Source organism: Nicotiana tabacum, chromosome 14 (assembly GCF_000715075.1).
Source record: "Nicotiana tabacum cultivar K326 chromosome 14, ASM71507v2, whole genome shotgun sequence".
Taxonomy (NCBI): domain Eukaryota; kingdom Viridiplantae; phylum Streptophyta; class Magnoliopsida; order Solanales; family Solanaceae; genus Nicotiana; species Nicotiana tabacum.
The window spans coordinates 107,398,959-107,471,047 of NC_134093.1; the positions used below are offsets into that span (position 1 = coordinate 107,398,959).

A 72,089-nucleotide genomic window follows, 5' to 3' on the forward strand; every position below is an offset into this window, starting at 1 on the left:
TTAACGGTTTGGCTTATCGGTTATCGGGTTTTAAATGTATTAATTCGCTAGCCACCCGATAAGATATCAGGCGGATTGGTATCGGTTTAGCTATTATCGGGCGGTTATCAGTTTAGATTGTGCCATTTTAATTAGTGAATCGTGTAATCAACCGAAGTAAAAATCTAAGACACACAGAGAGATAGCATTTCAGATCTGCACGAGTTCCAGCAGCAACATCACGTTTGAGACCTTTCTTCAATATAAAACTCGTTCCAGTGAAGTTCACTGAGTGAACAAGCCTGTTGGGTCAAAGACTCAAAGTTAAATGTGTCATTTATACAAGTTGGGAGTAATAATTAAAAATATGTTTGGACTGACTACTTTTATTATGGGACCGAACCGATAAAATTAAATAAAAGGGCTACTAGAACAAATATTTATAACTACAACACCTCTGCCCAGATAACTAATTAACCCTCTTCTATTTTCTGAAAACCACATCCTCTCTTTGTCACTTCTTCTTACTTCTCCAAACATGGTAATTACATCTGTCAAAATGAGTCCAGAAATCAGATATCATGTCAAACACAGTAAAAAAGAAAAGGAATCAGATACTATTCTACCTAAATACTAGTAGTATATTATATGAACTTTAGAATATCTTTGATATTCTCAGCAAACTCATAGATAGGAGAGTTTAGAATACTTTAGAATCAGATAACATGAGTGTCTGATGATACTTTTGGACCTCATAGATCCATTCCACTGAATTTGATAGAACTCGTTGGTTTAACCTGCACTTATCTTTGATTAGGTAGGGAAAGTTTGTCTTAAGTAGTAGTTAGGATTAGTTTTTAGTGCTCTGTCATTCCTTCATACCCCTGAAAAGAGCAAGAGATGGGAGTCTTTGATTTCAAGATTTGGAGACACCTAATTCTTTTTAACTGGTGAATCATCATTGAAAGAGAGGCCATCACTGAAATCTTAAAGGTAAAAGTGTCTCGATAGGTGCCATGTTTACTACATACTATGAAAGAAGTGCCACATGGAAAAAGTTCTTTGTTGGGCTCCAATATGGATAAGAAATGCAGGCTAGACAGAGCTTTTACATATGCTTCACAGAGCTATAAACCTACACTTATCATGATATTAGTCATTACTTATGCTTCACAAAGCTATAAACCATAGGGAAGGAATATGACTGATGCACATCCCAAATTCGAATTATTACCAGATATATTAACACTACACGTCAATTACAGAAGGGTATTTTCCATCGCTAGCTAAATTTGAAGAAAAAAAATTAAAATAATGAGTTGTGCAATAAATATAAGCATATCCACAATATTTATATACAACAAATATAGTAACAATATTATTACCTTGTTCAAACTACTCGATTTTATCAAGATCTTCTCCAGCTTGACTTATTGCAGTTGAATTAGAAGCCTCACTTTCAGCCATCACCTTATCACTTTGTATATTTTCAGTCATGCTACAGATTAAGGAACTATCTGCAGAAAGACACAAGATCACATTAAGACAGAAACAATAGTTAGTTTGAGGAAATGATTGACAAGGATCTAAAAGAGATAAAACCCTCAACTAAAAGACTCAAACCAAGCTTTATTCAGATTAGAAAAAAATAAATGAGCCTTACCAAACATTATACTAGCTGGTCTAAATAATCATTTTTTTCCCAACAACAATTATAAAAGAAATATCCCAACTCCGAGCCACACCCCTCTAGAATATATTCTGGACAAACTCAATGGCAAACAATGGTAAATACAAAAGAATAAGGTCATACAACATTGCCTTTCCTCTGTTAATTTGGAAAGTTCAGAGGATTATCTATAGAAACATTTCATGCCAAGCAACAAATGCCAAACATACATGCCTGATTTTAAAGGTGTAAACAACAATGAGGACCGAATATTCTGAAGACATCAACAAGAAAAGAAGCTTACCATCTGCTGCTCTGGCTATGGCGAGAGGCAAGAGGGAGACGACGAGTCGGCGAGAGGGAGAGGCGAGACGGCTAGAGGGAGAGGGAGAGGCGAGACTCGAGAGGGCTGGCTGGCTGCTGGGTTTCTAAGGGAAATTAGGGACTTAGGGTTTCTGGAAGTGGAAGTGAAAGTGTGGTCTAGTACCGGAAGTGGAAGTGTGGAAGGGATTTTTATTATTTAATATATAGTAACATATTTTTTATATATAAATTTATATATATATATATATATATATATATATATATATATTCTTAACGGGTTAACGGATTATCCGTTAAGAAAATTGAATAACCCGCCCCAAACCGATAAGCCATTAATAAAAAAATTTCAATCTGTTCCCCATCCGTTAAACCGTTAACCCGATACGAATAAGCCATTAAACCACTATTGCGGTTCGGTTTTTGATTTCGGTTCGGTTTTGAACACCCCTACAATGAAGCCACTAATGTTAGCATCTCTCTTGATATATGACTTGACATTGCATTTAATATAAACCCTTATTTTTCATGCCCCACACACACACATATATGGACATAGTTGCTTAAACTTTTGCTCGATTAGAACTTTATGCTTCTATTCTTATTATTCTTACATGATAATCAGGTTGTATTTTTGGGGTAAGGCTGGCAAATGGGCCGGTCCAGGCCCGGGACCGGCCCGAGACTGCGGGCCAAACAGGCTAAACGGGCTAGGACCGTTTGGTCCGGTTTTAGCGGGCCTGGTCCGGTCCTATGATTTGGGCCCGCCAGGCCCGAGACCGGCCCGGTCCCTTAGCCGGCCAAACGGTCCCAACGGCTATTTTTTTTATAAAAAAAAAAATATCCGTTGGGCTGTCAAAAATAGCCATTGGTTATTTATAAAATAGTCATTTAACCCCCCCAACTTTTTTTTAATCCCAAACTTTTTATAATTATACTTTTTCCCTATTTTCAACTATAAATACCCCATCATTATTTTATTTTTTCTTACAAAATCATCAATCTATCACAATCTCTCTCTAATTTACTTCTATAATTGCTACTATTGCTTACTTTATTGTTACAATTTGTAAAACAATTGTGAAATTGGTGAATTGAAGTCTTCAACGATAATCAATTTCCAACAAGTTGTTCGTCAATTCGGTAAACTCGTTCCAACTCTTAAGTTTTAATATTATAATTTTATTTATTTTATTTACTTTGCTTGATTAATTAAGATGGCTTATTCCTTAAAAAATATGTTTAGTAAAAATAAGGAAAAATCGAAGAGTGGTGAATCTAGTGGCCAATCTGTTCCTCCTCCACTTCCCCCGGCTCCCCGACCCAAACTTGTTACCCGTCCTACATCTCCTATTCTTGATAGCGATAATAGTTTATTATAATTTACCGAGAGTCAATTTTGCCATAATATTGCACCCGGTGAACAATTAAACCATGAATATATGAATGCTCTTTATGGTAATCCAACTATTGATGAAAATGATGATGAAGAAATAGATTTTGATGAAACGCAACCGGATGACGATACACCCACTAGTCCTGCTCCTAAAGTTAACCCAACTAATAATAATCCAGATGATCCCCTGTCTGACCTTCCTATTAGTGCCCCTACTTTTTCTAGACAGCCTTCTAAACGGGTATAAACATCTCTTGTTTGGTAATTTTTTACTCAACTAAGAGAAAAAAATAGGGCTAAGTGTAAAACTTGTGGCAAAGAGTTAGTTTTTCAATATGTTGGAAGTCGGGGGGGGGGGGGGGGGGGGGCGGAAAGTTTGACTAGACACATATTGCTACACCCTCAAGATAAAGCTAGATATTTTCGTATGAAAGCTTTGGCTGAGGGGACAAGTGCACCTAATCAGGCTGACCTTAGTACCGGGTCAAATCAATTTCAACCGGGAATTAACACTGTTACCGATGGTATTTTATATTATGATCCAAAAAAAGATCGGGAAGAATTGGCAAAAATGGTTACTGTTATGTGCTTACCCTATAGTTTTTCTTCTAACCCCCACTTTGTGCATTATATTAGAAAAGTTTATAATCCTACTTATAAAAGTTTTTCTCGCACAACCGTAAAGAGTGATATTTATAAATATAAACATGAATATGAACAATATTTGCGCTATTTATTTACTCATATAAATTGTCGTATTGCTATTACAACTAATATTGGTAGAAGTGGTAATGACTGTGATTACTTTACTGTTACCAGTCATTGGATTGATGAGCATTGGATAATGCAAAAGCGCATTATTGCTTATAGAATAATTAATTCACGTCACACATGGCAGTTTATTTCTAGCACGATTGCGGATATTTGTAGATATTTTTGCATTAGTGATAAAATAATATCAGTTTCAATGGATAATGCTACTAGTAACACAAATGCTGTAGCCTTGCTTACCACTACACTAAGTCCTGTATTTAGTAACATTTTTCATGTTAGATGTATTTGTCATATTTACCATTTAATTGTGGGTGATGGTATGCGAATTTTAAATGTTGAAATTGAAAAGGTTAAAATGACTCTTAATTAGCTTTTTTATTCAAACCGTAGAAGTAGACTTAGAGAATATTTTAAAAGATGCGATGAATTTGGCCTAAGAGAAAGAAAGGTTCCTAAACCTTGTCCAACTAGATGGAATTACATGTATGAAAGTTTAATTGTTGCATATGAATATAGAAACCCTATAAACTCAACGTTTAATACTCATGTAAGTGGTGATGATGATATATATTCGATATATTCAATATATATACATATCTTAAGATGTATATATAGTAAATCGAATATAGCTTATATATCTTAAGATGTATATATAGTAAATCGAATTATATTATATATATAAGCTGTAACGACCCGGATATAGCTTATATATCTTAAGATGTGTATATAGTAAATCGAATTATATTATATATATAAGCTTATATATATATCGAATATAGCTTATATATCTTAAGATGTATATATATCTTAAGATCTACTATACTATACTATATATATATATATATCTAGTATACTATGTATATATAGTATATTTTAAGATGTATATATAGTATATTTTAAGATGTATACTATGGAATATGGCTTATATACTATGTATATATAATATAGTATATATATATTTTAAGATGTATATATAGTATATAAATCGAATATAGCTTATATATCTTTATTACCATTTTTTTCTCTAACTTCTATTAAAAAAAATAAAAATAGAAAGTATCTGTTGGGCCCGCTTAGGCCTATTTGGGCCTGTTTAGGCCCACTTAGGCCCGGGATTGGCCCACTTAACCCGGGACCGTTAGTTCGTGGTCCCGGTCCCGAACTGGTTCCAGCAATAAGCCCGCGAAGTCCGGGACTGTTTAGGACCGGCCCGCATAGGACCGGCCCACTTAGAACCGGGCCCGCGAAGCCCACTTAGGACCGGGCCCGACCCACTTGCCACCCTTATTTTGGGGTATCGAACAATTCAAAAAAAAAAAAGAACAATAAATATACGGCTACGATCATTTGGTAAAAGAAAAATCTGTGCGAATATTTAGCAAGATGTTTTGATGATATTGGGCTCTTATCTCTTTTTTTGGTTACATTCTTTTTAGGGGTGAATAAATAATTTATAGGTTTCAGTTTAACTTTTACAAAGAATTGATGTGATTTTTCTTTTGCAAATAGTATTGTATTTCGGAGAAACATTGAGTGTAACAAAAAAAATTCTTATTTAGTGTATGTCCACTCATATCATGGCATTAAAAATATGGATATCTATACTATATTAAAAGCACGAAGGCCCTTAAGAAAATGTCGTTTGCCTTTTTTGCCCTTTAAAGATAGATTTCACACTAGACAAAATAGTAATTTAATTATTTCCTAATAGTTATTTCTTTTTATTTTCCTAATATTTAGGACTTTAAAATCAACTAAAATTATAGTTATAAAATATTTCCTTATTTGAACTATTTGGGAAGTCCTAATATTTAAGAATTTAAATCAAGTAAGCTTTTATTTTATTTATGTAAATTCTTTCCTTGTTTGTATCGAATAAAATAAGTACTAACGTATAATTATAGGTATGACTCTTCCATATAGATTAAATAATCCTAATTCCACTCAAAGAACGTTTGTACAAAATTAACTTTGTAATTATGAGTATGTTTCTTTCTCTAGATACAAACGAACCAAAAACATTCTTATAAATTATGAAGCTTAAAATAAAATAACAAGCCAAATACTGTATTTATCGAAAACAACAAAGGTTTTGGCTTTGAAAACATTAGTTAGTGTTAGTTGGAAGAATTATTTTGAAAACTAACATTTTGGTTAGTTGTCATGTTTTGAATTTAAAAATAAATATTCTCAAAGGATAAAAAGTAATTGTTCATGTTCAAGAAAATTAACATAACAATAAATATAAGTATTTAAAATACCTAATAACCTAAAATTTTATAGAGAGAGTTATATAGAGTTAACTGTCACATATTTTTGAAAAATTAATTTTTTCCTTCAATAAGTAAATCCACTTTTAAAATATTTGTCTAACTTATAGAACTAAACCTTATTTTAATTTTAACAAGTATTTTATATTTTACTGCTTCTAGAATAGTAGTAGCATAGTCTTTTTGGAACCCGTGAATTGCATATAATTTTATTACAATCATAGATGCTAGGTTCTTTACTAATTTGTTTAAAACAATTACTATATTTTTTTCTTATTAATTAAAGTATATAGCACAATTTGTATTTGTGAGAAAAAAAGGCATATTTTGTCAGTTAGTTAAATTATTTGTCTTTTTTATAATGAACTTAAGAATATATAACTTTTCAAATAAATTTTACATAATAACTTAAACGCTCAAGGATTAATGTGTTCTTGCTAAAACTAAAAATGAAGAATGATAACTTGTGAAATTAATGTAATCATATTATAAAAATTTTAAGTTGAATATATTGACTAATATGATTGAGAGCTTATATGGGGTATAGTTTCTTTGCTTATTGTGTTAACTAGATATGTTCAACAATTACTATTGTTAAGAACTTATATTTTTCTACAACATTTATTTTATCACTCAAATACAATTTTTAATAGAATATTTATGTAATATTTTAATAGTTTATACTCATCAAGATAGTATTCACGGGCAATGGTTCATATTTTTACCCTTTAATACTAGCTTTCACGTTGGACAAAATAATAGTTTAAGTTATTTTTCTAAATTATAGGAAATGCCATTTAATTATTTTTCTAATATTTAGGAATAATCGCTTAATTATTTTTCTAACTCTTAGGACTTTGATCTAAAAAATCATGTTATTTAATTGGAGTCCTTCATATATAAACTCTATTTAGATTTAAGGTATTAAATTCCAATCATTTCACGAGTATTTTTTTATATTGGGTTTACGAGTATTTTTTTGTTATAAAAATTTAGGTTTAGTAGTCCTTATTTTCCTTTTCTTGATGTATGTGTCTTTATTTCCTCTCTTTCCCCCCAGTTTTAGGAGTACTTTTTAAAGATTTACGAGTATTGTTTTAAATAATAAAATGCTCATTGAATTATTTTTCTCATATTTAGAATTTTAATATATATCCACTAAACTTTTGTTATTAAATATACTTGGGAATAAGAATAAATATCTAGCAATCACAAACATAATAATCTCAATCAATTCTATTTTTTTTAAATTGAAGTACCGAGCTTAAATAAGAAAATATTTTAATTTTAAGAAAATAAAAGAAAGAGAAGTGTTGGTGATATTCAAACACTAATGGTTGTACGAACATAAAAGTCCAAAAGTGATGTCATAGCAATTTTTTATTACACTGAATGTAGAATTTTTATTGGATAAAAATTATAATTACAGTTTTATATTTTAAACTTTGAATGAGCTAATATTAATATTTCAATCAACAAAAAAAAATATTCTCTTTAACGTTAAGAATAGTCCTAATCAACCAAAAAGTTTTTGATTTAACTAATATGCGTTCTTTTCAAAATTTATAATAAAATCGATTATAATTTAGCAGTAATAGTCAAACTGTTAACAATACAAACGTTAAAAACAATAAAGATAAAACATTAGAAGACAAAATACATTCGAAGTGAGTTGCAATTAATTAATTTTCTTTCCTTTTATATTCATTTAAAGAAATGGCAACTCCCTATATTTTTCTAGGTACAAAGTTACTTTTTTAAAAATATTAACTTAATGTCACATTTTAAAACTTAGTATTTGATAACTTGATTTATATGTTCCTCGTATATTCATATTTTGTTGATTGATGTTAAGTATACGTGCAACGCACGTACACTAAAACTAGTTATGTTAAATGCAGTACCAAGTCATAAATTCAGTAGCTTTTCCGGCTGCTTTTGTTTTCTAAGAGACCGATGCTAATATTAGCGATTTTATTAAAGATAAATAACTTACTCCATAATTTTACTAATCTTTTAGGGAATTGACTCCTTAAAGATAAATGACCGGCTAGTCCCGCTTGTGGACCCCACACATACAAATTAGGAAAATTTTATTAGTAAAAGAAATAGTCACGCCAACAACATTGCGAACAAGGATCAACTCTCTCTGCTGTAATCCGTAGCCATCTTTATATAAAAAGCTTCAGCAACATAAATATTTTGAACATCGATTTTAAAACTAATAATTTAAATTAACATATTTTTTTTATTTAAGAAATAAAATTGTAAAATAATATAATTTTGGAGTATGTTACAAGTGGATGTACATGTGAGTTCAATGACTTATAAATTGAAGAATGAATAATGGAATTGTTTGATGTTACTATTTAATTATCTATATATTTATATAAAAAAGATCAATATAAAAGTGAGGTGACACATCTCTTTGTCCAAGAAACCCACTTATCTTTATTTTTTCCTTTTTTTGGCTTTTCTCTCATTTTTTCATTTTATTCAATTTAATGTTTATGTTAAGAAATCCAAAAGTCACAACTTCCCGTTCAATACAATGTAACTGTTCCAATCTATTCAATGCAAATCAACCGTTGCAATTAATTAGGAATGAAAAAAATTAATTTTCTAATTTTAAAAAGAGTACATTCATAACTCACTCTTCACTAAGGTTGTGACTTTTCAACTACGTAACCACCAAATATTTAATTTGCCGGCACTAAATTGCATCTTTCCTTATCGAATAATATGAAAAGTATATAGCAACAGTAAAAATGTATAATTTTGTAGCATGCTGTCCTGTTTGAGTCAATCTCATTTTGATCTTCAATGATCGACATGCCCCAACTATTTTACTTTCGTTCAGTGATCTAATCAAGTCCAACAAGAAGAACAACATATGTTACGTGTTTTATATTAAGGTGTTTCCGAGGTTCTGGAATTAAGGAGGAGAAGATTTTGATCATAAAGTCATGGCCTATTTCTGGAATTATTCTTTCTTTTACCTTTTTCTTATATCTTTGATCTGATATACTCAACATAAAAAATTATTTCATTTAATCTTATTTTGGCAAAAACTGCTTGTGCTTGAATTACTGCATTGAGTTTGAATAGTGAGGTGTATAGTTGGTTGCCTTATGCAAAGATTAATTTCAAGAAAGGCTCATGCTCCAACAAAAATGTTCCGGAATTTTTACAATATATCAAGACCATCAAGTGTTAATCAAGGCATGATTATTTAAATTGCGATAATATTTTGCTATTATTTTTTAGCCCATTAATTTTGAGGTCACATAAATTACCAAATAATTTTAGGTGTTGGAGGGTGAAAGAAGCATTCCAAAGAACTAACACAAGCTTGGAATTGTGTCGGGATTTCTCAGAGGAAAAGACCAAAACAATATATTATCTTTGCCTTTAAAATCAAAGTCATACATATTCTTTTACATGGAGCATTAATAGTACATTTACTTTAACAAAGTGGTGCACTTTTAGTCATAACACTGAAAAAAACCAAAAACATACATTATCTTTGGCTTTAGACTCAAAGTCATACATATTCTTCTACATGGAGTACTAATAGTCATTTACTTTAACAAAGTGGTGCACTTTTAGTCATAACACTAAACACATTTTAATTTTTAACAGAAATGACAAAATATTTGTTCCCTTTATTTTCTTGTTTACTTAAAGAAATAAAGATGACATATTTATCTGGATATCAAATAGTAAATATACATAGAATTTATTTACTATTTATCTATTTACTAAGAAATAATAAATATGCGTAATATATATTTATTAGATTTTTTTATTTTATGGGAGTAAGCGTATAGTAAATATACATAAAATAAAAATAAATATTATGTTTACTATACGCTGACTCCCATAAAATAAAAAAATCTAATAAATATATATTACGTATATTTATTTTAGTAATAAAATTTATTTTACTCTGAGCAATGATTTTACGTATATCTATTTTATGTCAACGTATAGTAAATATTATGTATATAATAAAAAATATAGATAACATTTGAGGTTATCTAGATAAAAATCATTGTAAATAAAAATTAACGGTGTTTAACATTTCTTAGTAAAATATATATTTTACGTATAGTAAATAGATAAATAGTAAATAAATTCTATGTATATTTACTATTTGTTATCCAGATAAATCTGTCATCTTTATTTCTTTCGGTAAAAAAGAAAATAAAGGGAACAAATATTTTGTCAGATTTTAGATTTTTGTTAAAAATTAAAATGTGTTTACTGTTATGACTAAAAGTGCACCACTTTGTTAAAGTAAATGAACTATTAGTGCTCCATGTGGAAGAATATGTATGACTTTGAATCTAAAGCCAAATATAATGTATGTTTTTTGATTTTTTCTAGTGTTATGACTAAAAGTGCACTACTTTGTTAAAGTAAATGTACTATTAGTATTTCATGTGAAAGAAAATATTTGACTTTGATTCTAAAGCCAAAGATGATGTATTGTTTTGGTCTTTTCCTCGGATTTCTCATGCTCCAAGGTGAGCTAATTTATCCAAATATACAACAACAACAATAACAACAACCCAGTATAATTTCACTAACTAGTGAAGTCTGGAGAGGGTAGTGTGTACGCAGACCTTACCCCTACCCTGGGGTAGAGAGGCTGTTTTCGATAGACCCTCGGTTCCCTCCCTCCGAGAACTCCCAACTTGCTCTTGGGGTGACTCGAACTCACAACCTCTTGGTTGGAAGTGGAGGGTGCTTACCACTAGAGCAACTCACTCTTGTCGAAAATATAATTAACTCAGAATTAAAACTTTTCAACATATAACTACTTGGCACAATCGTATTATTGGTTTGTGCTTGCAACACGAAAATGGAAAGAAACGACATTTACAAGGTAGATGTAAAATTGTAATAAAATATCACATGTAACAAAAAAGCAGCAAGATATCAAAATCATTCTGAAAGACGAAGCAACAAGACATCAATAATACTACTTTAAGGCACGAAGAATTGAGGGGAAGAACAATTGAAAAGGAAAGAACAGAAGAATAATGAAAAGGATTAATAAAGGAAAAATAATACTACTTGATAGAAAAGAAATAAGAACCGGTAATGGACAGAGAGACCAACTTGCGTTGCCATTTCTTTATTTTCTCTCTCTCTTTCTATCTGTAGTTTCTTCACTTTCTAATTTTCTCTTCTGTTCTTTTTTTATCATTTCATGTTTCATTTATTTGACTAGAAGAAAATTCTATTAATTAGAAAACTTTACTATCTAATAAACATGTATCTAATATATAATTTGACTAAGAGAATCATGCATACACACAGCACATGTAATTAATGTGTGAAAAGTTTCCTTACGAACTCTTTTCCCTTATTTAAAGAAAATTTGATAAAATGAGGTTAGTCTAAGCTTATATTCTAAGAGAAAATTGTGTTTGTGATTTCAACTATATATAAATTATTTTTATATACATATGATAAATATTAATGTTTCTATTATGACTGAAAATGTAGTAATATTATTTCTAAACTATTGATGTCTTTATAATCGCGCGAAGAGCGATCAAATTTACTAGTACTTATATATTTAAGAGTAGATAATTTGATACGTTATTGCATACTATATATTATTATATTAGCCCTATCGTTTTGTCTGAATTGGACGAGTTAAAGTGTCATAAACTTAAGAATTAAATAAAAATTATGTGTACATTGCTTATTTGGGTTGAAAATTTTATGGAATTTACAATATTTTAAGCTTTAACATTATTAACATGTCAAGAAACCTAACAACAGACTTAAAGAATAGATAATTTAAGACACTATAACATATCTTTTTCATTTAATTATTATGTATTGTTATTTGTTTTAAATCATATTGTTCAAGTTATTTGTATCATAAAATGTATGATATCATATATTTATGTCATTAAAATCTTAAACACTGACCCCATAATTCATTTTCTTTAATTTTATAACTTTTTATTTTTGAGTACATTGTTTAGAGAAGCAAATGCCAATTGTAATTTAATTGAAAAAATAATAAGATTTAATGCGCTCAAACAAATAAAATACACAATTTGCTATAATTAGCTTACTTTGATATTAATGTACATGGCACAAACTAATATTAGTAAAATTAAACAAAGGAATAAATATTTATTCAAGTCAACAAGAGCAGGCTCAGCAAAAATGTTAGGAATGACCTGCATATAAAATAATATATATTGATAAGAAATTATGAGGTGTTGTGACTTGTGATTAGGTTTGTGGTTAAGTGAAAAATATCTTTTTTTATTTTTTCGATTATTATTTTAAGATTGATAAAAAGAGAGGTCCCACTAGCGGAGCTTCGTCAGAAAAAACATACTATAGCAGTCACCGTACAAAGCGTACAAAAAACGTGCAATCCGAGAGAAGCTTCGTCTAAACCGGTCTCTTGTTTCACACTAAACCCGGCCCTATCCATCATATATAATGCTTCACCAACAGAGACGGAGACTAATCCACGGCAAAATATGGGTCACAATGAGGCCGGTTCTTCTCCGGTTCTATCGGACCGGGTTCGGATTAACGGAGTTGTGACTCCGGTAACTTTAACGGCGGAAGGGAAACTCCGATGGCGGGAAAATTGCTTGTTGATTAAGAAGGAGGTTCTCGGGTTTTTAATTAAAGGTTCTAAGATTAGAATAAGAGCTGTTAAGGAGAACGGAGGTGGAATTTCCTGCGGCGGAAACACGGGAGTTACGGTGAGGAGGAGGAGTTTTACGTTTGAGCCGTTAACTCAGGATTCTCTTCGGCTTTGGAGTCAAAAACTTCAGGAGTTCATTGATTCACTTGGTAAGTCTTTTTTGAAGGTTAATAGAATATTTATGATGATCATCTTGTGTTTTAGTGTTGAGTAGCTCTGCAAGTTAATATGGCACGAGAAAAAGAATATTACTAAAAAACAGGAATTAGCCACGCACAAATTATGTACCTAAACAGAAAAATCCGTGCTAATATTCTATTAGCTACGAGCGATTCTAGTTTTGTTTGTAGTTCTTTACAGCTTGTTTGGATGGTTGTTACCATTGTGTCGTATTGTATTGTTATCCCAAAATATCGTTTGTTTTGATTGTTTATTTAAAATTGATTGTATTGTTAAATCCATTGTCCTGGAATAATGAAAAATCTCATTTTTCTAAACAACCAAATCGGTGTGGTGGGATTGTTTCATATTTTCTTTCCAATTGTGTCGTTACTTATTACTCCACAATTCTATTTTGCCCTTTATCCTATTTTATACCTACTCCGCCCAAATATATATCCGTCGTTCTCACTCCAAGTTGTGGTTCGTTCTTAACCTTGGAAGCGACTAAAATACCGTCAGTGACTTGCAAATATCTATCACATGTTAGTTCTCAAGTTATTTTTCTCTATTTAGGGCTCACATTATATTTCTACTTTCATATACAAATTTGTTTTTGTTGTTCCTTTCTCCGAACTGTTTATGCTATAATTAAAATTTATGTTGATCACGTTTTATTTATTAAAATTTTTGTGCTCAGCCATATGTCAAACTGGCTTATAGCAAGCCTTTGCAATTGGCACGTAAATATTCTTGTCCGTTGGATACCATTTTAAGGAAAGAAAAACTATCTTTATATTATGGCTCCATCTTGTGCATATATTGGCAGATTTATCGTTTTAGTACTCTTAATAAGTAACCCGTGTTAAGTACATGATGTTAAACATGAAGTATCAGGCTGCCTTTCGCTCTTCATCTTGTTCATAGTTTACAAAATAGAAAAACTTTTGTCGAAGCCTATCTTTCTCATCAGTTAGCTATTTAGCAAGTACTGTTTGATATTTTTTTAATATTTAAAACAACTGAGGGTATGTTAATGAACTTATCAGTTACAGTACAGTACGATACAGTCAAACCAAACAAAAAAAATGTTATTTAACAACAGCAAACGATACAATCTATTCAAACGTTGTATCCTTAAAACGAAACGATACAATACAATACAATATAATACGATACATTATAAAACGATGAGTAACAATGATCCAATGATCTTAGACATAGGGTGATCTTTGTAGCTAAGTTACTTTCTCTCAGAAGAATGAAGCATTTCAGGCATGCTTCACTGTGGTTCTAGTTTAAAGTGATAAATTTCAGAGGCGGATTCAGGATTTAAATTTAATGGACTCAAATTTTAAGATTTTCAACATTGTACTGTTAAAAATTATGGGTTCAAATGTAATATTTGTTGAGATTTTAATATGTGTATATATATATATATATATATATACACACACACACACACACACACACAATATCAAAAGTTATGAGTTCAGATGAACCAGTAGCCGATAGGCTACATTCACCTCTGATCAATTCTGTAACTTTCAACAATAGTAAAAGCATAACTGTTGATGTTATTCTCCTTATCATGGTTCCCTTAGGTCGGCCGAAGAGACTTTTTGTATTTGTGAATCCTTATGGAGGAAAGAAATCTGCATCAAAGATTTTCATTGACAGTGTAAAGCCACTACTTGATGATGCAAATATTGACTACACAGTGCAAGGTTAGCAGGGTTGAAACTTCTTGCTATCCGCTTCTGGTTATTGTTTGTTATATGGATTTCAGAAGTCTCGATTTTAACTCTTAAACTTTGATTCTTAGCAACTAAATATCAGCTACATGCAAAGGAAGTTGCGAAATCATTGGATATTTTGAGATATGATGGAGTTGTTTGTGTTAGCGGGGATGGAATTTTGGTTGAGGTAGGTTTGTTCTTCCTATTTTTATTTATTATTTTTTTTAATGGTTGGTTAGGCCTATTGTTGTGTGTGTTTGCATAATCATACTTGGAAAATTATTCTCAAGAGCTTCTTTTATCATATACTTGACGAAGAAATGCCTTTAATTGTTTGAGGATTGGCTAGTTATCCTCTCTAGCTATAAAGCTCAATAGATTCTTTATTTAAAATACTATTCCCAGTGAAAGATGTCAAAGATGAAAGTATCATGGATACATGTAACACTTATCCTTTCCAGTCACGACAGTTCTTAAGGCATTGATTGATTAACTGAGATTTCAAATTCGGGGCTCAAAAGTTTTTTTTTTAAAAAAAAAGGCTCAAAACCTCTTAAGTTATCAATTAAGAGAAGGATATTACTGGACATTTAAGCAAATGGATGTGCAAGGTTTTTACAGGTTCAAAATGAAAGAGGAAAAGGCTAAGAGGATTTTCAGTTTTGCTTCCTGTATCAAGTATCCTGAAGCTATTTACTAGGGAACTTAACAAAAGAATTGGTGAATCTAAGTAAATAACTTTCACAGCGAAAAACAATCAAAAGATCAATTTTAGGGCACATGTATATGGCTATGTGGTTTTTGTGTTTTATATGCATAGTAACATTGGGGATGCACAAAATGGAAATATAACTAGTTAACGGTGAATCATGAAGGAGCATGAATTGCTCAAGCTTCTTTTCACTGAAATATCTGAGAGATGAGACTTGGAACAACCTCAAGTTTGCTCCAAATCGACATTTTATGGCGTGAGTTCAAATGATTGAAACAGTTACAAAGCTCAAACATCTGAACTCACTCAATCCTGCATTGCAGGAGGCGTCTGCTCTGTGACGCTGTTTTCGTAGTTTTTTGGCTTTTATCTTCTGAGTTAATGTATCATAAACATACCTGTGATCCTCATGGTCACTTTCTTGTTTTTCTTTTTCAATTTTTAGTAGGTAGTTAATGGACTGCTTGAAAGGGAGGATTGGGACTCTGCAATAAAGATGCCTCTTGGAGTAATACCTGCAGGTTTGTCTCCTCTTTATTATTCTTTTCCTTTTGATAAGCACTAAGCTTGTTTTTGTATATTTCGATCAGCTTTGTAGGTGAAGCTTAATATGTATGTAATTTGGTATGTGTCGTATAAGCATTTTGTTTACATGTTTATACTGATAATTGCTAAATTACTAGATTATTTCTCAAGTATAATTTTCAGACTAGTAATAAATGGTATGAGGTGCTGACGCTCATTGTTATTACCTTTAGATGTAGGATAGACATTCAGTAACACGTCACATATCTTCAACTTTTATATTTTGTCTCCTTTCTGCTAAGTGTATATGTATAAGGATGCACTTGTAAATTGTGATAAATTAAATATGACCATAAAGGTGCGTAAATCCTGTCTGTCACCATGTGAGAGACCAATTTACTGACTCTGAGTAAGAGAACCCTCGGGGAAGGAAGGGGGCCCTGACAAACAAACCGATGAAAGAAACATACATGAAAATAGGGTGCACCTTACCCAAGGGTGTGACCTAGTTGTCAATGAAATGGGTTGAGAATCATGGGGTTTCAGGTTAGGCAAACACACTAGGTGATTTCTTCTCATCTATCCATGTCTTACTGGACAGAGTTACCCGGTACCTGTGCTGGTGGGAGGTGACATGTACCTCGTGGAATTAGTCGAGGTGCGCGCAAAGCTGGCCAGACATCATGGTTACAAAAAAATAGGATGCACCTTAAGGACATTTAAGGATAAGTCAGATACTAGGCAAATTGTTCCAGCAAAAAAACGCTAGTGTCAACTAAATAGTCATTCCACCTCAAGGAAATTTTAGGATAACTGAGATTCTATGCAACTTGTTCCAGCAAGAAATGGTAGTGCCAACTAAACAATTATATAAAGAGGCTAAGAATGGATCTCCTTTAAGCTTTAACCTTTTATTTCATTGTTTTAGCTTATGTGGCGACTGGTGAGAAACATAGGTCTTATCTCAATCACACCATGACTGCTATTGTTTGGTAGCATTAGCTGGATTATCAGATTTGTCCCCTAATATCGCATAGCTACCGTCCTCCTTAATTAGGGAAATGGAATGGGATTTTCATCAGCAGAATAAGTAGTATAATTGCCTAGACGTTGTAGGCTCTATGGGTAACTGGTGGTCCCCCTGCGTTTGTATAACCTTTATCACTGGAATTTGACATTTTTCGCTTTGGCATCAGGCCTAGTTTCTTTATTTGTCATAAGCTTTTAATGCTTTGGAAACCACATTTGAAAAGATACTGCAATTTGATATATAGAGTTTTCTAATGTGCTTAGTGATGGTCTTCAAAAGTATAAATAGTAGAATTAAAATCTGCAATCATAATTAATATAGACAATAATCTGTATACATAAAATTAGATGCCCTGAATGTGCGGCCACCAATATTTAAAACAAAACTGTTGTTTAAGCAAGGTATATATTTCTCAACAAAAGGAACCCACCAAGGTAACTTGTCTTAAGTTCTGCAACACAGTATGTCTAATCTTGGTAAACTAGTTTTAATGGTATGAAGATATTTGGCTTCTAACTTGTGAACACAACCATCTCTTTATCTAAAGACTATAGGATTGTCTGTTGGTTGAAGTTTTACAGTGTGATGTGCATGGTCGTTAGTTAGAAACTTTAAGGAAAAGCTTGGTATGTAGAAACCCTTTCACTATTGTTATAATTGTGTGTAATGTATGTTGATACAGGCACTGGAAACGGCATGGCGAAGTCTCTTCTAGATGCCGTTGGTCAATCTTGTAATGCATCTAATGCAACACTTGCTATTATTAGAGGTGGAGAATACTAGGCTTTTGAAAAAAAAGATTGTGCTTTCTGCATGATGAAGTTCTAATTACTCTTACTCAATAAGGGTAAGAAGCTTTCTTTGTTTGCTTGGTTTCTTGCAGGGCACAAGCAATTACTAGATGTAGCTACTGTTTCACAGGGGCAGAACAGGTTTTTCAGTGTGCTGATGCTCGCCTGGGGTATTAAATCTTTCATTTATTCCTGTAGTTTCACTGACAATAATTTGTGTTTTCACATGGTCCACTATTTAAGTAGTTAACGAATTAGTATAGACATTTAAACTTTGTCTGACTCGTCTTGTTTTTCAGGTCTTAACTTATAGTTGATATTGATGTTGACTGGAGATTTCTTGATTTCCAGGTCTTATAGCTGATATTGATATCGAGTCTGAAAAGTATAGATGGATGGGTAGTGCTCGAATAAATTATTATGTACGTTTTCCGATCTGTTTTCTTTGAGTTATGTGATTAATTTTTATGTTTAGATATGTCAAAATTGGATTTCGTCACAGTCTTGCTTGCGAGATATTCGTTGTTCCCTCTCTCTCTCTCTCTCCCCCTTCTTTTTCTTTGGAAGGCGTGGTCTCACCAATAGAATATCTCAAATTCCGAAAAGATCAGCTCTGTCTTGTTTATAATGTACATAAACAATTCTCCTGGACACCCTAGCGATCCACGGTTCTTCCCTCCAAAAACTATTATGCATCTTCAGTTCCCAGCATGATTAGTGGTTCTAAACAATAGAAGCTAGTTGAGTTATTGCCTTTAAACCATCATCATTATGCTCCTTAATTTCTGGTCTGATACTATTGGTCCAGGCAATACAGCGAATATTCCGCCTTAGGAGGTACGATGGTTGTATAAAATTTGTGGCTGCACCAGGTTATGAAACTTTTGGAGAACCAACTGACATGGAAGTTGAAACTATTGATGATGTAAAATCGAATTTCGTTCAGCACAAGGGATATTGTGGTCCCACTTTTCACATGAAGGATTTCAACCGTAAGATCGAGGGGCCTTTTGTATCAATCTGGCTTCATAATGTACCTTGGGGAGGTGAAGATGCTCTTGCAGCACCTGATGCCAAGGTTCGTCTTTGTTTCTTTGCACGTAACTTGATTATACCTATTTTGAATGTACTATTTCCAACTGTGCAGCTTTTAGAACTATACTCGGTCGAATGGCAATCTTAATTCCTTCTCTTGGGCTCATTTGCAGTTTTCAGATGGTTACTTGGACTTGGTTGTGATAAAGGACTGCCCAAAACTAACATTGCTATCGTTGATGACCGAGTTAAACAAAGGCGGCCATGTCAGATCACCATATGTCTTGTATTTCAAGGTAGAGTTTTTTTAACCTTTAAGTTAGCTCCATCACGCCCTTCCCTGAACCTTGCCTGACCGCGGGATGTTTTGTGCACCGCGCTGCCTTTTTTTTCTTCCTTATAAGTTAGCTCCATCATGCAAACTCTCATCTCTTTAAGCATACTCTTTTTAACTACTACATTTCTTATTACTTATAAAGAATATCCTGTGTCTCCAAAAATGTCGCCATGCATGTCAGATCCTCCAAAATAGTGCATTTTTGAAGGATCTGACACGGGTGTGCAGCATTTTGGAGCGTCCGCTCGACATAGAGAATATCAATATTAATTTGTTCATCTTTGTTGGAAGTTCCTAAACCTTAAATTTGCATATGCATTGATTTGAATGTAAAATAAGGCATCTGATTGTTGTAAAACCACAACAGGTTAAAGCTTTTGTTCTGGAGCCGGGTTCACGATTAGATGATCCATCCAAAGAAGGGATTATAGATGTAGACGGCGAGGTCCTTGCCAGAGGTAAAGGAACTTATAAATCAGATCAGAAGACATTGATGACATATAACAAGCTCCATATAAAAGTAGATCAAGGGTTGGCTACTGTATTTTCTCCTACAATTCCTTAAATTTTTGCATTTTGTTTTTCTGAAGGAGAAATTTATTTGGTTCATTGGATAAACAATCATGTATATACGATGACCAAAAAAGGGTAAATATAAGAAAGGATAAAGTATTAAGGTTGTGAATTCTTTTATTATGCATATGCTAAATTTTTTGGAGAACAAAACCAACACACACAAGCTGAAATATTGGCATTGTTTACATGGTTAGCCTTTGGTATTGTGACAAGAATATCGTTATAAAAGTTTGGGAGGAAGCTTGGTACATTGTTCATTTTGTGACTGAATTTTAGGAAAATTTTCACAATTTTCAAAACATTTAAAGGTGTAAAGCCAACGATTGTGGTACAAAAATAATATTTCATCCCTCTCAAATTATCTGTCGTGTTTTTCTTTATTAAATAGGAAATGTTTTTAATTATGCCCTTATTTATTTTAAGATATAATCTATCTTCATTTAATACTTAGTCATAATTAAGGTATTTGTAGTTTTCAAGAACAATTAATATTAAGGGTAGAATAGAAATAAAATAATTAATTTACTCTTAAATTTTTAAAATGACAAATAATTTTAACAATTGTTAGGAGGATAAGAAACACATGTTTTGGTGTGCTAGAAATTTTGACTTGAAAATCGAGATACTATTAGAAGGTTGAAGTTCGAAGACTGGTCCAAATTCACCGACAATTTTTGAACTCATAAAAACGTGTGGAAATAAAATTAGTTACTTACATGTTTCGGCTTCTCCTTATCCATACTTGTCTCTGAGTCATATTGCTTGGGAAATAATTCATTTTATTTAAACAATTAGTAGTATTAGTGTAATATGATCGAAATCGAGCTCGCCAACGATTTGGTTGATTAGGCTTGGAACGTGGCAACCAAGGACTGAAGATCAACCTCGAATCCCACCGAGCTAGAACTCGAGGTCAGAACGCCTGCCTTTGAGGAATAGTGAGTCCGGTGTCGACCTTAGCCTCGAACGAGCTCGAAGAAACATTATTGAATTAACTAACAGTTTACCGAAATATCCGCGACCGGTCGGATATTGCGGCAGGAATCTCGGCACGTATCAGAAAGGAACCGGCAATCAGCGAATCAAGAGATTTTTACCTTTTATGGAAATGTACCTAGAGTAGGACTCCTTTACTATAAAAAGAGGGTCTGATAATTCATTCAACACATTATAACACACATCCCAAAATAATATATTATTATTCTCTTTAAGTTCTTATTATTCTCTTGTTGTTCTGTTCTCATATCAATCAAAATATTTTTGGCTCGAGGGTGACTAAGCTTCCAGGGCTATGATTGTTCAACTTGTGTGGTTAGCATTTACTTTTCCATTACTTATTCCAATTGCAATCTAATTTGTCGTTATGTATCAAGTGAAATCACGTATCCTTAAAACCATTTACAAATTCAATAGTTATCCGATTTTAAGGGTAAACAATTAGATTGGTTGATTTCCTTAGGAGTATGAAGTCTAAATATTAAAAAGAAGATTTTAAGTTCTATATACGGATAATATTTAATTATTACTAGATTAAGTTAATAATAACTTGCAACAATAGGTAGTAATTCCTAACAAATATGAGATTGGAAATTTGAAAAATAAAATGATTTTCTTCATATAACCAATTAAACTCTGCTAATAGCATAAGTATTTTCTACACAATCGATATATATCACTTAAATTCTTTAAAAAAGTAATTAACGAAAACTGAGTTGGGGAGTGAAGGTAGATAAGATAGTGCTCTGAGTTCCTAAAATCTGCGGATATTGATCAGCTTTTCCCTTTGAAATTATTAATAGACAAATATATCAACTTGATAAAAATATACGAGCAAAACTGATTTATTATTATTATAATTATTATTATTATTATTATTATTATTATTATTATTATTATTATTATTATTATTATTATTATTATTATAGCTCGATACTCAACCTTAATGCGCGCTCAAACAAACCTTTAAATATAAGATTTAGCTAGGTTTTTAAAATTTAAAAGTTTTATATTTGTGCTCGTTAATAAATGAAGAGCTATTTAATTTTCGTCGGTGTATTTGTTCTTTTATAAGGCACTTGGAACCTACCAATGCTCTGCCCTACCACTTGAATATACATGTGCTCTACACGATCACTTAAACCCTATTGTGTTCTACACTAGAACTTACCCGTGCTCTGCACGATACTTGGAACCTATCCATACTCTGCACGATCACTTGGAACTTACCCATGCTCTGCACGGTCACTTAGAACTTATCTGTACTCCGCGCTGCCACTTAAAATTTACACATGCTCTATACGGTCACTTAAAACCTACCTGTGCTCAACATGGCTACTTGGAACTTACCCGTACTCAGCACGACCATTTTGAAACTATCCGTGCTCTACAAAGCACTTGAAACTTACCCCATGCTCTGTACGACCACTTGAAACCTATTCCTGCTCTACATGACCACTTGGAGACTACTCATGCTCTGTATGGTCACTTAGAACCTATACGTGCTATACGCTACCACTTGAAACCAACAAGTGCACTGCACCACCAATTGAATCTACCCGTGCTTTAATCGGCACTTAGGACCTTCTTATGCTCTATACGGTCGCTTGGAATTTATTTGTGCTATGTACAACCACTTGAAATCTACCCATATTATGCACAATAGTTGGAACCTACTCGTACTCTACACGTCCACAATTGGAACCTACCTGTGGTCTACAATGCATTTGGAAAACCTACTTGTGCTCTGCACGGCCACTCAAAACCTACTCATGCTCTGTATGGCCATTTGAAACCTACCCGTACTCATCACGATCACTTGAATCCTACCTGCACCTAGCACGACCACCTCGAATCTACCCATTCTCTACACGGTACTAGGAACCTATATGTGCTCAGCACGGCTATTTAAAACCTACTCATGCTCTGCAAGATCACGTATTGGAACCTATCCGTGTTTGATATTGCCACTTGGAACCTCCCTATGCTCTACACGGTACCTTGAACCTACTTTTTCTCTACACGGTACTTGGGACCTCCCCATGCTCTTCAAGGCACTTGGAACCTACTCTTGCTCTATACGATCACTTGGAACCTAGTCGTGCTCTACACGACATTTGGAATCTACCCGTGCTCTACATGACACTTGGAACCTAGCTGTGTTATGTACTGCCACTTGGAACTCACCCGTGCTCCACAAGACATTTGGAACATAGCCGTGCATTCCATGACCACTTGAAAACTAACCGTGATCTGCATGGCCATTTGGAACCTACTCATGCTCTACACGGTCATTTGGAATATACCTGTGCTCTACATAGCTACTTAGAACTTACTCGTGATTTACACGGCATTTGGAACCTACTTGCGCTTTACAATGTACTTGAAACCTATCTGTGTTCTACACAGCCACTCGTAACATACATGTGTTCTATACGGCTACTTGGAACGTACCCGTGCTCTGCACAGAACTTGGAACCTAGTCGCGCTATGCATGTTTACTTGGAACCTACTCGTGCTTAGCATTGCCATTTAGGATCTACTCATGTTCAGTGCAGCCACTTAGAATTTATTCGTGCTAGGACGATCACTTGAACTTGCAAGATGCATGACACTTGGACTTAATTGTGATCTCCACAACATAACATATCACTACTAGAAAACAACTGGATTCCGACCGAAATTTCCGATTAAAAATAGTCGTCAGAAGATTACGTCGAATTTCATCAGAAATTTGGAAAAAGTTTTTTTTTAATTTTAATTTTAAGTTACTGACCACTTCGGTTGGAACTTTTTTGTGCAAAATTCCGCGAAACAACTTTCTGACTGAATTGGTCGGACTAAAAGTCAAATTTCTTTGTTGATTGGGTATCGACTGAATCAGTCGCAAACGAGAAAAAGAAACTTATTTTTTAAATTAAAAATAGTGATCGATTCGGTCGCAAACGTGGCCCACAGATCTAGATTTATCTTCCCGATCGAATCAGTCAAAAATTCTTTTATTATTTCCCCTCAAACCCAATTTTGTTCACATTTTTCATTCCCCAAAACCTTCTCTCCCTTCTCTCCGACGATTCTGGCAATTTTGGTGATTTCAACCGGTAAGTGTACCTTTACATCACTCTTCTTCCATCCCTCTCTTTCTCTTTCCTTCTCCATTTTTTTTTATCTCTCTCCAGCCCTCTCATTCCAAGGTTTCTTCTTACAGTCAGCAACTTTCGGGCGGTGACAGCGGGATATCCCGGTGGCGACGACGACAACATTGATCTAGGTTAATAATTTTTTCTTCTTTTTTTAGTACCTAATTCGCTCTCCTAATTGGGTTCTTTAATATGTGCATCCCTAAAATTGAATTCAACATTGTGGCTTAGATGTCTATTTTTTCTATTTAGATTTACTCTAATTTGATTCTTCATGCATCCCTAAAATTTAATCTTAACCTTATTAACAATATTGTGCATTAGTTATAAATTTGAGAGTAATATGAAAGTTTATTTGATGATGATGTATCTTATTAATAATGTGCATTAATTAGTGAATCTAAGATTTACATTTATTATATAGCATGCTTTAAAATAGTTGAAAGCTCTACATGAGACTTGTGTAGTTTATACGAAATTTAGTGGTTATCAAAAAATGAACTCCTAAGATTTGTACTTATTCATCAAATTAATAAGCTTAGACAGTCAAGTGATATATTTTTTAAAGTGTTTGGCACATATATAACTTATATTATTGAAATCATCCAAGTATTACACTTAAAAATATAATAAGTGATTGGATTAGTAACTTTGATAAGAATATGACTTATTAATTAGTTTGTTTGATTAGTTAGTATTGATAGGTTAATTTTTGGGAGAAGGAATCTTAACCTTTGTCGGAAAAAATAATAGAAGAAGAAAAAAGTGTATCACTTCATGCCTTATATAGTTTAAATAATTTGAGAGATATTTTGGAGAGAAATCAAAGTATGACTATATTATTAATAAGCAAGACCAGGTCCGAAATTGGTCAAATTTCAATCATCTTGTTTAATCCATTTTTATTTTCACTAATTTTTTTATTTGACAAATATACTATATTAATTAAAGGCATGTGTGGACTTTATGAACATATAAGAAGTTATTTAATGAATTTATATTTTGAAAGACTTATATAACATAAAATAGGGATAAATGTAAGATTTCGGGTGCTAATGTTTAAAAGAATATAATATATTAATTAAAGTGTGTTGAAAAATAATAAGTAAATTTAAAAAATGAACCTTAGAATTGGTGTAACCTATTAATTACTTTAAATAAACTAAAAATTGTAAATATCTTATAAATTTCAAGTTTTTTTGTTTGTGTAGATGGCATTTGCGCATCGTAGATGGATGTATAATAGGAGTCATCCTAATCATGTGGGGTTAAGGGATGAATTTAAAGAAGGGGTTGCTAGATTTATTTCTAAGGCAAGGACACTTTATGATTTTCGTATTGAAGGAACGATTAGGTGCCCTCAAGCGTGTTAAGTTATTGGGAGAAGATGTTGCTACATGTCATCTTTTTAAAAAAGGGATTTATGAAAAATTATTATGTGTGGACTGCTCATGGGGAGAATTTTGATAGCGTAAATGATATTGATTTTCATAATTCTTTTGGTGGTGAGGAGGGTAGTCATGTAGTGGAGAATAATATTGAAAATTCTAGATCCAATGATATGATGAGGGATGCCTTTGAAATATTTCCGGAGGATCAATCTGAATCAAATGATGAGGCTAGGAAGTTCTTCAAAGAGTTAGAGGAAGCTAGTTGTCCATTGTATGAAGGCTCAGTGCATTCCAAGTTATCTGTTGTTGTTCGATTACTTCAGATTAAGTGGGATAATTTTATTTTTCAATCGGGCATGAATTTTATCATTGGGCTTATAAATGAACTTAATCCGATTAACATTGACCTACCCAAAGATTTCTACACTGCAAAAAAAATAGTTTTCAAGTTGGGTCTTTCATCAGAGAGGATTCATTGCTGTGAGAATGGTTGCATGTTATTTTATAAGTAAGATGCATCTCTAGCGAACTAAAAATTTTAGTAACAAGCCTCGTTATAAGGATGCCACAAATGATAAAAAGAAGAAGATCCCGGTGAAGGCGATGCACTACTTACCCCTTATACCAAGGTTAAAGAGGTTGTATGCATCAATGAGCTCTGCTCCTCATATGAGATGTCATTATGAGCATAGAAGGCCAGATAGTTTTATATGTCATCCTTCAAATGGAGAAACATGTAAGCATTTCGATAGGGTATTCCCGGACTTTGCTAGTGAACCAAGAAATATTAGTTTGAGATTATGCGCTAATGGATTCACACCATTGCAGTCTCTGCTGCATCATATTCATGTTGGTCGGTATTTGTTACACCGTATAATCTTCCACCTGAGTTATGTATGACAAGTCCATATTTATTTCTAACTTGTATTGTTCCAGGTCCACAAAATCCAAAAAAGTTGATTGATATTAACATGCAGCCTTTGATTGATGAGTTGAAGTTATTGTGGCATCAAGGCGTGGAAACATATGATGTATCAACTAAGCAAAACTTTAGATTGCGTGCTGCTTTGATGTGGACTATAAATAATTTTCCTGCTTATGAAATGATGTCCGGGTGGTCGACTGCTGGAGAGTTAGCTTGCCCGACTTGTACAGAAGATACAAAGGTATTCACTTTGAAACATAGAGGTAAGAACACATGGTTTGACTGCCGTCGCCGCTTCTTGCCAATGGATCATGAGTTTCAGAGAAATACTAGTGCATTTATGAAGAACAAAATTGATTATGAGGAGCCACCATCCATATTGTCTCCAGAAGAGATTTGGAACAGAGTTAGGGAACTACCTAAGGTAACATAGTATCCTTTGGCTAATAAGATACCTGGTTATGGTGTTACACACAGCTGGACTAAACAGAGCATATTCTGGGAGTTACCTTATTGGAAGCACAATCTTCTTCGGCATAATCTTGATGTCATGCATATTGAGAAGAACATTTTTGACAACTTGTTTAATAATGTGATGGATGTCAACAACAAGACAAAGGATAAATTGAAGGCCAGGATGAACTTAAAGGAATATTGTAGGCGAAGTGAGTGTACCTGACATATTTGAACAACAAGATTCAGAAATCCAAGGCCAGTTTTACCTTCACCTTGGAAGAAAGAAGAGAGATTTATGATTGGGTTAATAATTTGAGTATGTCAGATGGGTATACATCAAATCTGTCTAGGTGTGTTGACTTGAAAGAAGGAAAGTTGACGTCTATGAAAAGCCAAACTGTTACATTTTCATGGATTTTTTTATGCATGTTGCATTTAATGCATTACCTGATAGAATATGGAAGCCCATCACAGAGGTAAGCTTATTTTTCAAGGAGTTATGTTCTAGCACCTTGAGGGTGGAGAACCTAACTTACATGGAGAATAACATTCGCGTAACTCTAAACAAGTTAGTGAAAAATTTTCCTCTTGGTTTTTTTGACGTGACAGAACATCTTCCAATTCACCTTGTACAAGAGGAATGGTTTGGAGGGCCAGTTCAATGCAGATGGATGTATCCATTTGAGAGATAATTAATGACTTTTAATCATTAATTCTTATGTGTTTCATTTTTACATTATTCCATCTAAAAATTCTTATGTGTTTGACTACCATCGCCGCTTCTTGCTAGTGGAACACCCCTGAGTGGAAGAAGAAGAGTGAACATGCAAAGTTAAATAGAGCTTCTACTAAGGGTGGAGCTTTGCATACTGGTGAATCTATCAGGTTTGCAGCCCATCGTTTAAGATTGGTAATTTCATTATAAAATATTCTTAGTTTTATAAGTATGCAAATTAAACATATACATATATTAATTTTCAGAAAAAGAAACGTGAGGGAGATGTGACTTATGCTGATGTCTTTGCGGAGACCCATAAAAGAAGAAGAAGGACGACACAAGAGAAGGATGGGTCGAACCGCATGCTTCAGAGACATTTGTATGATCCCAACTCCAACACTATATTATTTTTCCCTCTTGGTTTATTTTATTTATATAATGTGTATTATTTTATTTCAAGACAAGTATCATATTGATCTTGATGTATGGCAATAAACTCATCCTGAAGGAACTCAGCCGGCCCGAAGGAGATTATTGCAGTTTGGACACAGGCGGCAAGTGGCATGAATAAAGGTATAGATATTTTGTAATAATCTATTTTGGTATTAGTTTGAAAGTTGTGTGATTATTTTCTTACTCCTTTTACTTTCTTTTCTTTATTTCTCGTGAAAATAACTAAAGGTCGAGTCTATGGGATTGGAGTACAGTCATTCTCCAGTCGTCCAGCATTATTATTCGTTGGTGTAATGACCCGACCGGTCGTTTTGAGCTCTAGCGCGTCGCTCGGCAGTTTAAGGCCTTGGGTAGCTTCACTTCATGTTTTATGACTTGTACGCGTAGTCGGAATCGAATTTCGGGAAGTTCAGAGTTGATTCTGATGGAAAATTCTAAATTCGAAAGCTTTAAGTTGGAAGAATTGACTAAGGTTTGACTTTTAATTAAATGACCTCATAATCTGGATTTGAAGGCTCCAATAGGTTCGTATGATGATTTCGGACTTGGGCGTATGTTCGGGTTGAGTATCGGATCGCCTGGGAGCATTTCAGTGCTTATTGTGGAAAGTTGGCATTTTGAAGGTTTTAGAATTTCCTAAGTTTGGTTTGAGGTGAAATTTGGTGATATCGATGTCTGTTTGGGGTTCCGAGCCTTGGAGTAGGTTCGTATTGTGATTTTTGACTTGTGTGTAAAGTTTGACGTCATTCCGGAATGTTTTGATATGATTCAAACGTGTTTGTCGAAGTTTGAAAGTTGAAAGAAATATTTTTATCATCGATTCATGATTTTTATGTTATTTGTGGTGCTTCGAGCCTTTGGATAAGTTTGTATAAGGTATTGGGACTTGTTGGTATGTTCGGACGGGGTCCCGAGGGGCTTGAGTGAGTTGCGAACCATTTCTAGGCCATTTTTAATTCTTGATTTTTGTCTAGAGCAGTGTACATCGCGATCTCGGACATTGGAACACGTTTGCGAAGAGAAAACTGAGAGAAAGGGGTCTGTGAATCGCGTTCGCGAAGAAGAAATTTAAGCTACATAGGGCTGACTTTGGAAACTCATATCTTACAATTTACTAGGAATATGGAGATGATCCAAATATAAAAGTTGTAGCCTTGGTGTCTAGTTTTCAGAAAGTCAAACTATTTGTCATTTGGAATTTTGTAAAACATGTTATGACTATTATACTAGAGGTTGTCTGGAGGAGTTGGGCAGCTTGTTCTTCGCGATCGCGAAAGGCAATTTTGAGCTGAGAAAAGTTGTGCTTCGCGATCACGAAGCATTTTCCGCTATCACGAAGGGTAAATACCTGGGCAGAAGCTATATTTTAGGGGTTTCGGCCATTTTATCATATTTGGAGCTATGGAGCTCGGATTGAAGCGATTTTTGCCACATGAATTAGGGTAAGTGTTCTCTACTCGGTTTTGATTATATTTCATGAATCTATCCTAGTTTTTGGTATTTGGTTGATGTTTTAAAAAGAGAAATTGAGGTTTTTTGTCTAAAGTTTCATAGAGTGAATTTTTGAGTTTTGAACGTCGATTTGGAGTCGGATTTGAGTGAAACTAGTATGGTTGGAATCGTAGTTGAATGGGTTGTCGAATTTTATGAGTTTTGTCGGGTTCCGGGCTCGTGGGCCTGAGGATTAACTTTATTAACTTTTCGAGCGGAGTTGGGAATTGGTAAGAATTGATTTATTACGAGTTAGTGTATATTTTTATTGGTTTGCACATTGTTTGACTAATTTTGGAGCGACGAGCATCGATTTGAGGTGTTAGAGTGGCATTGGAGCCGGTTATGGAACTTCAGAGCGAGGTAAGTCTCATGTCTAACCCTGTGAGGGAAAATTTACCTCGTAGGTGTTATATTCTTATGTGCTACATGTTGTGGGAGCTACACACGTATGAGGTGACGAGTGTCCGTTCGTATGCTAGAATTCCTGATTATGTCCGGGTAGACTTAGGTTTACGCCATGCTATAATTGTACTATTTGAGTCATCTTTGCTGGTTTAATTCCTTTATTTCGCGTTACAACTTGATACTAGACTTGCATAGGGTGATAGACTCGCTATTGTAGAGATGTGAGAGCTACTTGATAATCCGCGAAATAATTTGTGCTTCCCTTATGAATTCCTCTCGCGTTTTGCGTTTTCATCGCAAAGCTTTCCTTAATGTTCATAACTCACATGTTTATTCGTGAGTGGGGTCAAGGTCCCGTTAAAGCTTCTTACTCTAATGGGATCTGGCCGATCGCCTCGGCATGATTATGCACCACATTCTTATGGGAGCGGGCCATTCGCCTCGGCAGTATAATAGATGCATATATGATTTGTGCCTTTCGACCCTCGATAGTGTACACATTATTATGGGATCGGGCCGTATGCTTCGACATTTCTATAAAATACTCTTATGGGAGCGAGCTGTTCGCCTTGGCAGTGTCGTGTATAATATTTGTTAAGAAACCAACGTATCCGTATGTTTTCTTGATTTGAGTTGTGACGACCTTCTGGTGAGGTCCATTTCATATATATTCTGGTTGAGGAGGTAACTGATAATTGAGAGCTTGAATTTATTGTTCAGAAGAGGATTGTACCACGTACCTATATTTGCTTATTACCCTACCATATATTTGTTTACTGTATTTGAGTTATCTGACCACTAATAAGTGTCGATATCGACCCATCGTCACTACTTCTCCGGGGTTAGGATAGATACTTATTGGGTACGTATTGATTTACGTACTCATATTACACTTGCTACACTTATTGTGCATGCATATATATATATATATATATATATATATATATATATATATATATGTTTGGTGGTCTTTTTGGCACAAAGGCACGGCTGTTGCAGGGACTTTATGGTGAGTTGGATTCCATCTTACGATCCGCAGCATATAGAGTCTCCATCAGAGTTATTTATATTCTCCTGTCTAACTTGTATTCCAGACAGATATTGTATTATTATTGTACTCCTTAGTAGATACTCATACACTTGTGACACCGGATTTTGGGGGTTCCTACTCGATGATCATTATTGTAGTTCACGTAATTATTATCATTTTACCTTGTAATTTATATTTTATACATAAATTGGAAAATAAATTCACGGGTTTTCTACGAGTACCAGATTTTACTCTACTTATTTAATGGAATTCATGATTTCGAAAATAATAAAATTAGTAACTAAGTTGATTAATCACCGTTGGCTTACCTGACGGTAGCGTTAGGCACCATCACGACCTATAGTAGATTTTGGGTCGTGACAGCTGGTGCATCGGTTTCCTAAGAAAACATGGAAGTTATGCTTCAAAGAATGGAACATGTCGCAAGAATGGGACTCAACTCAGGCTTTGATCCAAAAATTGTTAAAAAAGAAAAGCAAGAAAGGCAGTCAAGCTGCAATAGAGTCTGAGTCTGACTAGGATTAGCTATTTGAATGTTTTAGAGTTGAAGCTAGAGACATGTTTAATTTATGAATTTGAGTTAGTATTTTGATAATTGGTTGATCAAAATTAATGTCGTTTGATTAGTTTGTTGGATTGTTATAAATATTACTGTTCGTTTTGTAGTAAATATTGGATTTGGATATTTATACTAGGTGTTTGGTAGCTTGTTAGGTGTTTGGTTGGCTGTTTTATTTGGCATGTGGTATAATTAAAAATACAACAGAATTCTGCTAAAAATTTTCAGATTTGCGACTGAATTAGTTGCAAATTTATTCAGAAATTACCCAGATTTGTGACTGGTTTGGTCGCAAATTGAGAATTTCTGAATTTTTTTAATTAAAATTCAAATGCGTCCTTTATTTTTCAGTTTGCGATGGAATCCGTCGGAAATTTTCGACTGGTTCGGTCGCAAATATTTTGCGACCACGTGTTTTCCGACCGACCTTTTTCGGTCGAAAATCTGTCGTATAAACATGATTTCTGACCGATTTTTGACTAATTTGACGGTCAGAAATTGGCTTTTTTCTAATAGTGTATGGATATTATATAGCCCATCTTCCCTTATGAGTGCATTTTCAAGGATCTAATACGAGTACGATAACATTTTAAAGAGTCCACACAATACACGGTAAAATTCAAAAATAGCCAGATTTACAAGTGGTAATTGAAAAATAGCCACAGTTTCAAAAGTAATTAAAATTTAGCCACTTCTCATGTAAAGATAAATCTTAATAAAAATACTATTCAAAATTCAGAAAATATTCAAGCATAATATACTGGAGTTCGAATTTTTTACATGTGAACTTCCAACATAATATACTGGAGTTCCAGCATAATATGTTGGAAGCTCATACACAGGTGCTCCAATCTTTAATATATTATGCTGGAACTTTCCATGTGCTGGATTCCAGCATAATATGCTGGAAGTTCACACACATGTACTCCAATCTCCAGTATATTATGCTGGAACTTTCCGTGTGCTGGAATTCCAGCATAATATGCTGGAAGTTCATACACAGGTGCATTAATCTCTAGTATATTATGGAGCACATGTGAACTTCCAGCATAATATGCTGGAAGTTCATACATAGGTGCTCCAATCTCCAGTATATTATGCTGGAACTTTCCGTGTGCTGGATTCCAGCATAATATGTTGGAAGTTCAAACACAGGTGCTCCAATCTCTAAGTATATTATGCCGGAACTTTCCGTATGCTGGAATTCCAGCATAATATGTTGGAAGTTCATACACAGGTACATTAATCTCCAATATATTATCTTGAAACTTTCCGTGTTGTAGCAAAATAATGGCTATTTTTCAATGACTTTGCAAACGCTGACTATTTTTTAATTACTTGTCCGAAAACTGACTAGCCGGTGCTATTTTCACCATAATACAACATATAATCCATCTTCCCTTATGATAGTAAACGTAAGGCACAAACTTCACCAAATATAAAGGGTGAGATTCAAAAATAGCCAGATTTACAAGTGGTAATTGAAAAATAGCCACAGTTTCAAAAGTAATCGAAATTTAGCCATTTTTTATGTAAAGATAAATGTGAACGAAAATATTGTTCAAAATTCGAAAAAATACTCCAGCATAATATACTGGAGTTCGAATTTTTTGCATGTGAACTTCCAGTATAATATACTAGAGTTCCAGTATATTATGCTGGAACTCCAGTATATTATGCTGGAGTTCCAGTAATATACCGATCGAGCATAATATATTGGAAGTTCATACACATGTGCTCCAATCTCTAGTATATTATGTTGGAACTTTCCGTGTGCTGGAGTTCCAGCATGTTGGAAGTTCATACACAGGTGTATCAATCTCCAGTATATTATGCTGGAACTTATTGCAATAAAATAGTGATTATTTTTCAATAAATTTATAAATACTGACTATATTTTAATTACCAGTCCGAAAACTGACTATCACTTACTATTTTTACAAATGTAAGAGTCCACACATTTATGTTTCTCGTTTGGAGCATGTTTGATCAATTTTTCAAGTTCAGCTTATTTCGAACGTACAAGCAAGTTACTGTACGAAATTGTAGCAGAATAATTAATGAGATGCATACATACACGAATATACATAAATCCATAATTACATATTTGCACCTTTCTTTACTATTTTAACTAGTATACAGTATTACGTATCTGACTTCTCATTTATTCTAAGCTAAACAATAAAAGAATATCTTTCACTTCTATATACAACTTTAGCTCCTCTGCACTGTATCTTTTTCCTATACCTCTATTCAAACCCCACAAGTTCTTGCCAAAAATAAAAAATAAAAAATAAAAAATTAAATCTTCCTTTTGTTGAAAAAATTAAAATTTTAACCCAACAAATTGCTAAAATTAACTTTTAGACCCCACGATTAATCATCTCCATGTACTGCTGTAACGACTGTTCTCTCTGTAACCTCATTTCTTCATTGAACTTCGTTATAAACGCTTCCACTCGCCGGTTCAACTCGTCCTGACTCGGCGACGGTTCAAGTATGGTTTTCCTCTTGTTTTCAGTTTGATGAACCGGGGATTGACTTCCGTGATTCTGCTGCCATGTGTTCAGGTGCCTCGTGAGCGGCACGTGACGACCTTCTGTTATCTTCTTCCATGTACTCTCTAATGTCTCATGTCTCTTCACCCTCGCTACCCTCAGTGATTTAACCCCTGTAATTCCAATTATTTACAGAATTAACCTTAAAAGTGTTTAAACTAACAAAAGAAAAATGATATTTTAAAAATATATGAGTTAAACATACTACTATAATAATTATATAACAAAAAATAAAAAGAATTAAACAAATATAAAAAGATATATGATTCATAGTACATATTAATAAGAAAATAATATTCTTCTCTTTCAATTTAAATGACACTCTCATTATTAGTTCGTTTAAAAAAAATATACTTTTATAATTAAAAATAATTTAATTTTAAATTTTTTATTTTACCTATTTTATTTATAATGAGAAATTTTTATAATCATATAATATTACGGCACAAAAAAATTTTTACCCCTTAAATTTTTAGAAACATAAGTTTCATTTTTTTTTTTTTCTTAAATTCCGTATCGCACTTCATCTAAATTGAAATCTTTTAAGGAGTATTACACAAAATGGAAAGATATGAAAGAGTAGTAAATACGAGTATAAATTTTTGAATCGTTTCTAAAAATATATTACGCTCTCTCTCAAATTAGATGATATATTTTTCTTTTTAGTCTGTTTAAAATAAATAATATATTTTTAAATTTAAAAATAAATTAACTTTAAACTTTTTATTTTATCTTTTTTATAGTAATACTAAGAAACTTTTATAACTACATAAATATTATTTTCCCATAAAGTTTTTATCCTTAACTTTTAAGACAATAAGTTATAAAAGCGCTTTTTTTTTTTTTTTCCTTAAACCCGTCAAAAGTATGGTTTATGAGAAATGTATATTTGTTACCTTCAGGATTCATTCTCGTAAGCGGTTTCCGGTGACCGAACCGGGAAGAAACCAGCGGTTTCTCCGTCGCTAGCTGTTGAAGCAGCTCCGTTTCCACTTCAGGCAACGGCGTAACAACGGAATTCGAAATCACAACCTCATCACCATTTTCAGCTTCAACCACCTGCTCCGGTTCAATATTTACCGGCTCAGGTTTCACCTCTAACACCTCCGATTCATGTACCGGTTCAGGCGATAACTCAGACATCTCCGGTTCACTCATGTTAACGTTTGACTGGGAAATTGCTATCAAATCTGAAAGCGGAGTTGATGTGGCAGACATCAACGGCTGTGATTGATCGCTAGAATGTTCCTTACGGTGTGACCGAGAAGTAGCGGCGATGATGATGATTATACAGTTGAGTAAAACGTAGAGGTAAGGAGGCTTGAGCCAACTGGAAATAAAGCTGCTCCAAATCGTAGGGAATTCATATAAAATTAATGGAACAGAGGCTTTAATTACCATAGCTGAAGATACTGCACCAATTGAAATTAGCAGAACTTTCATTGATAACATTAAGTTGCTCGTTGATGGTGCCATTTTCGTAAATTCTTGGCTATGTGGTGTAATTTTGCAAGCTGAAATGGTTGTTATTTGAGAATTGAGAGTGAAGATAGAAGTACGGACTGCAGAGATAAGTGTTGAGAGAGAAAGAGAGGAGTATAAATAAGAGATGGAGGGCTGAGGACGCGTATTTGTGGGATAAGATGAAATCTGAGCCGTTCGATTAGGTAAAAGAAAGTAGGCAAGACGAGTTTGGCTTCTTTCTTTTTTCGTTTTTTTGGGTTTTTTAGTTTTCCATTTGGTATATATTTGAAAGGACGGATGCTCATAATTTTTGAAATAAAAATATATATGTAAAAATTTACTAAAATTTTAATAAATCTTATAATAGAACTTATATTTTTAACAATACAATGAATTTTTTAAACTCATTAAATTTATTTTTTAGATTCGCTTTTGTATATCTAGTACTTGCTCTGGTCCACAATAAGTGACATTTTGGTCTTTGGCACACCCTTAAGTAAATACTAACTCTTAGAATTTTTTTTGACTAAATTACCTTTAATTTTAATTTGCATATTATTAACTTGACACATTGTGATATGTAAATAAAGACAAAATTAAAAAACTTAAGTTAATTTATTCTTAATTATTAAAAATGACACTTGTTTTGAACCAAATTAAAAGAGCAAATAAGTTACTTATAAAGAACCGGAAAGAGTACTATTTTTGGGACACTATTAATTGAAATTCACCTCAAAAGATTTCACTTTGAATATAAAGTGTTTCGATTAAAGACAACTTCATGCGTATATAGTGTGACAATGTTTAACAATGAGTTTGAGTTTGACTTTGAACTGAGAGGGAGTAGAGTTGCCACGAAGCAATTATGGTAGCTGATTAAGGATAATTATTACTTGTATGTTACTTCATGCATGGAATTTGGTGTACTAATTTTTTTTATTACTAATAATATAGCTTACGTACTATGTCACGACCCAAAATCTATAAAGGTCGTGATGACGTCGGACACCACTGTCAGTCAAGCCAACAATTAATACTTAAATGGGTTCTCATTTTTGTTACTTTTGAAATCAAATTTTCCTTCAATTTAAATTGTGAAAGATGAAGTTTACAAAAACAAATAATAATATCTTTAAAACTTCCAATACAGCACAAACCATAATCCTCCCAAAACCCGGTGTCATAAGTACATGAGCATTAACTAGGAATGTAGAATAAAATACAACAGCTGTCTGGAATACAAATTGGACAGGAAAAATGTAAGTACTCTGAGGGAGACTATGTTAGTTGCGGATATAGAATGCAGCTCACCTAAGTCCCCGCCATAATCGCGCCTCTACGCTCACAAGGCCACTAAACATATGTGTACCTGCACAAAAATGTGTAGCAAGTATAGCATGAGTACGTAAATCAACGCGTACCCAGTAAGTATCCCGCCTAACCTCGAAAAAGTAGTGACGAGGGGTCGACCCGGACACTTACTATGGGCTATAATTAATATATCAATGATATGATTAAGCATGGATCACGTAGAACGACTGTAAGCCCGATATTATGAAGTAAGTAAGCAATTCTTTTGTTAACAAGAAGTTTTTTCCCAAATTCATTTTTCATCATTTTAACAGTTTATATCTCAGGTCAATGAGGTAATATCAATTATTATAATTTCCGAAGCAATTAATACAATCATGTGCAAGTCATGCCGAGGTCGTACGGTCCGATCCAATAATAAAAATAAACGGTGCACTGCCGATGGTTGAACGGCGCGAACCATAGATACATCTATAAATTTTCCCGCTAGGGAATCATACATGCGACGCGGCCAAATATAAGTTTAACATTTAAATCATATTTCTTTCTTGATTCTTTTTAAAATAATGAAAATTCAACTTGAAACTTTTTTTAAGGAAATTACCCCGCTCGCAAATTATACTTGCAACGCGGTTACACATAGATTTCTTAAGCTATTATAATATTCCTCAATTCTTTTCGAAATTTCGAAGTTCATATGAAACCTTTTAAATCTTAAATTCTTCAAATTTCCATTCTTTCAAGACAATTACTACTCAACCTCAATCTTGCTTCTTCTCAAGGCAAACAATAACATAAATCGACATCAATGTCAACAAGGCATGATGTAAACCTAGACTACCCGGACATAGGCATAACTACCTCGTGCATACGTGTGCCCCCATAATTAGAAGCATATATTAATTTATTTTATCTATGGGGTTAATTCCCTCTTATAAGGTTAGAAAGGAGACTTACCTCGCTCCAAAGTTTCATAACCGGCTTCTGAGCCCTTCAAACAACTTGAATCGATGCACCACGCTCTAAAACTAGCTAATAATTATGCAAACCCATTAATATATACTCAAATACTCAATAAAATCTAATTTATAACAATTTCTAACCCCGATCGAATTGTCGATAAAATTACCCTAGGGCCCACGTGTCCGGATTCTGAAATTTTTCGAAGTTAATCATTAGCCATGACCTTATGAACTCAAATATATGATTTATTCCCAGTTCCATGCCCAAATTCGTGGTCAAAATCCAAAAATATCAAATTCTAGGTCTTCCCCCCCACAATTTATACTAATTTCCATGTTTAAATCCTTATGCAAACCATGTATTTAACTTATAATAAGTGGGAATCACTTATCTTGAGTTGCTTGCTGAAAATCTCCCCTTGAAGCTCTTCAAAATTGCCCAAACCAAATGAAAATGGGAGAAAAAATGGGCCAAGTCCCGTTTTAAAGAAATCCCACTGCTCAGCGACATTTTCGCACATGCGGCTCTTAGGCCACTTCTGTGCATCCGCTTCTGCGGAACTCCATCCGCACTTGCGGCCTTGCCGCTTCTGCGGCTACTGATATCGCACTTGTGCCATCGCAGGTGCGTAAATTCCTTCCGCTTCTGCGATTCTCAGCAGCTTTGGCTCCTTCCGCTTCTGCGAGCCATCTCCCGCACCTGCGGGCTCGCACCTGCGGCCCTCTTCATGCAGGTGCGGTTACACCAGATGCCCAGCTGCTTCAGCTCTTCCTCAAATTCAAATTCGATCTGTTAACCATCCGGAATCCACCAGAGGCCCCCGGGACCCCGTCCAATCACACCAACCAGTCCAATAACATAACACGGACCTGCTCGAGGCCTCAAATCACATCCAACTACATCGAAATCATGAATTGCACCCAATTCAAGCTTAATGAACTTTAGAACTTTAAACTTCTATATTCAATGCCGAAACCCATCAAATCACGTCCGATTGACCTCAAATTTTGCACATAAGTTACATTCGACACTACAGACCTACTCTAACTTCCGGAATCAGAATCCGACCCCGATATCAAAAAGTCCACTTTCGGTCCAACTTCTCAAAAACCTTCAAATTCCTAACTTTCGCCAAACGACTCCAAAATGACCTACGAACCTCCAAATCCACTTCCGGACGCGCTCCCAATACCGGAATCACCGTACGAAGCTATTCTCAGACTCGGAATTCCAAACGGACATCGATAACATTGAAATGCACTTCAACCCAAATTTATAGAGTTCTTCCAAGATGCTAACTTCCACAATAGGTGTCAAAACGCTCTCGGGTCATCCAAAATTCGATTCGGACATACGCCCAAGTCCAAAATCATCATACGAACCTGCTGGAACCTTCAAATCCCGATTCCGAGGTCATTTACTCAAAAATCCAATCTTAGTCAATTCTTCCAACTTAAAGCTTCCAAAATGAGAATTTTCTTTCCAAATCAACTATGAACTCCCCGAATCTCAATTCCGACTACGCGTACAAGTCATAATACCTGAAGTGAAGTTGCTCATGGCCTCAAACTTCTGAACGACGTGCTAGAGCTCAAAATGACCGGTCGGGTCGTTACATTCTCTCCCACTTAAACATACGTCCGTCCTCGAACGTGCTAAGAACTGCTTTGGAGTTGTCCGATATCACTCTTTAATACCTCGTGCACCTATCCGTGCTACCACAACTCAGTTGAGCATACTGGCTCGAGTAAATATGAAGATTTTCCCTTTTTGCTTAGTCAAATTGGCCTTAGAGCCAAATTCCAACATTCAGAATCTTCTTCCAGGCCTGTTTCCAACGTACGATCACCGTATCAATCACCACACAATGTACCAAAACATGACTGCATACCTTTGCTGAATTCACACCATGCACCGCATAATTCACATGACCATAATAACATCCTCTGATAACAATAGCCGAAATTGCACGAACCTGATGCTCACCATGCACCTCATGACATATATAAGTCTTGTTCCGACTCTTGCAATACCGTCACGACGGAAGAGATGTGTAGAAGTTTATAACCAACTGCAGAGTCAACAAATCAGTGAATCTTTCCCTTTGACTAGAATCATCACCCCATTATGAACCAAATAATGGTATTTGCTCTTTAATATACTGCATACAGTCCGATCGTACTGATCTCAGATCCGCTAATCTCGTCTCACCCAGTGTAAGCTGCTCAGGCAACAAGCCACCCCAGACATGACCAAAGGTCTCGTATGATGCCGCAATGTGCCAATAAGTTACAAACTCGAACGTGATACATAAGGAAAACGAATCTATGGAAGGGACTACTCAACCCACACAACTAATTAGACAACCGAAAAGGTATTATGAACCTTCCCCAGAAAATGGAAAACAAAACACACGAAAATAGATATAGGGGACTGTAATCAACATCCCAGTGTTGCGGCGTGCAATCCGATCCCAACAATATACCCATGGCGGCGTGCCACCCGATCTACACATAAAATCTACAATAAGAGATACTTACCGAGCTAGAATGCTCATTACTACAAAATACCCGAATATGGGCCACAAGCACGCTAAGTGCATAATACCATCCCTGAGGAGACAGATAGCGCCATACGCTACAAAACTCAAGCACACCTAAGGTGCGATATATGATTTGAATTTCGAGAGCCATCTTGCTCACATAACACCATCGCTATGCGGAACCTCAACACATAAGAAATTTACTAAGCCGTTTCACAACTCACACAGCACAATATAGTATTACATGAAATAGCCGATGATGAAACGACATCCAACGTCCGAATACTCCTCCATAAGGAGCGCTATGCTGAAATGAACACATCTGGCCTGATATAGACCCTATATTCATATTTAAATCCATCCACGGACCTCAAGCCGATTCTGATCGCACCGTACTAGGCTAATAACCTTTCAAGGGTCCATAATAATCCTTTTCTCCCATAACACACAAGAACAACCATCATAACCGGAACAAACTTCCACAGTCCACGACCAAATGAACCGAGCAGCTCTCCAAGCATAAATTCTCGAATCAGCGATATTACCACAATCTTCATACTTGGTTTCAATCTTCACTTAATCAAGTGACTACATGCCACTCTTACACAGTCTTTCCGTGGGACACGCTCCCACGACCTTCCGCACCAGGTAACAAGTCTGCACATTCATACCACCAACCACACTAAAGTTGTAAAGCAAATCAAGAATTCACAAATCAATACACAAGGCCTCTTACACATGACATCGACCTTAGGCGACGCCGAAAACAATACCATCTTACTTTAAACATCTAAATCCTTCTCCTGCTCATCCGAGCTCATGACATCCTTGTCAACACCGAATCGCAAATCTTGAATCCTCAACTTTCGAATCCCATGCTACTTGATACACTTAATCATGCCAATGTGCAAGAGTACAAGAATTTCGTCATAACTCCTGAACCAGTAATAGGGTAAATACTTCATCATATAGAAACCTTCTACTTAACTCGTTTCAAGAGAACCATTGCAACACGTAACTGAATTCTCATATCCGTAGAAAATGCTAATCTCAAGTAGTGGTCTAAACCACCATAACTCTTCCGGGATCCATCTACACATAACGTGCCATAATACTTGAATTCCTACAAATAAAATCGATTACGGCGGCCGTCAAGCCTCGCACGTACCGCCACAAATCACATGCATAACTCAATGCGCTGAAGGAACTGATCATTGCCACCATCATGCAAATTCAACCATCGTTAGACGACCCGTTTTTTCCCAATTTATCCTTAACTTGCTTTAGAAATAATAATAGCTCCATTCATTACATCACGAACCTAAATCCGCACTCATCCTGAGTGACTTTATTTCACGAGACCACGCTGTCCCAAACCTACAAACCATCTCATACCCTCCTTGTGCACATATTCGCATCTTCAAATGGTACACCCATTCTGAAAATTCCTCTATGAGTCCGAAGTTATTTTCTCTTATTCCTCCAATACTACATCGCAGACCGAAGGTATCAGAGAACACTCCAAGTCCCTTTTCATGATCTGCAAAAGCTCGATGCTCAACCATACTACTGGCTCGAAATCCTTAGGCACTGCACTGTGAATTTTGTTTTTTGAACCCACTAGAATCATTGCTGCGAGTCACCCACTCCGACCTGGTCCCGAATATAATCAATTCCAAGGCTCTGCTAGCACATGAACACTCTCTCAATAAGCACCCGTCTGAATCACTTTCTTTATACCTCACATCTATACGAAACATAAACTCTGAGTCTTCCCAAAGCCTGAGCATGAATCGATAAGGCCAATTATAGCACACATTCCTCAATTTTGTTTGCCTAAATCACCACTGATGACCCTCTCCCTTAGTCATAATATCCCACCAATATGCCGATAACCAAAAATCTCACAAGTAGAAAACCATGCAATCCCATCGTAGGCGGTGTGGGCTCTCCCACTTAGCTTGAAACTGCCATTGCATAATTCTGGAATCCACCAAGACTCCTTATCCCCCATTGACATGATCTTGCACAATCAGCCTGCCAATTTGCCTCAAATTCTTCCTGTTAACCATTTCATGAACACTCTGAATCACTAGCCACATTTTCATATTCAACCTCTCACCAGATAGCCAGTAAAATTCTTCGTAGAAGCTTCGTCAGCCACGCGACCGTAGACCTGCTCACAGGAGAACCCACATGTGGAAATTACATGCCGACATCTTCCAACGTCGCTGCATTGGGTATACTTACTACATAATCAGTAACCCATCCTAAGCCCGTGCACATTCACCAGCTGTACAAGTCCGTTCACTCCTCATGGACATCAACTAAAAGGTGAGACAATACATTTCCATCCAAAGTCATGTTGTATTCTTCCTATCAGGCAACTCCTTTCTGTTGTATCCAATCTCCCGCCGTATAATAGCCAATATTTCAAATTAAGTCCGTAGACCCAATCACCGTCCACCATAATTCCCAAGTCACTCTAAACTTTCCTTAAGGTGCGTAGCTATCCTATCACAGAACCCACATGATACTCCGCCACTCTCCCACTTTGGTCAAACTCACTCCTTTAAGTAACTGCCCGACTCCTGTTTCTCACACTTGGCCTTCTATAAGTTTATCCACCGCAAGGCACCTCTCACATGTCCTTCCTCATCTTTCGTTGTCCAGTTGTTGCCTTAATCAAAATCTACCTCTGTATCACTTGAACCGATAGATCACTACCAACTTTAAACCTTTCCAGAAATCATCTTTCTCTAGCCATCAATACCAGGAATGCCGATTCGATCCTGAAGCACTGCACATTGCGACCTCAGACAGCCGCTTTCCCGGCACCATTTATAATACCCTGCCCCAAGGCAAATTGGAGGAAACCATAACACCGGCGAACTTAACATATTATAACCAATCAAGGACGATGATGCCACATCACGGGCGAAGATTCCACCACACTTGAAAATATCGAGTCTCGCTACTCCATCAACCCAAGTCTGAACATTCTTAGTTCGATTGCCTTTCTTTCGTCTAAAGTAAAATACCGAATCTCTGAATCGTGCACCGAGTAAACCTCTTTTCAAGTTATTCACTGCCCTGACACATAGGCAAGCCTCCCACCATCATATCAATACTGTGCGATAACAACTAATGAGCATCATAGCAACCTGTGCATAGCCTCAAAGCTCTCAGAAGTACAGCTACTGAGCTGAAATGACAGAATATCCTTCCACAAGGCGACGACGATAGCCCAATCAACTACGCAGGGAGAAACATCCCGCACTAGATCTGTAGTACCATTACAATTCCTCAATTCCCGATTTATAACCAGCGCTTCACGTTTTATATGATTGAATGGGAAAGAAATGAAGGCATAAGCCTCAAAGGAATCAAATCGCACGATGAGGAATCAAGAAGGGAAGTGCTCCTAACAACCCTGTAGCCTCTCGACGATAAGTACAAACGTCTCCGTACCGATCCGCAAGACTCTACTAGACTCGCTCATGACTCGTGAGACCTAAGTGAACCTAGTGCTTTGATTCCATGTTGTCACGACCCAAAATCCATAAAGGTCGTGATGGCTCTGGACACCACTGTCAGGAAAGCCAATAATGAATACTTAAATGGGTTCTCATTTTTGTTACTTTTGAAATCATATTTTCCTTCAATTTAAATCGTAAAAGGTGAAGTTTACAAAAGCAAATAATAATATCTTTAAAACTTCCAATACATCACAACCCATAATCCTCCCAAAACCCGGTGTCACAAGTGCATGAACATTAACTAGGAATGTAGAATAAAATACAACAGCTGTCCGGAATACAAATTGGACAGGAAAAATGTAAGTAGTCTGAGGGAGATTCTGTTGGCTGTGGATCGCCGTATAGAATACAGCTCACCTAAGTCCCCGTCATAATCGCGTCTTTACGCCCACAAGACAGCTAAACATATGTGTACCTGCACAAAAATGTGCAGCAAGTGTAGCATGAGTATGTAAATCAACGCGTACCTAGTAAGTATCCCGCCTAACCTCGAAGAGGTAGTGACGAGGGATCGACTCAGACACTTACTATGGGCTATAATTAATATATCAATAATATGATTAAGCATGGATCACGTAGAATGACTGTAAGCCCGGTATCATGAAGTAAGTAAACAATTCTTTTGTTAACAAGACGTTTTTTCCCAAATTCATTTTTCATCATTTTAACAATTTATATCTCAGGCCAATGAGGCAATATCAATTATTATAATTTTCGAAGTAATTAATACAATAATGCGCAAGTCATGCCGAGGTCGTCTAGCCTGATCCAACAATAAAAATAAATTGTGCACTGCCGAGGGTCGAACGGCGCGAACCATAGATGCATCTATAAATTTTCCCGCTCGCGAATCATACATGCGACGCGGTCCCCGCTCGCGAATCATACATGCGACGTAGTCAAATATAAATTTAAGGAAATACCTCGCTCGCGAATCGTACCTGCAACGCGGCCAAATATAAGTTTAACATTTAAATCATATTTCTTTCTTGATTCTTTTTAAAATAATGAAAATTCAACTTAAAACTTTTTTAAGGAAATTACCCCCGCTCGCGAATCATACTTGCGATGCGGTTACATATAGATTTCTTAAGCTATTATAATATTCCTCAATTCCTTTCGAAATTTCGAAGTTCAAATGAAACCTTTTAAATCTTAAATTCTTCAAATTTCCATTCTTTCAAGACAATTACGACTCAACCTCAATCTTGCTTCTTCTCAAGGCAAACAATAACTCAAATAGACAGCAATATCAAAAAGACATGATGTAAACCTAGACTACCCGGACATAGGCATAACTAGTAGCTACGTACGGACTCTCGTCACCTCGTGTGTACGTAGCCCCCATAATTAGAAGCATATATTAATTTATTTCACCTATGGGGTTAATTTTCTCTTATAAGGTTAGAAAGGAGACTTACCTCGCTTCGAAGTTCTATAACCGGCTTCCGAGCCCTTCAAACAACTTGAATCGATGCACCACGCTCCAAAACTAGCCAATAATTATGCAAACCCATTAATATATACTCAAATACTCAATAAAATCCAATTTATAACAATTTCTAACCCCGATCGAAAAGTCAATAAAATCGCCCTCGGGCCCACGTGCCCGGATTTCAAAACTTTTCGAAGTTAATCATTACCCATAACCTTATGAACTCAAATCTATGATTTATTCCTAGTTTCATACCCAAAGTCGTGGTTAAAATCCAAAAATACCAAATTCTAGGTCTTCTACCAAAACCCCCACAATTTATACTAATTTTCATGTTTAAATCCTTATACAAAGCATGTATTTAACTTATAATAAGTGGGAATCACTTACCTTGAGTTGCTTGCTGAAAATCTCCCCTTGAAGCTCTTCAAAATCGCCCAAACTAAATGAAAATGGGAGGAAAAAATGGGCCAAATCCTGTTTTAAAGAAACCCCACTGCCCAGCGACGTTTTCGCACCTGCGGCTCTTAGGCCGCTTCTGCGCATCCGCTTCTGCACAACTCCATCCGCACCTGCGGCCCTTGCCGCTTCTGCGGCGACTGATATCGCACCTGCGCCATCGCAGGTGCGCAAATTCCTTCCGCTTCTGCGGTTCTCAGCAGCCTTGGCTCCTTCCGCTTCTGCGAGCCATCTCCCGCACCTGCGGGCTCGCACCTACGGCCCTCTTCACGCAGGTGCGGTTACACTAGATGCCCAACTGCTTAAACTCTTCCTCAAATTCAAATTCGATCCGTTAATCACCCGGAATCCACCAGAGGCTCCCGGGACCCCGTCCAATCATACCAACCAGTCCAATAACATAACACGGACCTGCTCGAGGCCTCAAATCACATCCAACAACATCGAAATCATGAATCGCGCCCAATTCAAGCTTAATGAACATTAGAACTTCAAACTTCTATATTCAATGCCGAAACCCATCAAATCACGTCCGATTGACCTCAAATTTGACACACAAGTTACATTCGACCTTTCGTACCAACTCTAACTTTCAGAATCGGAATCCGACTCCGATATCAAAAAGTCCACTTACGGTCAAACTTCTCAAAAACCTTTAACTTTCTAACTTTCGCCAAACGACTCCAAAATGACCTATGGACCTCCAAATCCACTTCCGGACGCGCTCCCAATACTGGAATCACCGTACGGAGCTATTCTCAGACTCAGAATTCCAAACAGACATCGATAACATTGAAATGCACTTCAACCCAAATTTATGAAATTCTTCCAAAATGCTAACTTCCACAATAGGTGCCGAAACGCTCCCGGGTCATCCAAAATTTGACTCGGACATACGCCGAAGTCCAAAATTATCATACGAACCTGCTGGAACCTTCAAATCCCGATTTTGAGGTCATTTGCTCAAAAATCCAACCTTAGTCAATTCTTCCAACTTAAAGCTTTCGAAGTGAGAATTTTCTTTCCAAATCAACTCTGAACTCCCTGAATCTCAATTCCGACTACGCGTACAAGTCATAATACCTGAAGTAAAGTTGTTCATGGACTCAAACCACTGAACAACGTGCTAGAGCTCAAAACAACCGGTCGGGTCGTTACATACTATATCAAATCATGGCATTATTTACCCAAAAAATCAGATAACGTTAAATTTATGTATGGTTCTAAGGATACGTGATACACTTTGATACAAATCATATAGAGAGATAGAAATACGAGTGTTCTTGACTATGACAATGGGAATAATGAACAGAAAGAATGAGTAAGATGAAGTAAAACGAGCACAAGGAGATATCTTTGTATATGAGAAAAGATCTTTTGTTCCAGTGTATATAGCTTACAAGGATCCCCTCATTTATAATAGAGGGTCATTACTTTATTTATAACAAAAAATAATAAAATAAAGCATATAGTGGAGGACCCATGATGATTTGTCTCTTCCTCGATTCCCGCCAAGATTCTCTCTCTTGGTGCGGTTATAACGGCTTTTTTCTATGAGCTCGATACTGGCTTGAACTCGTTACTGGGTCGAGCCCTTCGGTTTTGGCTTGAGTTCGACCTTCAGGGTGGGCGTGGCACATTTCTGACCTCGAAACAATGCCTTGCGGATCGATTTGGTCACGGGCTCGATAAGGTTATCGAGCCGACTCCTCGAGCAGCCTTCGGACTCGATGCTCTTTTGTACTGTCTTCGGAGCTCACTCCCAAAATCCCGCTTCGGTTTCTTGCCACTCAAACTCGATGGAACGTAGGAAGGCCGAAATCTATTTCGACCGTATACAGATAGTCCCCTCGATTCTCACAAAGGATACAGTGAGAATCGATATATTTTTCGACGGTTCGATCGGGTTATAAGCTGACAATTTCACAGGGAACGATTATGACGTATGTGATAGCTGTCCCATCGATTTAGTCTTTCAAGGTATTTAATGCTTGTCAGATGGCGGTCGGTCACCCCTGATATTGAACCGCCACGATGCGAGCCTATAAATAACCCTTCCATCTAACCTTTACCGTTTTTACGCCTTCACTTTTCCAAATTTTCTTATCCTTTCTCTCTATTTCGTCGCTTGCAGAGCCATCTATACCAGAGTTTGGTGTCGTCAATTTTTCACTTTCCTTTGCCTTTCTTCCTCTCATATCAATGGCCAAAACTTTAAAAATTGTACCTCAAAAGGAGAAAGCTTCTTCTTCATGGCCGTCCGGCGATAAGGCGCCGGTGGAGCCGTCCACCTATGACTATGTTCCCGTCCCGTGTACTCTGAAGATCGATTTTAAGGTTGAGAATCCTTCATCAGTTTTGGGTCGATGCGAGCACATGTCGATGTACATGTGCTCGATAACGGAGGGTCATCTCGAGGTCGTTAGGAAAGACTGCAACTGGGGTTCCGAGGTTGTGTTGCAAATTCCATCCCCCGAAAAGAGCCTCATCACCCATGTGGAGGGGTTTTAGAGTGTTTACACTTATCTCTTCACGTTGGGTCCCGTCGACCCGGTGATCATTGATTTTTGCAAAAGATATCAGGTCACCCTCGGTCAAATTCATCCCTCTCTATGGCGTATAGTAATCCTACTTTGCTTATTCTCCATCAAAGTCGGGGGGCTGGATTTTTCCCTGAATCACCTCATACGATTATATCGGCCTAAAATCTTTCGAGGACTAATCAGACTTCATCGTCGGGCATTGAAGGCTTTGATGTCGAGCATCGATGAAGACAAGGATCGAGGTTGGATGGGCCGTTATATTCGGGTGAGGACCCGTGTCCTCATTCCGTAAGAGAAGATGTCGTTCCTCGAGGAATAGAATTTTGACCGTAAGTGGTTCTCATAAGACGTTACTTTTCGTATCTTTTCCCAATTTTTTCTGATGTCTTTCTTCGATATACAGCTGCCCCTTGAATGCCACAAGCGGTACCCAAATTCTAGGATTGGGTTCGAAAGTTAACCTCGACTTCCTCTTATGCCGAACGCGCTTGGTGTGATTTGGAAAAAGGTAGATAGGAGGCCAAGAATCATGGTAAGGTTTTACTTCTCGTTTCCTTCGAAGCGTTCTTTGTGCTCCATTCGTTACCGATTTCCTTTCATGCAGGTGTAACCAAGGATGCTGCTTTGAGGCCTTCGAGCGGTGAAGAAGGAACCAAGTTCCCGATCCCGAAACTGGAGAAAGATAAGAAGCGAAAAGCTGCCTCTCGGTCAGAGGACCCCAAGACCAAAACTCGAAGGGTGAGGAGGAAGGAATTGCTCTTCTGATGGACTCGGTCCAACGAATGAGAGAAGAAGAAGAAGAAGAAAAAGAAGAAGACGATGCCTCGGCTTTGGTGATCCGATCTGCGAATGCTATCGAGGTCACCATAGCTCCTGAGCCGATGGCGGCTGTACCGATCGGGGTCGGTCCTAGAATCCCGAGTCTTGATCGGAGCGTCCAGAGCGATTCGCTTGGGGCTATGACAGTGGGTCATTTGTCTTCTCTTCTAACCTTTTCTGAGGAGGCGTTAAAGGAAGCTCGAGAATTGAAGACCCCCAGATATGGGCGGAGGCTCTAGTGTAGGGGACCCTTTTCGGGATTGCTTTACTGGAGTCGATGATGCTTCCGATATTGGTGATGCTTCTCTTCTACTAGAAGAGGCCCAACGTTTCATTACTCGGGTAATGATTTTACTATACTTGGTTTTTTTTGTTTTTCTTTTCCAAACTTGACTTGTGTTCTTTCCCTACTATGCAGGCTATTAGTAGGTTTCGAGTCGACCTTAGCCAGTGTGAGGTCGAGCTTCAGAAGGTCTCGGGGGAGAGAGACGCCCTGCGGATTCTTTGCAGCCAAAAGGACGAGGCTATAAAGGACCTCCAAGCAGATTTGGCTAAGGTTCGTGAAGAAGAGGTCGAACTCGATAAGCAGGTGTGCCTCGTTCTGTTAAAGTATGGGTTTGACTCAACTGTGAAAGTTAACCCTTCGTTATCTCAGCTGCAGCAAAATGTTAAAAAGATCGGGTCACTTCAGGAAGAAGTTGATCAAATCAAAGCTGAATGTAATCGGTGGAAGGAGACTATCGACCGCTTGACTGTGGAAAAAGAAACCATTTTGACCAAATTATTATCAGCCGATGTTCAGCTTCGAAGAGTCAAGCAGAAGGGTTCGGCTCAAGCTAAGAGGATCGAGGAGCTTGAAACACGGCTTTCTGAGGCCAAGGCGGAGGTTGAGTCGTCGAAAGTCATGGCGGATAAGTCCATTGCCGTGTATCGGGATGATGCCGAGGCTGCTCATATGGAGGCACAAGAGGCGGCAGATACTGCCAACGCTCGAGCACATTGGGTTGCCGAACTTGCTAAATGTAGGTCTCGGAGGGAGACCCTCGAGGAGATACACGCTCGAGGTTTCGACCTTACTGAAGAGATAAAAAAGGCTAAAGAGCTCGAAGCTGAAGCTGAAGCCTTGGCTTCTGATGGCAATGATGATGATGATGACGGTAGCAAGAGCGGATCCGAGGACAGGGAAGAGCCTGACAGAGAAGCAAACGCCCCTGAGGATGGCTAGGAAGCTTAGTTCTTAAGTTTTTTACGTTTGTAATCAATCTTGTAGACAATTTTGTATATAGACAACTTGGCCGACTTGCTTCTGTTTCGTGAAGACTTTATACGTGCCTTACAAATATTTTCACAAGGATCTTAGAAATTTAATCAAATTTGGACTTCGTAGTCTCTATGATCGATCGATTGTTTTTTAGACTTGAAGTGATGTAACCCTTAGGCTTACTAGTTGAGTCAATGATTCGAACTCGAAGAAATATAGCCCTTAGGCGTAATGGTCGAGTAAGTGCTCGCTCGAACTCGAAATGAAAGTAGCATGTAGGCTTATTAGTCGTTGAGTGAATGATTCAAACTCGAAGTAATATAGCCCGTAGGCGTAATGGTCGAGTGAGTGCCTTCTCAAACTCGAAGTAATATAGCCCGTAGGTGTAATGGTCGAGTGAGTACCTGCTCGAACTCGAAATGAAGGTAGCCCGTAGGCTTAGTTATCGAGTGATTGATTCAAACTCGAAGTAGTGTAGCCCGTAGGAGTAATGGTCGAGTGAGTGCTTGCTCGAACTCGTAATAAAAGTAGCCCATAGGCTTAGTTGTCGAGTGATTGATTAGAACTCGAAGTAATGTAGCCCGTAGGCGTAATGGTCGAGTGAGTTCCTGCTCGAACTCGAAATGAAAGTAGCCTGTAGGCTTAGTGGTCGTTGAGTGAATGATTCGAACTCGAAGTAATATAGCCCATAGGCGTAATGGTCGAGTGAGTATTTGCTCGAACTCGAAATAAAAGTAGCCCATAGGCTTAGTGGTCGAGTTTATCTTAATTCTGATTGCATAATAAATCTCCAAATAGAGGAATTTTTCTTGGATATAAGATATCGGTAAAGAGGAGGACTTTCTTCGCAAGTCATTATACATGTGTTCATATTTCGCGTCTGAGTTCGGGCCAACTACATGAGCATGGTTCGTTTTGACCATTTTGGCTCTTACAACTTTTCCTATTGGAACCCCGTTGTTGCGAAATAACTTTCTTGCATCAGAACTTGATATATTTGAGGGCTAATGCCCCCCCAGTATTCGTGGTCGATTGTACAGAGGCCTCAGATATTGTTGTACATGCAGCACGATCATTGGTTGTCTCATTAAAAACCTTGTCGAAAAACCCATTTGGGATAAAATTGGTCTAAGGGAAAAAGAGTGCAATGCGTGCTTTCAAGCGAAGGATCCATCTTAGCTCTTGTTCGGACTTCTGCAGGGGTCAGTTTTGAAACGTAAATGAATATAGAAGGGTCGTACCTTAGCAATAGTATCATTTTAGATGTGACACATTCCAATTGCTTGATAGTTGTTTGCCGTTTATAATGTCGAGCCTGTATGATCCCTTTCTGACGTTCTCGAGAACCTGATATGGTCCTTCCCAATTTGGTCCTAGTTTTCCTTCATTCAGATTTCAGGTATTGATGGTGACATTTCTTAATACTAAGTCCTCGGGCTTGAAATGGCAGAGCTTGGTTCTTCGATTATAATATCTTTCGATTTGCTGCTTTTGGGCAGCCAATTAGACGAGAGCAGCTTCTCGTCTTTCGTCCGATAATTCGAGGCTGGTATTCATAGCCTCATTATTTGATTCTTCCATCGTGAATCAAAATTTGGTACTAGGTTCGCCGACTTCGACTGGTATCAATGCTTCGGACCCATATACTAAGGAGAATGGGGTCGCCCCGTACTGGATTTTGACGTTGTCCGATATGCCCAAAGGACTTCGGGCAGGATTTCTCTCCACTTTCCTTTAGCATCGTTCAACCTCTTCTTTAGGTTTTGAATGATAGTTTTGTTTGTTGATTCAGCCTGTCCGTTCCCACTGGGGTGGTATGGTGTTGATAGTATCCTTCTTATTTTGTGATCTTTGAAGAATTTTGTTACTTTGCTGCCAACGAATTGTTTTCCATTGTCACATACAATTTCGGCGGGTATCCCAAATCGGCATACGATATGATCCTAGATAAAGTCTGTAACTTCTTTCTCTCTTATTTTCTCGAACGCCTGCGCTTCAACCCATTCAGAAAAATAGTCAGTCATAAATAAAATGAATTTGGCTTTACCTGGGGTCGATGGCAGGGGGTCGACGATATCCATTCCCCATTTCATGAATGCCCATGGGGATAGGACTGAGTGAAGTTGCTCTCCGGGTTGATGGATCATTGGCGTAAACCTTTGACATTTGTCACATTTTCGAACAAATTCGTTCGCATCTTTGCCCATGTCGATCCGATAATACCCTGCCTGATTATTTTTCGAACTAATGTATCTGCACCGGAGTGATTCCCACAAGTGCCCTCGTGCACTTCCCGTAGGATGTAATCGGTACCTCCCGGACCCAAGCATACTGCCAACGGTCCATCGAATGTCCTTCGATATAGAGTTCCATCCAAAGTCAATGTGAATCGAGCAGCTTTAGTCCGTAGGGCCCTAGAATCTTTAGGGTCCGATGGGAGCTTTCCGCTTTTTAAGTATTCAATATACTTATTTCTCCAATCCCAGGTTAAGCTTGTAGAATTTATCTCGGCGTGACCTTCTTCGATTACCGATCTTGAGAGTTGAACGACAGTCCCCGAGCTCAAGTCATTTCCCTCGACCGACGATCCTAAATTCGCTAGTACATCGGCCTCATTGTTTTGTTCTCGTGGAACATGACGTAAAGTCCATTGTTTGAAATGGTGCAAAGTGACAAGTAGTTTGTCTAAATACCTTTGCATTCTACCTTCTCGAGCTTTGAAAGTTTTGTTTACTTGACTCACCACCAGCAAAGAGTCACATTTGGCTTCAATGACTTCTGCTCCCCAAGTTTTTAGCTAGATCGAGACCTGCAATCATGGCTTTATACTCGGCCTCGTTATTAGTCAACCTGGTAGTTTTAATAGATTGCTTAATAGTGTTACCCGTGGGTGGTTTCAAAACTAAGCCTAGCCCGGACCCTAGCCCCGTCTGTAAAAAGGATCCATACCCCCGATGATGTACCTGATTTCAACAGGAGTTCTTTTTCGACTTCGGGTACGAGGGTTGGCGTGAAATCGACCACGAAGTCTGCTAAAATTTGAGACTTGATGGCCGTACGGGGTTGATATTTGATATCATACCCACTGAGTTCGATGGCCCATTTGGCTAATCGGCCTGATAGTTCGGGCTTGTCCAAAATATTACGAAGCGGGTAAGTGTTTAATACGCATATGAGGTGACATTGAAAGTACGGTCTTAACTTTCTAGAGGCGCTTATCAGTGCAAGTGCCAATTTTTCTAGGTGCGGATATCTAGTTTCTGCTTCTCCTAAGGTCCGACTTATATAATAAACGGGAAATTGCGTACCTTGCTCTTCTCGAACTAGGACACCGCTTACGGCAATTTCCGATACTGCCAAGTACAAGCAAAGTTTTTCGTCTGTTTTTGGTGTGTGAAGTAGTGGTGGGCTCGATAGATATCGTTTTAGTTCCTCTAATGCTTGTTGGCATTCCGGGGTCCAAGCGAAATCGTTCTTCTTTTTGAGTAGAGAGAAAAATTTGTGACTTCGATTTGATGATCTCGAAATGAATCGGCCTAGGGCTGCAATCCATCCCGTTAGCCTTTGTACAACTTTCACGCTGTCCACGATGGTGATATCTTCGATGGCCTTGATTTTATCGGGGTTAATCTCGATTCCCCGATTTGACACCATAAAGCCGAGGAAGTTGCCCGAACCGACCCCGAAAGCACATTTTTCGGGGTTGAGCTTCATGTTGTATTTCCTCAAAATCTCGAACGTTTCCTGCAAATCGGTCAAATGGTCCTCTGCGCGCAGGGACTTAACTAGCATGTCATCAATATAAACTTCCATTGATTTACCTATTTGTTCTTCGAACATTTTATTTACTAGGTGTTGGTTTCATCTTGAAGGCCGGTTTCGTGGTCGATAGGTAAAGCCATTGCTGATATGAAGTTGTAAACTGGTGTGTACTGCAGATTTATATCAAACAATCGCTGTTATCCTTAGCCCCACGGTGGGCGCTAAACTATTTACCCGAAAAATCAGATAACGTTAAATTTATGTATGGTTCTAAGGATACGTGATACCCTTTGATACAAATCGTATAGAGAGATAGAAATACAAGTGTTCTTGACTATGAGAATGAGAATAATGAACAGAAAGAATGAGTAAGATGAAGTAAAACGAGCACAAGGAGATATCTTTGTATATGAGAAAAGATCTTTTGTTCCAGTGTATATAGCTTATATCCATAGCTTACAAGGATCCCCTCCTTTATAATAGAGGGTCATTACTTTATTTATAACAAAAAATAATAAAATAAAGCATATAATGGAGGACCCCTGATGATTTGTCTCTTCCTCGATTCCCGCCAAGATTCTCTCTCTTGGTGCGGTTATAACGACTCTTGTCTATGAGCTCGATACTGGCTCGAACTCGTTACTGGGTCGAGCCCTTCGGTTTTGGCTTGAGTTCGACCTTCGGGGTGGGCGTGACGCATTTACGACCTCGAAGCAATGCCTTGCGGATCGATTTGGTCACGGGCTCGATAAGGTTATCGAGCCGACTCCTCGAGCAGCCTTCAGACTCGATGCTCTTTTGTACTGTCTTCGGAGCTCACTCCCAAAATCCTGCTCCGATTTCTTGCCACTCGAACTCGATCGAACGTAGGAAGACCGAAATCTATTTCGACCGTATACAGGCATATAATTGTTATTTCGATGATATGATAACACTAAAAAACTGCTATAAAGTTAAATTTGTATAGAATAAAATGATCATATAAAAAATTCATTTATTTTACTTATTGATTTCCTAGATTATTTTACTATCTTCTCTAAGAAAAGTCATACAAGTAAAATAATATTGGTGAAGACTAAAAATCAAATTTCCCTTTTTCTTTTGAGTGAAGTTAGGCGGATAGTGACAATATGCATATAACTCCAGAAGATTCCTTTGTGCGTGCTTGTGCGGGACAATCATCAAATTTTCTAAAGATAAGAAATGGGAGATGTTGGATTTAAGTCTTTAGAGTTTACAGTGAAAACGATGTTCTGATACTTCTCTGTCAAATAAGATTTGAACTTTGATTGTTGAGTATATTTATTTATATTTTCTAACTCTGTTTAACATGTAAATATTGTATGTATCTTCTAATAGATTAGTTATTTCAATTTTTCTTTATTTGCACGAGAAGTTGAGGACCTTGACTCTTGGGAAAGAGATTTTTCTTAGTTGGTTCGTGTTGTTATTTGTTGAACATGTATTCTATTTGATGAATTAATTGCGATAATATTTTGAAATATGATATTTCGAGATTAGACATGTTGGGAATTAGTGAAATATTTAAAGAGAAATATATATTTTTACATGCTGTCAAAAATAATAGTCAATAAAATTTGTATTTTTTTATATATATGATTGTAATATACATATAATATATAAATTTTATATATTTTTTGACTAACAGATGTAATTAGTTTCAATTTAAATCAGATACGTGCGCATTATTTAAATGTACGTTAAGTGGGCGGAAGCTGTGTACGATGATTTGGAAGCCCGGTCCTATGGCTGCGCCGATGTTATATGGACCGACTTGTGGTTGGCTGCTCCCTTGCCGACAATTTGTCTTTTCCTACATTGGTCAAACAAAATTGGAGTACTAGTTTTACCTTTCTCCCAATATTGACATAATTTGGCTGAATGTAATGCTTAAGAAATTATAGATTTTCTTGACTCATATGATAAACATGGATAAAAAGGGCAACATGCTGAACAAAATATTCTGTGTTCACGCAAGGTCGAGGAAGGACGACAATTCTAAAGGGCGTGATATATATAGTCTATCCTAATACAAGTATTAATTGTTAATTCTGCGGCACGAACATGTGACCTATATATCATACGAAAATAACTTTACAGATGCTCTAAGGCTCCCATTCATATGATAAACATTAGAAATATTTTTGTACCAAATAGTTTATATGTGTATTTTGCTTTAACTATAAATATTATTCCCTCTGGTCCATAATAAGTGTTTTTTGGCCTTTGACACACCCTTTAAGAAAATATTAACTCCTAGAGAAAAGATTGACTAAATTATTTAATTAAAATTTGCATATTGTTAATTAACTTGACATATTCGAATTTCTAAATAAGAGAAAATTTTGGAAAAATAAAGTTAATTCCTTCTCGATTATGTAAAAGGTCACTTATTTTGGACCAAAATAAAAAGGTCAAAATATCACTTATTATGCACCGCAGGAAGTAATGTTCATGGTTCAGTTTGTTTCGACTTGTACCTTAAAAAGTCAAATCCATTATTTATAGATTAAAAAGTTGTATTATATTTCATTAGTTAGAGTTTATAAATGTTAGGTAGGAAAAAAAATGTTTTCTTTGTTGAAAATGGTTCTTTTCTTTATTTAATTGTTGAAAATGATTTTCGAAGGAAAAACAACCATAAAAGAGAAAAACGACTTTTCTCTACAAATACTCAACTAATATCACTGTTTTAATCAACATTTAAACACTATTATTATCAACTTGTAAGTGTCAAAAGTACTTCCGACACGTTTCCTTCGTACTCCGCCATCAACCTCGGAAGTACGAATACCATATTTATATAACCGAATCCTTTAATTAAATATTGAACAATGATCTAAACCTGATTTTCCAATATGAGACATATATTTTGACAAAAATATTTGCATGGATTACATTTACTGCTATTCCAAATATACCTGAATAGAATATCATAACTCTTAACATTATTCTGGATGCGAATTTAATTTCTCCGTCAAACTAGATATTTTATGTATATATTTTCTACAACTGATTTAATATTATTTGTTTGTTTTCATGCTCCGAAAAGATTGAAAATCTAATGCACTTAGTTGATATTGTGTTATTTTTTCAAAGAAAGACGGATCAATTTTCACAAAATACTTTATTTTTTCTCCTTTTTAGTGGTGCACCAATATTCTTATAATCCTAGATCCACCTGATCGAGGAGAGAATCAAGAAGTATAGATTGATCCAATAATGTGAAAAAAAAGAAAGAAAATAAAGTCGAGGTGGGTCCGGGCATGGAGGTCTTACAAATTTGATTAAAACTTTTAGAAATTTTTTCAGTTGGAGTCAAATAACGAGTAGATCTAGTAAATTCAGAGGAATTATTAAATAGTAAAATTTCAGAGGAAAGAAAATGACTTTTCCTCAGAGTCAATTCAGGCAAGCAGTGACCAATGCCCATAACTTTTTTGGTTAAAATGTCAATAATTTTCGTTACTCCATTGAGGAAGCAAAGACTCCTTATTTGCAGTTTTGTGCTTTGCACCGTCCATTTTATGAGTGACTGCCACATCATAGCATGTACATGTACTTGGCTATATTGTAAATTAAAAGATATATACACTCAAACTTCTTTATAACAAACTCGTTTGTTCCGAATATTTTTAGATATTATAGCGAAGTATTGAGAACATATATTATAACATAACATAAAAATTGATTCCGAAAAAGTTTGTCTTTTATAGAAAAGTGTTGTTATATAAGGATATTGTTATAGAGAGGTCTGACTGTACTACTAGTTGCTAGTGTATATTATAAGTTTAATTCTTAAAAAAAAATAACTTTTTTTTTTCTACTTCTCATACCCTGGACTAAGCCTCCGTTTGACCATAGATTTTGTAAGTTTTTTCCAATTTATTTTTGGCAAAACATGTTTGTTTATAGATTTTATCCATATTTTGGCAGGTTTTAAAAATAAATTTTTCAAATCCCAAAACTAGCTCTAGACCTGTTTTTGGCCCAAAATGTTACTGCTTGATTTTTTTAACAATTTTAAAAATTACCCCAATTTTTTGTATTTTATAAAAAAGTTCATCATCTATTATATATGACCCAACTAATCCACCAGCTAATAACTATCATTTTCTTTTGGACTGATGGATCTTGTAATATTATTGCAATTTGACAAATTATAGTGGTTAGTAATTGTGTTATTAGCAGCTGATATTAAAATATCAGGTTATAGTTTTAGGATAGTATATTGTGTAGTTCATTATAAAAATGGTAATTTTGTGCCAAACTTATCCATGTTCAGGATTATGGTTTGTGATAATGATAATGAATGGCATCGATGAAGATTCTGCATAAACAAGATTAGCAAGTTTGTTTGTTTGGTATTGTTGGGTATTTTTGATAGTTTTTAGAACTTATGGGTATATGCCACATTTCATTTTTTTAAAGTGAAATATGTTTTGAAAAATTATGTCCATACAGATTTTCATCTTCAAACCAAATTTCACCCAAATCAAATTTTTTAAAACAAGTTTGAAAACATATGGTCAAACGCTAGCTAAGCTGTTTCAACAATATTCGTTCAAGAAACTAGAAAGAAAATGAAAATTCAAAACCAATACTCCTAGTTGTTTAATTCCTAATAATAATAATAATAATAATAATAATAATAATAATCACTTGGCTTTTTCCTTGGCTCAAATAATTGTTATTCCCTTAATTTCTAGAAATACCACAAAAATTGATAACAATAATATATGGAACTCTGATATTATCTTAGAAAAACAAAGACTGAATTCAACCACTGCCCACTAAACGACAATAAGCAATTACGTATACTACGACGACCTCAAAGTAGTTGAAATGTGAACAAACGATATAAATAAAAATAAAAATAAAAAGGATCAGAACTGTGGACTTTACAGACTTGAGATAAAGGAAAAAGGATCCTTCTCAAAGTGTGGACATGTTGGAATTTTTTTCTTTTTTAATGTTCATCCTGATTTATATTAAATAAATGAATGCAATATATATTTATTTTATGTATAAATTTTTATTACCTAATTATGATTATGTGATACTTATACATCCTCTCATTTTATTTTGTGACCCTTAAATTTAAATTGCCTTATTTTATGTGTTTTTACACTGTAAACATGTAGAAATCATGTGAAATCGTAAGAATGAAATTTAGGGTTCATGTTTGGTTTGAGAGGAAACTTCGAGATACTTTCTATATCAGAAGAGAAAATATAAAATGTTCTGTACAATTGAAGACTGGGCCCAATGTATTTATATGACCCAGAACTTAATACTCTATAATACTCTAAACTGGGCTACCCGAATAAATTATAATATATGGCCCAATATAATGGGTCTAACATTAGCCTATACCCACTGGGCCTATTCTAACAGCTCCCCTCAAGTTGGAGGGTGATAAAACCCCCAACTTGCGAAGATAAAAATAGTGAGCAGGCCCAGGCAAGGCTTTTGTGAGCAGATCAACAACCTGAGCAGAGTTGGAGACATGATGCAAACTCAGCAGGCCCTCACCAAGCTTGTGTCTAACAAAATGACAATCAAGTTTAATATGTTTGGTCCGTTCATGAAACACAGGATTGCGAGCAATATGCAAAGCTGCCTGATTATCACAGAATAGAGGAACATGAGAAGAACAAGAGACACCAAAATCACCCAACAATCTAGAGACCCAAGTAACCTCTGCAACAGCCTTACTCATTGCTCTGTATTTAGCCTCAGCAGATGAAAGGGAGATAACAGACTGCTTCTTGGACTTCCAACTGATAAGGCTCCCACTAAGGAAAACACAAAACCCAGAATCAGATCTCCTACTATCAGCACAAGAAGCCCAATCACTGTCACAAAATACTCGCAAGGACAAATCAGGAGAAGAATTGAAGAATATACCATAATCAGAGGTGCCTCTCAAATATCTCAAAACATGAATAGCAGCCTGCATATGGAGAACACAAGGAAACTGCAAAAATTGACTGAGATGCTGGACTGCAAAGTTGATATCAGGTCTGGTGTGGGTTAAAAAATTCAGCTTCCTAACCAGACATCTGTAATCTTCAGGCTTATGCAGGGGGTCTCCAACCTTGGCTTTCAGTTTGACATTCAACTCAAGAGGACAAAAAGCAGGGGTACAAGAAGAAGACTGAAATGATTCTAGCATGTCATGAATGAACTTCTTTTGATGTAAAAGAACTCCAGAATCAGAATAAGAAACTTCAATCCCAAGGAAATAGTTAAGGGACACTAAGTCCTTAATTCTGAACTGCTCATGTAAGAACCCCTTTAAGGAAGAAAGTTCATGCAAATCAGCCCCTGTGAGGATGATATCATTCACATAAACAACCAGAATTACCAAGGAAGCCCCATAACCCCTAGTAAATAGAGATTAACCATTCAAAGAATGAGACTAACCTCTAGAGCATACTGCTTGGGATAATTTAACATACCATTGCCTAGAGGCCTGCCTAATGCTCTTATACCAAGTTGTCACGACCCAAAATTCACTATAGGTCGTGATAGCGCCTAACGTCGCCGTCAGGCAAACCAACGTTAATTCATCAATTTATTTACTCATTTATTACTCTCGAGATCATAATCTCCATTACTTAAATAGTATGAAATAGAATTTACAGGGTGAAATAATGATAATTACGTGAACTACCATACTAAACATCCAATAGGAACCCCCAAAACCTGGTGTCACAAGTGCATGAGCATCAACTAGGAAATATGATAAAATACAACATCTGTTTGGAATACAAATTAGACAGGAGAATGTAAATAACTCCGATGGAGACTCTGTGTGAAGCGGACTCGTAAGATGGGATGTAGCTCACCTAAGTCCCCGCAATAGCCGCGCCTCTGCGCCCACAAGACCACTAGACATATATGTACCTGCACAAACTGTGCAGCAAGTGTAGCATGAGTACGTAAAATAATGTGTATCCAGTAAGTATCTAGTCTAATCTCGAAGAAGTAGTGACGAGGGGTCGACTTCGACACTTACTATGGGCTAACAATAAAATACCAAAATTATAATTTAGCATGGATTATGTAAAATAAAGCTGAAAACTCAACAACAACAAAATAAATAAACAATTCTTTCGTTGATAGTAAATCCCAAATTAATTTTCATCATTTAACAAATTAATCTCTCAAGACAATGAAACAATATCAATTATAATTAGACTCCAAGAATTATTACGCACGAATTATGCTGAGGTCGTACGACCCGATCCAACATACCAATATATAAATTGTGCACTGCCAAGGGTCGAATGCCACGAATCATAGATGCATCTATCTGCTACCGAGGTATTTGGCCCGCTCCACGAGAAGAGAAATTACTTTATAAACAACAGATTCAAGATTATTAAGAGGCTAATATTCAAAGAAACACCAATTCTCATTAACGGTCAAGTGACCCATCCAAAACTCAAGTAAATAAAGTTTAACCTTTTACAATTCCTTTATCAAGTTCCACTATGATTTAAGCAATTAAATTAACAAGTAGGGTGTGTAAACATCGCAAGTATAACATGATTTGGGTCCTAGACTACCCGTACATAAGCATAATTAGTAGCTACGTACGGACTCTCGTCACCCCGTGCATATGCAACCCCCACAAATAGAAGCACATATTAAATCAATTCACCTATGGGATTAATTCCCCCTTACAAGGTTAGAAAATAGACTTACCTCGCTCCGAAGTTCCATAACCGGCTCCAAAGCATTTCTAACAACTAAAACCGGCGCCCGTCGCTCCAAAACTAGTAAATAAATGTGAAATTCCATGAACATATACTCTAATACTTATAATAACTCAATTTATAACAATTTTCAACTCCGCTCGAAAAATCAATAAAGTCACCCTTTGGCCCACGTGCCCGGATTCCTAAACATTTTCGAAGATAATCATTACCCATAACACTACGAACTCAAATATATGATTTATTCCCAATTTCATGTCCAATTTCGTGGTCAAAATCCAAAAATATCAATTTCTAGGTTTTCCTTCAAAATCCCAAATTTCTACAAATTCTCATGTTTAAATCCATATATAAACCTTGTATTCAACTCACAATATGAAGAAATCACTTACCTAGTGATGGGTGACGAAAACAACTACTCTAAAATCGCCCCAAGCTTGGCATCAATGGAGGATTTGAGATAAAAATGAGCAAAATCCCGTCTTTGCAACTTATACACTGCCCAGTCTGCCCCTTCTTCGCGTTCGCGAATGCCAAATGCCACTGCCCCCAAAATTCCTCTATGTGTTCGCGACCTCCTCGTTGCGTTCGCGAGGCCTCAAACCCCTGTCCCTTCGCGTTTGCGGTCCACGATCCGCGTTCGCGTTCGCGTAGGTTCCCCAGGCCCTTCTCCGCATTCGCGACCTCTGTGTCGCGTTTGCGATGAGTAAAATCAGCAGCCCAAAAATCCTTCTTTGCGAATGCGGGACTCCCTTCGCGTTCGCGAAGGACAAAACCAGAACCTGCAACAGCAGCAGCCGAAACAACCAAAATTGGTTTGAAACCACCCCGAAACACACCCGAGGCCCTCGGGACCCCGTCCAATCATACCAACCAGTCCCAATACATAACACAAACCGGCTCGGGGCCTCAAATCATATCGAACAATATCAAAACCACGAATCGCACCCCAATTCAAGCCTAATGAATTTTAGAACTTCAAACTTCTACATTAGACGCAGAAACCTATCAAATCAAGTCCGATTGGCCTCAAAATTTTCATACAGGTCATAAATTGACATTACGGACCTACTCCCCCTTTCGAAATCGGAATCCGATCCCGATATCAAAAAGTCCACTCCCGGTCAAACTTTCCAAAAACCTTCAAATTTCCAACATTCGCTAAATGACCCCGAAATGACCTACGGACCTCCAAATCCATATTCGGACGCGCTCCTAAAACCAGAATCACCATACGGAGCTATTTCCAGGCTCGGAATCCCAAACGGACATTGATAACAATAAAATACACTTCAACCCAAATTTATGAAACTCTTCCAAAATGCCAACTTTCCACAATAAGCGTTGAAACACTCCCGGGACATCCAAAACCTGATCCGGATATACGCCCAAGTCAAAAATTATCATATGAACCTGTTGGAACTTTCAAATCCTGATTTCGAGGTCTTTTACTCAAAAGTCAAACCTTAGTCAATCCTTCCAACTTAAGCTTCCGAAATGAGAATTTGCCTTCCGAATCAACTCTGAACCTCCCAAAATTCAATTTTGACCACACGTGCAAGTCATAATACCTGAAGTGTAGCTGGTCAAGGCCTCAAACCACTGAAAGACATGCTAGAGCTCAAGATGACCGGTCGGGTCATTACATTCTCCCCCACTTAAACATACGTGCTAAGAACTGCTCTAGAGTTTTTCGAAATCACTATTCAACACCTCGTGCACCTACCCGTGCCACCACAACCCCAGTTGAGCACATTCGCTCGAGCCAGTCTAAAGATCCTCCCTATTATTTAGTCAAATAAGCCTTAGTGCCAAATTATAACATCGGAAATCCTCTACCAGGCCTACTTTCAACATACGAACACCGTATCAGTCACTACACCCTGTACCAAAACATGATTGTATACCCTTACTGAATTCGCACCATGTACCGCATAATTTACATGACCATAATAACATCCTCTGACAATAATAGCCAAAATTCCACGAATCTGATGCCCACAACACACCTCATGATGCATATAAGTCCTGTTCCAACTCTTGCAATATTGCCACGATGGAAGGGATGTGTAGAAATTCATAACCACCTGCCGAATCAACGAATCATTGAGTCTCTCCTCCTGACAAGAACCATTACCTCATTCTGAACTAAATAACGATATGTGCCCTTTAATATGCCTTATATAAATCCGATCGCACTGATCCCAGGTCCAATAACCTCGTCTCACCCAGTACAAGATGCTCCGGCAATAAGCCACCGCAAACACTATCTAAGATTTCGTATGATGCCATACATGTGCCCACAAGCTACAACTGGAATATGACACATAATGAAGAACGAACTCTGGAAAATAACTATCCAGCTAACGAATAAAAAGGCCATCAAATACTATGAGCCTTTCTCAGAGGTAAGAAATAGGACACCCAAAATGAATATAAAGAATCGTGCTTAACATCTCACTGTTGCGGCATGCAACCCGATCTACATAACATACCTGTGGCGGCGTGCCACCCGATCCAAACAATATACCTATGGCAGCATGCCACCCAACCCGCACATGACAATCTAGAGAAAATACACATCAAGTCATAACGTTTATACTCACGAAATGTCCGAATATCAACCACAAGCACGCCAAGTGCCTAATACAAATCCTGGGGAGACGGATAGCGTCATACGCTACGAAACCCAAGCACAACTAAGGTGCGATAAATGGCCTGCATCTCGAGATCCATCCTGCTTATATAACACCACAAGCTACACGGGACCTCAACACATGGGCGAATAATCAAGTTGTCTCAATCCTGAACAACTCCAACAGTTCACAACCAAGGGAATAGAGCGCCTTCCAGGCACAAATTTTCACATTAATGATAGTACCGAAATTTCCATACTCGGTTCCAATTATAACCATCAAGTGACTAACATGCCACACTTATGCGATTTTTCTCGTGGAGCACTCTCCCACGACATTCAGGTTAGGTAGCAAGGTCCGCACATCCATACTGCCAACCGTACTAATTCTGTAAAGCAAATTAAGAATACGCAAATTAATACACAAAGCCTCTTACACAGAATGTCGTTCTCAGATGACAATAAAGAAAATGCCAGCTTAATCTAAGCATTTGAATTCACCCCTACTTATCCAAGCAGTGACATTCTTTTCAGCACTGAACCGCAACCTTGATTCTCAACTTTCAATTTCCGTACCGCTCACTGCACCTATCATGACACTACGCGATAATACACGTATTCACCATAACCCTTGAACTACTAGTGGACTAAACACTTTATTGGTCAGAAACCTTTCACTTAGTTCATTTCAGAAGAACCAATGCAACACGCAACTGAATTCCCAAACCGCAGAAAAATACAAACCTCAAGCCACGATCTAAACCGCCATGACTCTTCCGGAACTCGTTTACACAACAAGACCATTTGAATTAATTACCTCCCAAATCAACCAAGTTATGGTGGCGCTCAAGCCCAAGTGTACAACCACAAACTACATGTATAAATTCACGCTGAAGAAACTGATCGCTGCCACAATCATACTGATTCAATCATTACTAACCGATCCATCCTCTTCCAATTTATTCTCGACATGCCTTAGAAATAATAATAGCTCCATTCAAACGTAACGAACCAAATTCGCACTCGTCCCGAGTGACCCGCATTATGAGACCATATCGTCTTATTACTCATGAATCATCTCATATTATCCTTACTTATACAATAGAATCTCTAACTGGTTCACCCATTGTCACGACTCAAAATCTAACTAGTCGTGATGGCATCTAACCCAACCCGCTAGGTAAGCCAACTTTCAACTATCCAATTCCAATAACAACTATTTTAACGTAATTTAAGTGAATAAACATCTTAATCTTATACATCTCCCAAGACCTGGTAGTACAAATCATGAGCTTCTAAGAATAGAGTATACAAAGCGAAAATGAAATAAATACATAGTCTGTTTGAATAATACATAAACAGAGCTTTTATAAATCTAAGGCTACCCTGAATAAAAGGTAGCTACAACAGGAACGCAGGTACATTTTCAAGTCCCGCAACCATCGAGCACAGCAACAACAGCAGCCAACATCTGCACGCAATGTGCAAAAGTGTAGTATCAGTACAACCGACCCCATGTACTGAGTAAGTAACAAACCTAGTCGTAGGTTAAAAGTAGTGACTAGCTTCCACCAAGTCAGGTCCAAAACCAATAGTCCACAACAATCCATAACAACATAAAGCAAATAATACCAGAAATAACTCAGGGATAAAATACTCAGCCAAATAATGATTTAAAAAATTATAGTTCTTCCTTTCAAATATCTCAGTGAAAACCCAAATCGTTTGCCGAAGTTTCCAATAATATAAATAGTTTGAAAACAATAAATTTCTCCCAAAAATCTTGTTAGTAATAAATAAGATGCTTCATTTTCCTTCCGGATAACCCGTGTAAAAACAAATGCATCACTATGCCCATCTGTCAAAAATATGTGAGAAGTCATGAATGATGTGATGTTGTACAACATGAGAAAAAAATACATCTTTATGCCTGTATGTCATGTGTGCATGCCAATGCGATGCAATTCAGTGATAAAATCATAAATAGCCCCTCGGGCAGAACATCACTCATATACAGCCCCTCGGGCAACCTCACAGTTACTCGTGCCACTCGGGCATATCTCACAATCACTCTTGCCACTCGGGCATACCTCACAATCACTCGTGCCTCCCAGTCACTCAGCACTCGGCACTCGCACTCAGTAGGTACCTGCGCTCACTGGGGGTGTGTACAAACTCCGAAGGGGCTCCTTCAGCCCAAGCGCTATAATCTGCACGGACAACTCACGTGTGATAATAATAAAGTATGCTGCAGGCGGGCAGCCCCGATCCACACTCATCCTCACAAATCAGGCCCTCGGCCTCACTCAGTCATAAAGTATGCTGCAGGCGGGCAGCCCTGATCCACACTCATCCTCACAAATCAGGCCCTCGGCCTCACTCAGTCATAAATATGATACAGGCGGGCAACCCCGATCCACACTCATCCTCACAAATCAAGCCACTCGGGCATTTCAGTAAAACATGGTATTCGGCCCAAAACATTTATAGGCATCAAAATAGAGTCATAAAACTGAGTTATGATATGCAATGAAATGAATATGACTGGGTATGAATTTTTAATTTAACACAATAATTTACAATAATATGACCTATGTGGGTCCCAATAATACTGGCACATAGCCTCAACATGATTTTTAATATGCTTTTCAGCTCAATTTCTTTGACACATAAAATCGCATGGAAAATGCCACGATTATTTAACTATAAAATTCCACAGAAACAATTATGTCACAATTTCTATAGTGCACACACACACGCCCGTCACCTAGCATGTATGTCACCTCCCAACAATTCACAAAATACATATATTCAGGGTTCATACCCTCAACTCCAAGATTAGAAGAGTTACTTACCTCGAACTAGCTGAATCCAATATCGAGCAAGCTAAACGATGCTCCAGAAATTCCATTATGTGTGTATCAACTTCCAAACGGCTCGAATCTAGTAACAATTAATTTGATTTAGCCCACAAAATTTATAGAAATTAATTCCATATCAAAATACTAATATTTTCACAAAATCCGAAATTACGCCCCAAAAATCATATGTGGGGCCCACGTCTCGAAATCCGACGAAGCTCACAAAATACGACAACCCATCCAATTACAAGTTCAACCATACAAATTTCACTCAAATCCGACTCCAAATCTGTATTCAAACTTGAAAAGTTCGTTTTGTGACATTATAGAAATTTCCTTCTATTTTTCTTGAAGATTCAAAAATCTTACACCAAAAATGAAGATGAATTCATGGAATATAATCACAAGGGAGTTAAGAACACTTACCCCAAGTTGTGTGAAAATGTTCCTCTCCAAAATTGCCCAAACCGAGCTCCAAAATGTCCAAAATGAGAAAAATTCTCGAAACCCTCGTTTTTAAATACTGCCCAGGCATTTCCGCACCTGTGGTGCCTGGGCTCGCACCTGCGCATCCGCATTTGCGGAAAAGAATGCGCGCCTGCGGAAAACAGCCGGCCCTCTAAAAACTCGCATATGCGGCGATATTCTCGCATCTGCGGGCTTCGCAGATGCTCATTCCCCTTCGCACCTGCGGCCTCGCATATGCGGCAAATTCCTCGCACCTGCGAGCACTGCCCAGTCCCACTCTTGGCCGCTTCTACGGCTTATTTCACGCACATGCGGCTTCGCACTTGCGATCAAAATCTTTGCAGGTGCGATCACAACAGTAAGCAGCAGTTCCAGCATTTCCTTAAGTCCAAATTTGATCTGTTAACCGTTCGAAACTCACCCGAGGCCCCCGGGACCTCAACCAATTGTATCAACAAGTCCCATAACATAACACGGACCTACTCGAGGCCTCAAATCACACCTAACGACATCGAAACGACGAATTACTCCTCAATCCGAAATCATTGAACCTTGAAACTTCAAATTCTATAACTTACGTCGAAACACATCAAATCACGTCCAATTGACCTCACATTTTTCACACAAGTCACATTTCACATTACAGACCTATTCAAATTTCCAGATTCGGATTCCGACCCCGATATCAAAAATTCAACTCCCCGGTCAAACTTTCCAAAAATTCAACTTTCGGCAATTCACACCAAATTCCACTACGGACCTCCAAATAATTTTTCGGACACGCTCCTAAGTCCAAAATCACCATACGGAGCTATTGGAATCATCAGAATTAAATTCCGAGGTCGTTTACACATAAGTCGACATCCGATCACTATTTTAACTTAAACTTTAACCCTTGGAACTAAGTGTTCCAATTCATTCCAAAACCTCACCGGACCCGAATCAATTACCCTGGCAATTCACACAATAGCTGTAAAGTACAATTTGAGCAGTAAAGGGGGAAGCAAGGTTGTAATACTCAAAACGGCCGGTCGGGTCGTTACATTCTCCCCCACTTAAACATACGTTCGTCCTCGAACGTGCCAAGAGTTGTTTCCAAGCCATCAAATCACCGTTCCATCTTACCACACACGTACCCGGGGTGAACCCACGTCACCCTATCCCACATAGGCTTGACTACACAGTGCAACTGAAAATCATTAATTTAACCTTAGCCCATAAACCTTGGAGTTTAATTTCCAACCTTTAAAATTTCTTTCAAGACATGAATCTTACATTTACACACTGTATAAGTCCGAATAAGCTGCATCGAGCTATAACTATAACCACGGATATAATCATCCAACATATTACACAACTTGCATGCTCGTAGCACTATTCCTGATCGCAGTGACTACTCCAAAACCAACTGCATACTAGTATTAAACCCATATCGAACCAAACCTCATCCCAAAACCTTCGTACACTGTTGATAATAAAAGAAACACGCAGAATCTCGTAACCCTTTATCAGACCAACAAGTCATGGAGGTCTCTCGCCCCAACCGGAACCATAATCACTTTCTGAGCCGACTTTCAATATTATACTCCTAAATATATCGAAATTAAACCTGATAGTACCCATTCCAGGTCCAATGACCTTATATTACTAAACATAACTGCTCCACAAACATACCGCACCAATATAACTCAGAGCCACAACTCGTGCCATCCGTGCACTAATACGCAACAATTCAAATGTACCTAGTCATGGAAAATGACTCAAATGAGAGAACTGCCCCGCCAGATTAACAAGTACTTCCACAACGAAATGCTGAAAATTCATCATACACCGTAGAACCATCACCCGATTCTAACACAAGGTTCATATTATATACTCCGAGCCACCTTGCTCCAATTTAATAATGACGGAGAGGCAAATGACAAAAATACCACACAAAAACCTAAAAGGACATAACCATTACGCTATTGATCATGCAATACCCAATTACTCATCACACTCAAATTTCGCTATAAAGCTCAAATAGAACCACACCATCTGTACACATAACCAATGAATCACCACTCCTCGTAGCATAAAGGAATAACTCACAGATCACTTGAGAACACGAATAAGTTCAACATTAACCAAATGACACATCCCTCAATAATAGCAGTATGGAGCCAACCATTCCGGCTCGGTGTAGAATACACATCTTAATTGGGCCTACCTATGGACCCCCAAATCAACTCGGGTTACCCACAAATAGATAAAAATTCTTCCGAAAATCCATAATGACTGAATCATAACACATTCTATCATATGGCTAGCTCCGGCCACAACTTCACAGTCCACAACCATGAAACAATCTGCTCCTGGGAACTCCCAATCTCCGAATCCATAGAACACACAAATCACCATATTTGATTCTATCTCCACCGCCCGAATGCCTAACACCTCTCTTATACATGATCATCTTACGAGAAATACTTAAAAAGTTCTTTCGTGCCACTTGACAAAAATTTGAATATCAACAGTCTATCAACCATGTGAGTACCGCAATACTATTTATACATCCGTAAGTAAAAATACAATGCGCCTTCTGAAGTCCGCTCCTTTCTCATACAACACCAAGTAGTAATAGTATTCATCTAGTTATTTGAAATCGTCCATGTTGTTCAACATTCGTTACCTTCTCTTCAAGATTGTACTACCACCTTGTACATGAAAATCTAGCTTTCGTACAACAACACATAACATCTATATTTCCATCATGTGAAGAGCACAAGAATCTTATTATCAACTTTGAGTCACCAATAATTTATATACCATTTTAGTTAGAAACCTTTCTCTTGCTTCTTTCCAGGAGAAAATCACAATACACAAACGTTCTCCACACCGGTAGAAACCTTCAAGAATACTTTGGAATCCATTTGCACATAATCAAGTCCTTAAAACTAAATTCCTCTAACTCGACCAAGCCACGCAGGTTGCCAAGTTCAGGTGTATTTCCACAAAGCACCTGTAGAAAACCCCCACCTCATAAGCACCCAAAGAACCGATCTTATCCATTACCATACTGATCCAACCTACTACCCAGTTGTCCTATTTCTCCAAGTCCCTTCCGAATTTGTCTTCAGATTGATACTTCTTCTTGCTAAAATACCATGATCTTTAACCACAACTTACCCTACAAACCTTAGCATAGAACCACAACGCCCTACGGCCCATAAGCAACTGTATTCTTCTTAAGCACCTCCAAAAATACCACAACTGTAACACTCACTCTGAGAATACATTATGTGAACTTAAAATTTCTCTTCTTACCTTACCTTCCTTACATTATGTAGAATCCATAGTCATATAGAATTTTCGCAAGTCCAGGCACCATCAAATGCAAATCTCGAATTTACATAAGTCCGAAAACATTCTCAGTTGCTATATATAATTCTCAAACCCACTGAAATTTTTTCGGAAGTCACCCACTTTGCTCAAATCTAATTGCACCGCCCAAATGGGCCAAAGGACACGTGCCCCATTAGCACCACAACACTCAAAGAAGTAACTCTACTTTAATACCACATATCAAATTCATACTCCGTGTGCACTACATCATTCACCAATAACAACTCACTCATCCCGCGAATTTCAGTTACTCATACGTGAAATATAATCCTTAACCAGGAATTTCCTTATTCGAGTCATCCTCGATCTCAACTTCTGCAAGTCATAGCTAACCCACAAGTATGCCTCCGACCAAAATTAAAATTTAACACCTAACCATGAAATCAAATGGTCAATAGCAGACTCCCCCACTTGGCTCAAAGCCATAGATTAAAACATTCCATAACTCACAATACCAATACTCTCTTACTGCCATAATGCCACAGTTAGTCCAACAAAACTTCTTCCCAAGTTCATACAACGCCAACCATAAAAATACATCAATCATCCGCTAAGCTCGTATTCATCCTCTTAACACACAAGTCAACTTTCTCAACCAGATTCAGATTCAAATCTCTACCCATACACCCTGTCGGCAGAAAAGAAACTCTCCACTCATATCATAAGAAATACTCCTACATAGATTATTCCGCAGGGAATAATCCACCTGCTTAGCCTCAATCTGGTATCTTGTTATATCTTT

At 36.7% G+C, this 72,089-nt stretch overlaps 2 protein-coding genes and 1 long non-coding RNA gene across 7 annotated transcripts; 2 read left to right on the forward strand and 1 right to left on the reverse strand.

Annotated features, from left to right (window-relative positions):
• Positions 1-12,809: 12,809 nt before the first annotated feature.
• LOC107799091 (sphingosine kinase 1) lies at positions 12,810-20,116 on the forward strand. Of its 2 annotated transcripts, XM_016622161.2 has the most exons (10): positions 12,810-13,252; positions 14,867-14,989; positions 15,088-15,188; positions 16,162-16,234; positions 17,951-18,037; positions 18,152-18,229; positions 18,411-18,481; positions 18,868-19,137; positions 19,268-19,390; positions 19,799-20,116. In XM_016622161.2, exons 1-10 carry the CDS (start codon positions 12,931-12,933, stop codon positions 19,994-19,996), a joined length of 1,446 nt encoding a protein of 481 aa, XP_016477647.1. In that variant the 5' UTR covers positions 12,810-12,930; the 3' UTR covers positions 19,997-20,116. The 2 variants fall into 2 exon arrangements, with proteins under 2 accessions (XP_016477647.1, XP_016477648.1); XM_016622162.2 differs by lacking the exon at positions 17,951-18,037.
• A 3,755-nt stretch (positions 20,117-23,871) lies between these two features.
• LOC107799090 (uncharacterized) lies at positions 23,872-56,229 on the forward strand. Of its 4 annotated transcripts, XR_001651065.2 has the most exons (7): positions 23,874-24,104; positions 24,212-24,274; positions 26,471-27,391; positions 27,525-27,800; positions 27,897-28,012; positions 28,142-28,206; positions 28,315-28,906. It is a non-coding gene; the product is annotated as an uncharacterized LOC107799090 (long non-coding RNA). The 4 variants fall into 4 exon arrangements; XR_012698825.1 differs by lacking the exon at positions 28,315-28,906 and adding an exon at positions 55,947-56,229 and having other exon boundaries at positions 23,872-24,104; positions 26,471-27,800; XR_012698824.1 differs by lacking the exon at positions 28,315-28,906 and adding an exon at positions 55,363-55,486 and having other exon boundaries at positions 23,872-24,104; positions 26,471-27,800.
• On the reverse strand, positions 33,607-35,739 carry LOC107799093 (uncharacterized). The gene is made up of 2 exons (XM_016622164.2): positions 35,050-35,739; positions 33,607-34,266 (listed from the first exon to the last, which is right to left on the reverse strand). The coding sequence occupies exons 1-2, from the start codon at positions 35,627-35,629 to the stop codon at positions 33,959-33,961; spliced, it is 888 nt and encodes a 295-aa protein (XP_016477650.1). The 5' UTR covers positions 35,630-35,739; the 3' UTR covers positions 33,607-33,958.
• Positions 56,230-72,089: the final 15,860 nt, after the last annotated feature.

What these genes read in the sequence shown, in the direction of transcription:
- LOC107799091 (XM_016622161.2), top strand. Translation starts at nt 12,931, where the DNA reads ATGGGTCACAATGAGGCCGGTTCTTCTCCGGTTCTATCGGACCGGGTT. An exon ending in GGAGTTCATTGATTCACTTG is followed by an intron (nt 13,253 to 14,866) that starts GTAAGTCTTTTT and finishes TGGTTCCCTTAG; the next exon opens with GTCGGCCGAAGAGACTTTTT. An exon ending in TATTGACTACACAGTGCAAG is followed by an intron (nt 14,990 to 15,087) that starts GTTAGCAGGGTT and finishes TTTGATTCTTAG; the next exon opens with CAACTAAATATCAGCTACAT.
- LOC107799093 (XM_016622164.2), bottom strand. Translation starts at nt 35,629, where the DNA reads ATGGCACCATCAACGAGCAACTTAATGTTATCAATGAAAGTTCTGCTA. An exon ending in TACGAGAATGAATCCTGAAG is followed by an intron (nt 34,267 to 35,049) that starts GTAACAAATATA and finishes TTGGAATTACAG; the next exon opens with GGGTTAAATCACTGAGGGTA.